The 72089-nt window shown below is 37.0% G+C and overlaps 4 protein-coding genes and 1 pseudogene across 4 annotated transcripts; 2 read left to right on the top strand and 3 right to left on the bottom strand.

Moving 5' to 3' along the window:
* Positions 1 to 2006: 2006 nt before the first annotated feature.
* Positions 2007 to 2112, bottom strand: LOC137816803 (small nucleolar RNA R71; annotated as a pseudogene).
* Positions 2113 to 7683: 5571 nt separating this feature from the next.
* LOC137813788 (transcription factor MYB60) lies at positions 7684 to 9583 on the top strand. The gene is made up of 3 exons (XM_068616219.1): positions 7684 to 8003; positions 8205 to 8334; positions 8530 to 9583. The coding sequence occupies exons 1-3, from the start codon at positions 7871 to 7873 to the stop codon at positions 9266 to 9268; spliced, it is 1002 nt and encodes a 333-aa protein (XP_068472320.1). The 5' UTR covers positions 7684 to 7870; the 3' UTR covers positions 9269 to 9583.
* Positions 9584 to 18241: 8658 nt separating this feature from the next.
* LOC137815691 (uncharacterized) lies at positions 18242 to 18769 on the top strand. Its single transcript, XM_068618804.1, has one exon. It carries the CDS (start codon positions 18242 to 18244, stop codon positions 18767 to 18769), a length of 528 nt encoding a protein of 175 aa, XP_068474905.1.
* Positions 18770 to 36417: 17648 nt separating this feature from the next.
* LOC137813787 (S-sulfo-L-cysteine synthase (O-acetyl-L-serine-dependent), chloroplastic-like) lies at positions 36418 to 41258 on the bottom strand. The gene is made up of 11 exons (XM_068616218.1): positions 40964 to 41258; positions 40714 to 40823; positions 40377 to 40434; positions 39970 to 40233; positions 39693 to 39830; positions 39109 to 39160; positions 38933 to 38982; positions 38581 to 38640; positions 37984 to 38064; positions 36930 to 37114; positions 36418 to 36841 (listed from the first exon to the last, which is right to left on the bottom strand). The coding sequence occupies exons 1-10, from the start codon at positions 41183 to 41185 to the stop codon at positions 37034 to 37036; spliced, it is 1116 nt and encodes a 371-aa protein (XP_068472319.1). The 5' UTR covers positions 41186 to 41258; the 3' UTR covers positions 36418 to 36841; positions 36930 to 37033.
* A 394-nt stretch (positions 41259 to 41652) lies between these two features.
* Positions 41653 to 44874, bottom strand: LOC137813786 (probable arabinosyltransferase ARAD1). The gene is made up of 2 exons (XM_068616217.1): positions 43522 to 44874; positions 41653 to 42443 (listed from the first exon to the last, which is right to left on the bottom strand). The coding sequence occupies exons 1-2, from the start codon at positions 44506 to 44508 to the stop codon at positions 41919 to 41921; spliced, it is 1512 nt and encodes a 503-aa protein (XP_068472318.1). The 5' UTR covers positions 44509 to 44874; the 3' UTR covers positions 41653 to 41918.
* Positions 44875 to 72089: the final 27215 nt, after the last annotated feature.

Raw genomic sequence — 72089 nt, 5'->3', positions numbered from 1 at the left:
TTGTAAACTTATGATAAGTGCCAATGTCTAGTATTTATAATTGAGAAAATTGAACACTTTGGAACTTAATTGTTGCTTAATGTCAGAAAAATACCCTAATATGAGAATTATTGAATCCAGTTATATATTTTGAACCAGGAAACAAATGAAGAAATTTAATCTCAATTCTTGTGTAAATTTCAGATGAATATGAAACATTAAAAGAAAGAAAGCAAAGACTTAATTGGATCACAAGAAGGAGTAAAGAAGGAAAGTATAAAGGAAGCATCTCGCTCAAGCTAGAAGATTTAGCTCAGGCTAAAATTATCCAGATTAAATTAATGGTGCAGTACTAATCTAGCTCAGGCTAGAATTGTTTGCCTAAGCTAAAACAACACCGAATGATCTAGCTTAAGCTGAATTGGTTTGCTTAAGCTAAACTTCATTAAAAAAACTCTGGAACAAAGTTAAAACAGGGGCAGTGGAAAAGAATAGGAGGATTTTAGATAGAAATTAGTGAGAGAAGAAGAAGAAAACTTTGTTCTCAGGAGAAGAATCTACTTAGATCATCCCTTCTTATGCAAATCAGATCAAGAATGAAGATTGGAGGAGCTATCATGAGTGGCTAAGTGCTTTCTAACTTGGGATTGAATGTAATTACTCTATTCAAATGTATTCTTAGTGATATATATATATATAATATTTTCTTTTCTACTTGTTCTTGGTATTTTCGTTTCATGCTTATTGCTTGATTCTAACTAATCAATTGAGTCTTGATTTTGATCCTTAAATTTAACTGGAAAGTATATTTAGGGATTTGAAATAGATGAAAATACTTGATAACTTGTATTGATAGGATTAGACTCCAGGTTATTAATTGCAGCATAGTTTTATTCATAAAGTTGGATGATTCGTTAGATACCTGAGGAATCAGTGTTTGAGAAATCATCTTATGAATTGCATCTGTGAGGAATCAAGGTGAATGACAAGCATCAAGAATAAGTAGTTTTGAGTATTATATATTGTATTATTCTAAAATAGAAATGATTAAGATAGACGCAATTAAATCCCAAGTATTTTTTATCTATATTTGATAAGTTAGTTTCGTTACTTGTTGAATCACATCTTAAACTTTGAGTTATTTCTGGTAAAAGTGTTAATTTGGTTATGAAAAAGTTCTCAAAGTTGTTTTCTATACTTATCAGTTTTATAACAGAACATTTTAATTAGAATTGTTCCCTGTGGTTTCGACATTCGTACTTTAAATAGTACTATATTACAGTTGATTCGGTACTTGTCGAGATAAATCAACAAGTTTTTGGGGTCGTTGCCAGGGAACAATTTCTTTTAAAAATTTCTGAAGTATAACTTCTTGAGTATTGTGAATAGTTTGCTTTCTTTGTGAATAGATAATTGTTTATATCTTATTCTTTTATCCTGATCTAATCCTTGTTTGAGTTGTCTTAGATATATACTATTACGAGGACAGAATCCTGAAGATCAATTGGAATTTGACCAAGAAATTGAGAAGACAACTAGAAGAAATCAGAGCAAGAAGACAAAAGAAAAGAAGCAAGGACAAGCAAAAGGAGAATCTTCCAACACTCTCAACTCACACAATCAAACAAAGTTATAAATGGCTCATAATAGACAAAATCCACCTAGAAGGACATTGGGAGACTATGCCATGCAACAAGGACCGAGGCATTTCTCCAGCATAGTCGTACCTTCTACCAACAAATCATTAGAAATGAAGCCAACTTTTCTTAGCTTAATTAGTACTCATCAATTCAATGGAATGGATCATGAAGACCCTTATACTCATCTATCCACATTCTATGAGTTGGTTGGGACCATGGGCTTCGAGGGAAATGATATTGAATATGTTTATTTGCGTCTATTTCCTTTCTCACTCGCAGGCAAGGCAAAAGAATGGTTAAATTCGCATCCAAACCAGAGTATAAGTAGCTGGAATGATGTAAAAGAGAAATTCCTACATAGATTCTTCCCATTTTCTCGATATATCAAGGCTAATTCTGATATCTCCACATTCAAGCAAGGGCCAGATGAACCTTTTTGTGAAGCTTGAGAACGTTTTAAAGTGATGTTAAGAAGGTTTCCTAATCATGGCTTTGAAGATATTGCTCATTTGAACATATTCCACAATGGTTTGAAGCCTGATACTAAAATGATCTTGGATGCTGCAATAGGAGGTACAATGATGACTGTTGATGCAGAGCAAGCTACAAGAATCATTGATGCCTTAGCCTCAACAGATTACCAAGCTCAACACGATAAACATACAATGCAAAAGAAAGGAGTGTTGGATCTTAGTACTTTAGATGCAATTTTAGCACAAAATAAATCCTGACTCGGCGAATTGAGGCATTAACCAAGGAAATGTCAAAAATACCTCAACAATTACAAGCAGTAAATTCTCCTTCAATTTAAAATCAAGCTTTGAAGTTTGATTTTTGTAGGGGTGATCATCTTAATGGCCAATGCTCTTATCAAAATCCATCAGAGGAAGAGGTCAATATATGAATAATCAAGGAAGGCAAGGTGAATTTTCATCTAACTATCCAAATAACATGGCTCAAGGGTGGAGGAATAATCCAAATCAAGGTTTTGGATGGAAGCAAGAAGCTGGATCATCTAATAGGCAAACTCCTTATCAGCAACAACCACATTATAATTCCATTCATGAGAGAACATCAAAATTGGAGGATACTTTTGAGAAGTTCATGCAAGTCTAAAAAATACTGAAGCATCAATAAGGAATTTAGAGACACAGGTGGGGCAGCAGGCTAAATAGTTAGCTGGTAATCAAGGAAGTCAATTTTCAGTCAATGCACAAACCAATCCAAAGGAGCATTGCAAGTCTATCACTATCAGAAGCAGGAAAGTTATAGGAAAATGAATTAAAGATAATTTAGTTGTTTAGGATGAGATTTTAAAAAAAGAAAGAGATTGAAAAAGAAAAAATTGAGTGTGAGTGAGGAGAAATAAGGAATAAGGAAGATATTGTAGATATTGGAGAGAAAATAAAAAATAAAATAAAAAAAAGTGAAAAACAAGAGAGGAGTGTTCCTATAAAAGATGTACCTTATCCACGTGCTCCTACAAAGAAATGCAAAGAAAGACAGTTTACAAGATTTATGGATATTCTTAGAAGATTGCAAATTAACATTCTGTTTACTGGAACTTTAGAGCAGATGCCTACATATATGCTAAATTCATAAAAGAATTATTGACAAAGAAAAGAAGTTCAATGACCAAGAAATAGTTGAATTGGAAGTTGGATGCAGTGCTATAATTCAAAAATCATTACCACAGAAATCTAGAGATCCTGAGAGTTTCACTTTTCCAGTTACCATAGGAAATCTCACTGTTGAAAAGGCATTATTGGATCTTGGAAATAGTATTAAATGCCTTTATCATGCTGAAGAAAATTGGAGATGTAGAAGTGAGACCAACAAGAATGGTTTTGCAGTTGGCTGATAGATCAATCAAATATCCACACAATGCAATTTTAAGTTTTATTTAATCTACTTAAACTCTGTTCATATAACAATGGTGGTTACAAAAAATGGTCAATATATTAATTTAAATAAAATATCTGCAAAATATAAGCAATTATATATTTTCTTAATTATTATTTAATGAATATGGCATAATATTAATTTTCTTTCTTTGTTGACAATATGCAAGTCATGTGAATGTTGGTGTGGTTTTTTGTGGAAAGCCTGAGATGCTAATGGGGTGACACGTACAAAATGTAGAAGCAAATTGGCTAAAACTAAAACTATGACACACGTTATATCTTTTTTGGTTGGCCTTCATATGGATTGAGGTCTATTGGTTATGATATTTTTTATTTTGTACCTTATTTGTTCCTTTATACAGATTAATTAAAAATTAATCTTTCACAACTTTAATTCTTTACTAGTTAAAACAATATATATATATATATATAACCACTTATAAAATTTAGTATTACCCAGGCATAAATGGACCCAAAATTCATTGATAGACATAAATGAAAAGGGGACATGCATTAAAATTATGTTTAGATATTTTTAATACTATGTTTTTGCAACCATAAAAATGAAAGTGGTGAGAGAGAGGGAGAAAAAAAAATACAGCAACCATCGTGTCTTACTATTTTATAACCTAGCTTTTTAGGATAAGAAATGTTGATAAACAAAATAATATTTAACTAATACACTAAATAATTTTTTTTTATAAAATAGGATAGGTGTAAACCCATCACAATCATAAATTATAATTTCTTAATTTACTTACAAACAGATAATGATAGACACTAATTTTTGCTAGTTAATATGATTATAATTAATAAGTAATATCTTACTTAAAAGTATTAATCACATGACAAGACTATTAAGATACTTAATCAAGTACATTTACCTAAGAGACTATAAATACATTAAGACTTAAGACTAAAGTAGATAATGTTAATTAGTAATATCTTTAGTGTTCCAAAATCCCAACTTAATAATTAGAAATATTTTTATAGGTACATCACCTTTCACACAATTCAAATATACACTCCAAGAAAATAGTAAAATATAAATCAATTTTTAAATACCAAAATAATTAGTTGTAATAGTAACTAAATTAGAGACCATTTTAGAAAGTAAAAAAAAACAATTGGTTTCTATTATGGTTAAATAGTTTCTAAATTGGTATCTAATTAGCAACCAAAGTTTTTGCTACCAAATTTAGAAACTAAATAATTGGTAGTTAAAATCTTGGTTGCTAGTTAGATACCAATTTAGAAACTATTTAACAATAATAGAAACTAATTTAGAAACCAATTTTTTTATTTATTTCTAAACTGGTCTCTAATTTAGTTACTATTGCAACTAATTATTTTGGTCTCTAAAAATTAGTTTCTATTTCATGATTTTCTTTTAACGATATAACATGTCAAAACAAATTAGAAAAGAAAAACATATTTTGATAAAAAAAACTCGGAATAAATAAGTGAGTGTAAATCTTATCTTATAAATCTTTAAGATGATATCATAACCATTTAGAATCTATATAGTTTGTTGATCTTATCTTATCACTTGCTATTGAGTAGATTACCCATAGATATATAGTCTCATGTACGAGTTGACTAGTTTACAAATGTGTGTTGAAGATTTCACATTGACTAGAGATAATATCAGTTAATAATAGATAAGTAGGTTAAATCTTACCTTATAAATTATTTATAAAGTTGAGTTAAACTTAAAGTTTATTTTTAAGATTTGTAAAAAAGTGGAAAGGAAAATTTTATTATTTAATTTTTTTAATGAGACATAAATATTTGTAAAGATTAAAAGGGTTTGAAAGTACATGAAAGTATAGAGTGGCAATTGGATAGAAAGTGAAATACGTGTAGGAGGATGGGAAAAATGGGTTATGTACAAGTATGTGTAGTAGATAATAAGAGGAAGGTCAATTCTTTGTGGGGTACCTGTTTGATGACTTTGATGAACACATTCAAACTCATCCATGGAAGAGGATGGAACCCTTCAAGCCTCCTCTTTAATGCCTTTTACTCCAAGGACCGACCACCGGTTTTTGTTTTATGATCATTTCTTCAAATATTAAAGGATTTCAACCATTCCAAAATACTTGGTTAGTCTCTTCATTTCCTAATTAATGAACCATTTCGCTTTTCATTATCCTAAACACTACTATTACCACTACACTATTACCTCAATTTTTAAATTATCTAAACCTTTTTTTTTCTTTCCTACCATTCTTTCACGTCCCCTTTTTCTTCTTCAAATCCTTTCTCTCTTTTTGGATCATTTTATTTATTTCCAACATTATAAAACATCTTTCTCTCTAGTGTGTCAATGGCATAAAACCTACCTTCAGACTCTACTTATTGTGAATGAAAGAAGTGAAATGACTGAAAGTTGTAACAGATCATAAGTAAAAACGAAAGCATATTGAAGAAGTTTATTTCACCCATATAGCGAAACATTGATGTGTTACATTATATATATATATATATATATATAATTCTTTTCCATCTAGCAGCAAGTATTGTTCCTGCAAACACAATTGCTGCTATACCCAATTCGTTTATAGTTGTCAGCAAAATTTTTTAAAGGGAGTTATTGATAGTGAAGAAAATTACCTAAAAAAATTCAAACCCATCAAAAGAAAAGATAAAACTCGTAAAATGCTTAATCACTTCCAAATTCTTATCAACTAAAAATTTGTTGTATTTTTGCATTCTCTACCAAATAGTAAAAAAATGCTATGACTAAACCCTTTATGATGCGAATGTGTTATTCCTATAAATTTGTTTACAACACTAATTTATATTATTTGTCTTATCCTATGTTTTTACTTTGAATCTCTCTCTATGTTGTACTATATACACAATATATATGTACAATACAATTTATGTTGAAGTGTTGTTTTAGCAGAATGTTCATCAAACTCACCCTTAGAGTAGTTGCATAGGAGATCGTTATCCTTTTTCACAGAAGAGGGAGTAATTAAGATCAATGGAAAGTGACAGAACCTAAGTACTAACACACTACTTCAGTACATGGCACAGCTTGGACACATGGTTAAGAGGAACTTCTCGCTGCTCCTCATAAAGAAGCAAGCACACACACACTCTCTCTCTCTCTCATATTAGAAGATGAAAAAGAAAGTGAATTCTAATGAAATAATCATGAAGCAGCTATTATTTATTCAAAGAAAATTGAACCGTTTTTTTTCTATTACCAATAACCACTTTTCAATCTACCTTTTTGATTATTTTGCATTCTATAGTTCTAAGTAGTCCCATCAGTCCAAAAAAGCCAAAAAGATAACAGAAGAGGCTGAAATTTGACACCACTGAAAAGTGAAAGCATTACTCCTTATGGAACCATAACATAGTTCCATGTCACATGACCTTGATATGTATGTAACAATTTGATATATTTATATAATATGAATATGATAATCGATTCAGAGTTGAATTGAACATCTTTACAAGCTAACAAGTACAACTTAAATATTTATCCTGCACAATAACAGACAAGTAACCACAAATCATTATTCATTTGTTCCAGATTCTCTAAACATTCCCCAAAAGCCAGCAACAACCTTACCAAAATCTCTAACCCCTCTGGGAATCCTTACGGCATTTTCTGCTCTTCTCTGTGAAAATTTCATTTATTGTTAGCTGTCTGCTAAATTTTGGCAGTACCATACATTCAATTTTGCAGAGGGTAGTGAAAATCAGAAATAAAATAAAATAAAAAATAAAAATGGAAGTATTCGTTGGAAAATAATGAATGCCACAATTAAGTTTGCTTTGAATTTTATGTTTGGTTAGGGGACTTCAATTTTAATAAATCAAAAGAATAGATTAGAAGAAAAATGTAGACTAACTCTTGGAACCTCAATTTATTGGATGTGGACAAAACTAATGTGTAAAAGGAAAAATGGTGATTGTTTAGTGTGCTAACGACCTAAAGGGTCTGAAGCAAAGAGCTTGAAGGGAAATAAAAGAGAAGGGTAAGAAGTATTAAATTAGATTAAGTTGTGGTGTGAAGGTGCCACGTGACCAAGAAAAGAAAGGAAAAGAGAGAAAATGGTGAAACTCCTCGCTCGCTGACTTTGGTTTCCACATTGACTGCATAATTATAAAGGTAGTAAAAGAGTTAGGTGACTTAGCTTGGTAGATGAAGGATGGTAAAACTCTTAAGTTTTCCTTTCATCAAAGTCATGGAGTATATAAAGCACTCACATGCATTGGTACTATTTGCAAGCTCTCTTGGGAAGTTTGGCCTAGCTAGAAAAGGAGATCAGTGAGTAGTGAGTTTTGGGGGAGAAAGAAAGAAGGTGGATTGAGCGAAAGGAACCCATGGGGAGGCCTCCTTGCTGTGACAAAGTTGGCATCAAGAAAGGTCCATGGACACCTGAGGAGGATATCATCCTTGTCACATACATCCAAGAACATGGTCCAGGAAATTGGAGATCAGTGCCTACTAATACTGGTAATTATATATCTATACATCTCCTAATATTATATATATGTTCAAATCCTTTTCCTGTTTGGTCAGTAAGCTGTGCTATTATCAAAGTGGCTTTCTTCTTGATCTATCTATCCATGTATACATACTTTTTTTACTATGGAATCTATCTGTAACAATTCTGAATCAAACTGATCATATATAGTTCAAATCTTTCTTGAAAAGGGTTGTCAAGGTGCAGCAAAAGTTGCAGGCTTAGATGGACAAATTACCTCAGGCCAGGAATCAAGAGAGGGAACTTCACTCCCCATGAGGAAGGAATGATAATTCATTTGCAAGCTCTTCTGGGTAACAAGTAATTCTCGGTCAAATATCACAATTTTCCCTTTTCTACAAAAAAAGGAGAATCAATATACCATGAAGAACTACACATAAAAAATCAGATGTTATTTATTTATGATTTTAGCATATATTTATAGATATATATATATATATATATATATATGCATATGATATGCCTGAATTTGTGAAGTTGTAAATTGTTGAGCAGATGGGCAGCCATAGCTTCCTATCTTCCACAAAGAACAGATAATGATATAAAGAATTATTGGAACACCCATCTAAAGAAGAAGCTTAAGAAATTTCAAGCTGCCTTAGATCCTCACTCAGCATCAGACTCAACAATGAGTGGACAGTATCTACCAAAGAGCTTTAACGACAGAAGAAGTTTAGACATGAGCAGCAACAGTGAGCATGTCTCGTCCGGTAGGCTTAGTCAGTCTCAGTCCTCCACATATGCCTCAAGCACTGAGAACATCTCAAGACTCTTGGAAGGTTGGATGAGATCTTCCCCAAAGGCACTCAAGAGATCCCAAGATGAAGAGCTCCAAAGCATTGATGATGATAACAACAACAACAACAACTTTGAAAACACTAATAAGCTGCTCAAGTGTGCATCGCTGCCTGCTTTGAACCTTCATCATCACCGCAAAAGAAACAAAGATGAGCAAGAGGGTGTCGTAGATATAGTTTCTCATGAAGAGTTTGATTCTATTTTGTCCTTTGAGAACCTAAACAATGCTGCTTGGGACAAGTCCACGTGCGATTCCATGCCTGACAAGAGTCCTGAAGCTGCTGCTGAATCTTCTCATGAAGTCTTTTGTGAAGAGAGGATTAGGCAAAAATCTGAGAACAACACTGCTCCTCCATTGTCATTTCTTGAGAAGTGGCTCTTAGATGAAAGCGTTGGTCAAGTGGAGGAGATGATGGAGTTATCTCCAATCTTCTAATTCACATGGAAATCACCAATCCCTATAAGTTTGGGAAGTGACATTCAAAATCATATATGATTAGTCAGAAGAAAGAAGAGAAAGGAAACTCTTTTGAGATCTGACTAGGGTTTAATCCATTACACATGGGTTGAGGTTTCTCAGAAGCAGCTGGGATCTCCTCCAACTTGTAACTTGGAAAGTTTATGAATGGTTTAATTATTTCAAGTAATACTATGCTTAGTGCATGTTGCTCTTTCTCTAGTAGAAACTTCAAATTAATGTTAACTTCAGTCGTCCAATAATAATAATAATTCAATAGCAGTTATATTCAAAGGTTTCACAATTTTATTAGTTTTGGTCTGCATGAAGGTGCATTTTGATTAACTCTTAAGCTTATTTTATGTGGTTTCTTTTTCCACTTACGAGATTTCTGATTCTTCAGCAAAATAATACATAGATGTCCACTAAAAGGGAAAACTGATTTACTGTGGAGAGTGGTGTTAATTAGCATATATCAGCTCAAGTGTCAATAATTGACGTATAGAAAATTTTGATGTGACTAGAGTGTCCAAGTGTACAAGTTAATGGACACATAAAAATCTTTGATGTTGTGGTCACAAACCTTTATCGCCCTACTCTATGTATTCTTCTGCAAAATCATAGCTGAATTATTAATTATCACTAAATCAATCAAATTCATGGAAACAAACCACGGCTACTACTACACCTAGCGTTTTAATCATTTTTTTTTCATTAATGATTCAGAGAAATTAAAGGGCATCTAAACTTCATACCAGACAAGGGATATTTTGGCAACTCTGAGAAAATATGAAACATGGGGCCAATGTTATTTGAACAACACTCTGACCTATTTTTCTCTATGCTTCAGGTTTCATTATTAGAAAGAAAAAAAACATCTAAACAAAGAAATAAGGTCATACACAAAGTTCTGGATGTTGTAAAAGAAAACCTTAGATCTCACAAGCCTTTATCTCTGACGTTAAATATAGGAATAACTTTACTTTACCTCCATTGTTGAGTCCTCTTTGTTTAATTTGATGAGGTGCCTAATTGACTAAGAATATGTGGAAGAAGGTGAAAAAGAGCATTAATTAAAATTAATTTTTGTTATGTGGGATGGGACCATGGATTGCATTTTGCTAATTAAACATGAAATGAGGTCTACAAATGAGGAACAATAGCCATATCTGAGTGAAACATGATGCTGTCACGAAAGTCTTGCTAACAAATAAGGAAATGGGTGCTTGAAACTCCTTTTCTTTTGGAAAAAAATGGTATGGGAAGCATGTGATTTCTTTTTACCTTTCGGTGAGAGAAGCTGTCTACCATTGCTAATATCATGGTTTCCATATATGCTTATAACTTTCACAAAATGCAACAAATGAGGCTGCAATCCTCTGCTACTAGGCTGCACCTAACCCTCATCTTATCCCACCATCTTCCAATCTCCCCTTCTTCTTCCATACTTCCTCCTTCTTAAAACAGAAATATTAACAATACACTTTTTTTTTTATTGCTTCAAATTTATGCAATATCACAACTTTTCCTCGACTCCACTTTTTATTTCACCACACCATTTCTCCTCATTTTATAACTTTTCATAAACTTTAACCTATTTTAGAATCTGTACTTATTGTTTCCCATCTAAGCCTTTCCTAATTGTTTAGTTTATGACTAAACACTGGATCACATCAACACACTTTCATTTTATTTTATTCTATAACTAAAGTAAAAAAAAAAAAAAAAAACATGGCATAATGAATGAAGAGTGATAAAGAAAGAATAATGAGATGAATAATATAATTTTATAGGGTAATAATAAGATCAATAATTTGATGTTAAATTTGTGGATAGGCCAGCTTGACTTTAAGAGTGTATTTAATGCAGCAGCTTTAAGACTAAATGCGGCATGTTGTGATTGGCAGTGCACAACTAGAGATGAGGTGCATCATTTAATATTTCTAATAATTTTCTATTTTCCTCACTAAATAAATAATAACAACACTAATTTATTATAACTATGCCTACTCAATTATAACGTCAAACCAATAATTTTCTTCCATAGTATACTACTTCTACTACTTCCATAGCTTCTAAATACTCACCAAATCAGGATTCATCTATAGCCATCCACTCATTTTCATCTCATCAAAATTCTCACTAATTAAATTTATATTCAAATGTTTAGGTTTTTTTTATATATACTATCGGGTAATCACTCAAAAATGCCCAAATATAGTTTTCACTCTACTTATAATTAAAAGAAGACTATTTTAGAGTAAAAGCAAAAATTAAGAATGATTATAATTCTCTCCTATTATCATTAGTTTTTTTAAGTAAGGTAAATTTATTTTAATATAATTAACTCCAAAAATAGAAAAAAAAGAAGATAACATATAAATATTTAAAATAAAATAAATTTTGTAGTAGTATTTTTTAAGATAAGATAAAAACTTATCTATTAAATACAATAATTTTTTTCAAAAAGTCCAATACTTAACCTATTATTAAAAAGAAATGTAAAAAATCAAGGGAACTGGACCCCAACTGCCAACATAGTTCCATATCCGAGTCTTACCTATCTTTAATTTCTAATGAAATCACACTTTGGCAACAATGTTATCAAAGAGTCAGGGTATTTGTGGTTATTCAATTTAAAATATGGATAGGATATAATTATTTATTTAAATTAGAATTTCATTCATCGTATCATTCTAATTTAAATTTCATTAAGTTTCAATTATTTCATAAAATTAAGTATTTAATTAAATTTTATTAAAATGTTGTTTTATTAAGTGATCAAACAGTTTTAATTTTACCTTTAAATTTTCTTTTGTATTTTTATCCATTACAAGAAAATTACTAAATAACAGTGAAATGTAGAGCTAGAAAATAATTAGTCAACGATTAATAACTATTTAATTTAATATATATTTTAAATAAATATAAAATAGTATTAGACAGTTTATTATTAGTAGATAATATAATTTATAGAGAACTCAAAATATAATCTGAATGCATATATCCTTAAAAGCAGTGAGATATAGTTTGTGAAAGTAGAAAATGTTAATGAAAAGTTTAGTATCTAACAGAGTCCTAAACAAGAGAACGAGTATCATTTGAGTGATTTATTTTGAGAGTGGTGAATATCTGTGGCCATGTGTTAGGGTTAGGGGTGGGTAGATTATTAGAGGGAGTGTTGTGTGTTAGAAAAGGTTGTAGAATAGGAGAGAAAATTGCAATGTAGATATGGTGAAAGTGTGAGGGAGAGAGAAAGCATGTGAGTGAGGTGAAAGGTAAAAAATAAGTGAAGTTAGTAAGGGGAAATAAATGAGTATGTAGGGTTGTGGTGGAGGAGTGTTGGATCATTTATGTTCTTGTGATGAATATGCCTTTGTAGGCCACACTTTTTCTTCATTGCCTACTTTTCTGGGTAATCAAAACCTGCCCTACCCTATTTTCCTCCCCTAATCAAATCTCCTTTTTCATCCCAAAACATGATTTTAAGAATAATGTAATCATTAAAAAAAACATTATTTTTTGTAATGGTAAAGAAAAAAAATGAAAGATAAAATGATAAATATTATTTGGGTGCTATATTTCATCAATCTTTTACTTATACTCATTCTGCTGTAACTATTAATATTATATAAGGTAACCAAGTCAGAAACAGGTGGTGGTGATCATTCAACACATCCACTTTTTTTTGTCGACAATAAAAAATAAATAAATGTGAACAACTTGAGGGATGACCAGTCTCTCATTTTCCTTCTTAATCCTATGTAACATAATTCACTATTACACTTTACTATATTTTCTCAATATCTAATAATCATATACTTACAATAATCAACATCTTTTATTTTTGCTTTTCAAAAATTAATTTCTCAAAAAATTTGCATCTCACCTTTTTATTTGGATATTGTCTCATGTATCTCTTTTTTAAACACGTGCTCAAACTCTTTAATTCATTTAACAACCTTGCACTCATATCTCTTGAATTGAACATTAAACTAACTCCTTTTAATTCTTTAAATATATTACAACATACACTTGTATAAAACTAGTTATTCTAAAGATTAAAATTACAATATACACACTTTTATATTTGAAATATGTTTATTTCTATTTAACTCTTATCTTCTAAGTTTAAAGTAATATTAATTACTTTCTTATTATTTTTATTTTTCACTTGATTTCTAAAATAAAAGGTTAAACAGGACGAATAAATGGTGGGTATTATATATGTATAATTTGAAAATTGCAAAATGTCATTAAAGGCCTAAGATGGTAGTAAAGATTAAAAACCTTGAGAAGTTGTTTTAGACTGTTGAAAACATAATTAGAAAAATATATATATTTTTAATTCAAGAGCTTTCTATCATTTTATAGTGAAGACTTTTATATGAATAAATTTAATCTAATTTTTTTTTAAATGATAATATTGAATCATAGGATGAATATGTCAGTCTCTATCATGAGAGAAACGAGAGTAACACTGTCCTGTTATAAAAGTGACTATCATTTCAGGAGGATCCACTGATTCAGATCTGAATCTTTGTACCCTATACACTGTCACAATAGCTTGTTTCTAATATTACCCAAAAAAAATTATTTTCTTAGTTCCAATCCTTCAAGACTAAAATCGAATTAACTGCACAAGTTTTTTTTTTTTTGTCTTTTTCATTTTTTTTATCTGTGAATATCCCTTCCCTTACAAGTGAAGCCCCACAAGATAGCCAACTTAATTAATGAAGATAAAGACAGCATTTAGTTGCCACGTTAGTAATGTGTATATATATATATATATATATATATATATATATATATATATATATATATATATATATATATATATATATATAAAGTGCCCTCAGAAATGGTGCATCTTCTTCCACCATGTTGTATGATATGCATAAATGAATACTAGTTGTAAGCTTTTTAATATACAAGGCCCTATAATCCTATCTGTAAGGGATTTCCAACCTCAAGTTAAAATAAAAATTCGTATTCAAATAAGGATAAAAATAACAACATACATATTAACAAAGCTCAGGTTCTTCATTATGTATATTAACATTCAACGACAGGGATTCAAATTGAATAATTTAAACTTAAATTAAAGTAAATAAGCAATAGTTATATATATATATATATATTTTATTTATTTATTTTTATTTTTTTTATTATTATTATTTTTTATTATTTTTTATTATTTTTTATTTTTAAAAATTTAGTATAACATATTAGCATTTTAAAAGTGGGTTATATGTGTTGGTTATGTTACTGAAACAAATTGTGTTGAAGTTTTAGAAGTATTTTTTGTAATATAGTTAAAATATTCTTTAAATATTATTCTTTCTTTATCAATAAAAAAATATGAATAATTTTAATTGAAAAAGTGTTGTTAAAACTTACTGATCCTGCCTTTTGACCAGAACGCTGGAGCCTTGCCTCGTCAAACTTGGATCGACTTCTGCACCATGTTAGCCTCTGTCTTTCACCGTGATTCACCTCAAGAACCTGCAAAAGACAGAACGGCGCCGCTGCGGCCGATCACGCTCCGACGCCCAAGTCAGCGACTAAACCACCAATTACTAAGAGAAAAACTCAAAGACTCTAAAGGAACCGTGCAAAGTTCTCTCTCAGCGTACTCTCGTTCTCGCAGTTGTAAAGAAGCAATCTAAACGCGTGCGTACCTCAAAGTTCGTTGGAAACTCTTATATACCTGGGCACTTTCTCTCTCCTGGCAGTTACACATCTGGACACGTGGCTCGCATCCAGCTGTACACGTGCTATCATCTGGAGCATCCTTGACTTGGGCGCCACTTCTTACTCTTCAGGATTTTGGCTAAGTTACTTATGCATGACACAACTCAGTGCATAATTGCCTTGGAGCGTGATCTCTTCTGGGTGGCGAGTTCGGGTGCCTTCGTACACACCTTCCCTATGGTCTCGCCGGCCGCCTTCATGATCTACTCTTCTTGCTTCACCGTGTACGTTCAAGGGTGCCATCTCCCGAGCTCATCCTCTGGCCCGCTGGGAAAGGCTATCTGACTTCATCTTTGGCGATGTCCCTGCTTCGGCGATCTCTGATCACTTGGTCGCCCGGGTTCACATCTGGCGACTTCATCTTCAACCTGGTCACCGCCGGTTTAGGTATGCTGGAGCTCAGATCACGCCAACTTAATAACTGACGACTACACGAGCCCCCCGACTTCCTTCCCTTCCACCAGCCAGGTGTCCCATCAACACGCCTATACAATAGCTTGATGCCACGTCATTACTTCCGACTACCAGGGCGGTACACAAGCCCCCCAGTCTTAAGCGAAGACTTGTCCAGCGAAAAGACTAAAGGAGTCACGTCACTACCGATCTATGTGGCACTGACACAGAATTCCAAGCGCTTGTACTTTCTGCTTTCCTGACGCTCCACCAAACACTCTTCGAATCGCTCGACACGTGGCTTCATCAACGGTCGTCTTTAGTTGTCGTTTACGCTTCCAAAAATCATTTGAAAAACCCTTAAACCCATTTCATTTCTACTGTTCCATCACCTCTTTGCCTTCTCAAACGCTCTGAGTTTCTTCTGCAAAAAACCCACGAAGCTCTTCAACCTTCTGATTCCTCAACTTCTTCAGCGTTCGTCTGATCATCAAAAGGTACCCCCTTTACTTCTTCTGTTGAGTTTTCCTGCATTTTAACCGGTTCGCATCATCCATTAACTGCCTGGTGCATACGCTGTGGGTTGTTTCTTCTGCTTCTCCCTTCTGGTAACTTAGGGTTTCGTCTCCATTACAACGAACTTTCGTTCGTTCGTTTCTGATCTTTCTTTTACGATCGAGTCAGCCTTTGCAACCTTCGCTCACCTTCCCCTTTCTTTTTCCTTTGCAGTTTCCGCGATGGCTCGTTCAAAGATCACCCCGAATCCTCCTCCCTCATCACGAAACCCTCCATCTCAAGCTCGTAACCCCCCGCGAGCACCTGGTGCTTCCTCCTCCCAGGCTGAGAGGCCTGCAACCTTTCGCCCCAACCCGGCTCAGGCTACCCCACCGGTCGCCGGAGGAGCCTCCATCCCTACCCCAGATTACAAGGAGCTATACCCCTGGGCCACTTCGACTTTGCTGAAGGAAACTTCCTCGGTAAATTCTGCTGGGGCGGTTCTTCGATTGAAGAAAGGGGACGAACCCCACCTGTCGTTCCACAAGGAGCACGATGATAGGCTGATGGTGCTACCTTGCCCCCCCAATGTGCCAGTTTGCGCCGACGACAAAGGGAACAACGGCGGGTTGTTCTGCTTTGTATACACCACCATATTCAAGAAGATGAAACTTAGGTTTCCCTTCACTCGTTTTGAAAGGGAGCTACTAACTGAGCTCGACATCGCCGCCGCCCAGCTTCATCCCAACAGCTGGGCATTCGTGCGGGCATTTCAGATCATGTGCGCACATCTGGGACTGCCAGCGTCGGTGGACGTTTTCCTTTTCCTCTTTGAAGCTAAGCATCCAGGAGATCGCCTTTGGGTGAGTCTGAACGGGATTGCTGGGAGGTCGATCCTCTCTATCTTCCAGCAATCCTACAAGGATTGGAAAGGCAAATTTGTCCAAGTGCGCCCAAACGACCAGGACGCCTCGCTGCTGGACGGCTTTCCCTTGTACTGGGTAAACAAGGGAAATAAAGAATCCAAAGGAAGCTTCAGGAGGCCAAGAAGCCCTGACAGCATGGGCGCTTTGGACAAAGATCTGTGCCTCTTCTGGAAGAGCGTGGCAGATGCTAACATCACCTTCCTCACCACTGCTCTCATCTCCTTCGAGTTCTTCGAAGATCAACTCGAGACTCGCATAGGTTAGTGTTTATCTCAACGCTTAAGCCTTTGCCTTGCGTTGTACCTCTGTTAACTGTTACTGGACGCCTTGCTTGTTGTGCACAAGACTTTGAGTTTTATTTTCTGTATCACCTGTTTGCCTCATTTGCATACTTATTCATGTATTTATCCTTGTTTCTGAGCTGACCTGTACACCTTCGTATTATGCAGACCTCATGTTGGGCAAAGGAAAATTAGCTGAATTGAGGGCGCTCGCCCGAGCCCATGGGTTGGCATCGGGCTCCCAGACTGTGCCCAACTCGGTGGTGGAGATCGCCGCCGCTCAGGGCAGATCGCCCCCCAAAGGCCCAGCTCCTTCCGAGGCTCTGCCCGCCCAACAGCGCAAGAAGCTCATCCTCAGGAAGCCTAAGAGGAAAACCCCTCAGGTGGTTCATGAGGACGAAGAAGAAGACGATGAGGCAACTGAAGATGGCCTCATCACCAAAAGAAAGAGGGTGGCGCCTTCTTCACCACCTGCTCCACCTCCTCCTCCAACATCAACACCGCCTTCTCCGCCAGCTCCACCTCCAACACTGCCTCCTCCTCCAGCTCCCACATCGCCAGTCCAAGCAGTTCCCTTGGCAGCTGCTTTTCCCGTGGTTGAGGCTGCTGAGCCCAACTTCATGGAGAACCCCCCGAGCGCCTCCACGCCATACGTATCTGCTGGAGGGGGTCCTCCTTCAAACGCCTCAACTGCGGAAGCTGCACTAGGCGGGGACGAAGGTGCTCATAACTCACCTATTATCATCTCCGAGTCCCCCTCGTCGCCACCTCGCCAAGAAGCTCCACCTCTCCAACCAATTCAAGAAGGTGGTGGCGAGAACCAGCAACAGGCTCCCCCAGTGCTTCCACAAGCAAACCTCTCCCTCGTGGTCAAGAGAGTGTGGGAACCCTTCTCAGCAAAACTCAAGATGATGGCAGAGGATTTTCCCTCCATCATATCACAAGCTGTGGAGAGTTCCAGCAAGAAACTCCAGGATGACATCTCCGTGCTCCAAGAGGAGAACCGCCTGATAAGGATCGAGGCGGAGAAGTTGTCCTGCAACCTAATGCTGGCGGAGATCGACCATTCGCGAGTAGAGGATGCTATGAGCACCGAACTGCGGATGGCGCGTAAGGAGGCCACCGATCTACGCCATAAGGTGCAGCTCTTAGCTCAAGAGAAGATCGAGCTGGAGAGCAAGCTGGTCCCCTACCGTCTCAAGGTGGCCGACCTGGAAGCGTCGATCAAAGCCGATGCAGCCAAGGTAGAAAACCTTGAGAAGAGGTCAGTAGATAGGGAGGTCTTCCTGGGAAAGGTTGAAAAAGAGAGAGACGACACCATGGCCAAACTTGTCGAGGTCAAAGAGGAAAAAGAAGGGATCGCCGCAGAGCTGGTCCAAGCGCAGGCGGAGAACAAGAGGGTTACTGAAGACCTTCTTCAAGCTCGGGAGAGGGCTAAAGAACTAAAACAGCAGAACGAGGGGCTCAAGAAGCAGATTGAAGAACTCGAGCTGAGCTCTGCCCAAATCCTCGCTGCTGGGTTTGACGCCGCCCTGGAGCAGTTCGCCTGCCAATACCCTGACTTGGATCTTTCCATGGTGTCGCTGAACAATGAAGTGGTGAACTGGAAGATCATTCCTTCTGAAGACTAGCTGATTCCCTCCATCCACTTATTCCTCAGTTTCTCTCTTTCACAATTTACTTGCAAAAAATTTCCTCCCTTGTATATGCAATTTGAACCGATATACTTATGTTATGACATTTCCCGTCTCTGTACATAATCCCTTTGTTAACTTTTATTTTCCTTGTACAAATCTCTTAGACGAAAGAGTCTTAGCAACTTCGTGAGCGCAATTGTATACTAACTGCTCCAAACCATTAAATTTCGAACGATAACATTCTAACAACTTGCGATCTTAAGGTAACGAACCTCAGCGCGAAATCACCTTTCAAATAACAAGCTTCAACCCAACTAATAACTTAAACACAGCTCACCTGATCTGCCTTATCAAAACGGGCCTTGGCTTCTGCCACTGCTTGACTTTCTCCTGGTCGCCAAAGAGTCTTGGCGATACCAGCATCCTCTTGCTTTCACAACTTGGCCATTATTCCCTCATCTAGGGGTAGAGGCGCCTTTCGGATCCTCCTCTACTTCCCCTGACCTTCAGAGTGCCAAGCCAGATAGCTAAGCGTTCTCTTCGAACCTACCTTAGTTATCCTTTAAACTTCTTCCACCCTCTACACCGTACCTGAACTCGCTCGAGACGAGAAGGATTTTATCTTGCCTGAACTCGCTTGACGGCGAGAAGGTCTTTAACTCGCCTGAACTCGCTCATCGGCGAGAAGGTCTTTAACTCGTGCCTCTACATTGCCCCAGGGGTTACATCTTCTCTCCCCCAGAAACACTGAGGACTTTTCACTGGTGCCTCTACATTGCCTCAGAGGTTACATCTTCTCCCCTCTAGAAGCACTGAGGACTTTTTACTGGTGCCTCTACATTGCCTCAGAGGTTACATCTTTTCCCCTCTGGAAGCACTGAGGACTTTTTATTCTAACTCGCCTGCGCTCGCTCGTCGGCGAGGAGGTCTTTATCTTTTTCTCGCCTCAGAACGCGCGAGGGCGTTGAGGTCTTTATCTGGTGCCTCCGATCGCCTAAAGACGATGAGGACTTTAAACTTTAATTGGTGCCGCCAATCGCCGAAAACGATGGGGACTTAGAAGCTTTTTTAGAAAGCATGCGACATAACTTCAAAACTCGCCTTAAATCACGTATAAGCGACAAGGTCTTTTTCAAAACTTTCACTATAACGACAGGTATGCAATCTAAAACAACTTTAAGCTTCGAAAACTTTTCTTTATTGGGTGGCGTCATTAAAAACCCTCCTTAGGGAAAAAAGAGTGCCCCCTTCAAACTGTTTTAACAGAAAGCTTCGCAAACTCTATACGTTCGTTTTTACTTACAACGCTTTTAACTGTAATATAACTTGAGGTGCGTGGCGTTCCAAGTGCGAGGAATCGCCCCTCCTTCCAGCGTTTCTAAGCGGTAGGCGCCGTTCCCGAGCGCCTCGGTTATCCTGAACGGTCCCGTCCACTTAGGCGACAGCTTGTTCTCCATCTCGTACTGGTGGGCCTTCCTCATCACCAGGTCGCCTTCTCTAAACTGCCTTGGCATCACCTTCGAGTTATACCTTCGTTAAATCCTTCTTTTCACCGCCTCAGCCTTCACTCTCGCCTCCTCCCTGACCTCATCCAGCAAATCCAGATTCAGCCTTCTTTCCTCATTCGAGTCTTCTGCTACAAAGTTCTGGAACCTCGACGAGCTTTCTTGGATTTCTACTGGAATCATCGCGTTGCATCCATAGACCAGGCTGAAAGGGGTCTCATGGGTTCCTAACTGCTCGGTGGTGTGGTACGCCCAAACTATACGGGGCACCTCTTCAGCCCAACTTCCTTTGGCTTTCTCGAGCCTTCTCTTCAAACCTCTTAGCAATACCCGATTGGCTGACTCTACTTGGCCATTCGTTTGAGGGTGCTCGACAGATGCAAACACTTGTTGAATTCCCACCCCTTCGCACAGCTTCTTCAACAGGTGACTTGCAAACTGGGTTCCGTTATCTGACACCAGGCGTTTGGGCACACCAAACCAGCACACGATGTTCTTCCACACAAAGCTCTCGATCTTGTGCGCGGTGATCTGGGCCACTGGCTCTGCTTCGATCCACTTGGTGAAATACTCAATCGCCACCACCAGGTACTTCATCTGCCTGATCGCCAATGGAAAGGGTCCCAGAATATCGATCCCCCATGTGTGAAACGACCAAGGGCTGTAAATCGATTTCAACTCCTCGGGGGGCGCCTTGTGCCAATCGGCGTGTTTCTGACACTGCTTGCAACACTGTGCGTACTTCTTGCAGTCTTCTCTCATCGTATGCCAATAGTAACCTGCACGGAGGGTTCTTGCGGCTAGAGCTCGACCCCCGACGTGGCTCCCGCAAATCCCTTCATGGAGCTCGGCCATGATTCTTGTACATCTCTCTCCGTGCACACATTCCAGGAGTGGGTGTGTGAACCCAAACCTATACAGCTCGCCATCAATCATTGTGAACTTGCTAGAATTCTTCTTTATCTTCCTAGCCTCCGTCGGATCTAGCGGGAGAAGGCCATCTGCCAGGCATCGCTTGTACTGTGTTACCCAGGTGTCTGGCTCATGGGTCGCGTAGACCTGCGTTATGTTCACCTTCTCTCCCCGACACGCTCTTATTCTTGGCGACCTCAAGGTCTCCTGAGTCAAAGACCTGTGACTCCTCGCCGCTTTCTCCGTCGATTTGCTTATCTGAAGAACCAGGTGATCTGCCACAAATGCTCTGGGCGTCTTCAGGGTTTCTTGGATCACCGTCCTCTGCCTACCCCCCTTGCCTGAACTGGCGAGCTTGGCTAGCAAGTCAGCTCGGGCATTCTGCTCTCTGGGCACATGCACCACTTCAAAGGAGACAAAGGAACTCTTCAATTCCTGCACATACTCCAGGTAAGCCGCCATTTGTGGATCTTTAGCCTGGAACTCGATTGTTACTTGTCCCGTGACCAACAGTGAGTCACTCTTAGCCATCAACACCCTAGCCCCCATCTCCTTGGCCAGCAAGATTCCGGCGATCAGCGCCTCATACTCTGCTTGGTTGTTGTTGGCTTTGAAGGCAAACCTCAGGGATTGTTCAATCAGCACGCCGTTGGGCCCTTCCAAGATGACTCCTGCACCGCTACCCTGCTGGTTCGACGATCCGTCCACGGAGAGGACCCAACGAAAGTCATCCCCCTCCACTCGTGTCGATTCAGATGAGAGCTCAACCACGAAATCCGCGAAGATCTGTCCCTTAATCGGACCTCGGGGCTCATACTTAATATCGAACTCCGACAGCTCCACCGCCCACTTCACCATCCTCCCGGCGACGTCGGGCTTCTTCAGGACCTTCTGGATGGGCAAGTCGGTCATCACCAGTATCGTGAAGCTGTGGAAATAGTGGCGTAACCTTCTCGCCGAAAAAACTACTGTTAGGGCAGCTTTCTCCAAGGCTTGATATCTTACTTCCGGGCCCTGCAGCACCTTACTAACAAAATAAATAGGCTTTTGAGCCCGATCTTGGTCTTGGGCGAGCACCGCACTCACCGCCCTCTCAGTCACAGCGAAATACAACCTGAGAGGGGTCCCCACCAGCGGTTTGCACAAAACCGGCGGGCTCGCCAGGTACTACTTAAGCTTGACGAAGGCCTCTTCACACTCCTTCGTCCAGGTAAACTTGTTGTTCCGCCTTAAACACTGAAAATACGGATGGCCCTTCTCCCCGCTGGCTGACACAAAGCGAGACAGGGCGGCCATCCGACCTGTAAGCTGCTGCACTTCCTTCACGGTGGCCGGGCTCCTCATCGCCAAGATGGCAGCACACTTATCAGGGTTGGCTTCTATTCCTCTTTCAGTCAAAAGGAACCCCAAAAACTTCCCAGCCTCCACGCCGAAGATGCACTTCTCAGGATTCAGCTTTAACCTGAACTTGGCGATCGTAGTAAACAATTCCTCCAAGTCCGCAACGTGCTTGCTCTTCTCCGGCGAGGTCACGACCATGTCATCTACGTAGGCTTGCACATTCCTTCCCAGCATTGGTGCAAGTACCCGATCCATCAACCTCTGGTACGTGGCCCCCGCGTTCTTCAGCCCAAATGGCATCACCTTGTAGCAGTAGCACGATCTCTCGGTCATGAAGGCAGTCTTCTCTTCGTCCATGGGATGCATCTTTATCTGGTTGTACCCCGAGAAGGCATCCAGAAAACTCAGCAACTTACACCCTGCAGCACTGCCAACCAGGGCGTCTATGCTCGGCAAAGGATACGAATCCTTTGGGCAGACCTTGTTCAGATCGGTGAAATCGACGCACATGCGCCATTTCCCATTGCTCTTCTTTACCAGCACGACATTAGCTAGCCACTCAGGGTACTGGACTTCCCTAATATGGCCTGCAGCGAGGAGCTTCTGCGTTTCATCCCTGATCGTCTGCCTTCTCTCCTCGTTGAATTTCCTCCTCCTCTGTCGTACTGGTCTGACCTGGTTGTCCATCGCCAAATGATGGCATAAGAAGTCGGGATCAATCCCGGGCATGTCCGAGGCGGACCATGCGAACGCATCCAGATGCCGCTCTATCACCTTGGCGATCTGGTCCTGGAGCTCAGCCTCCAGAGATCTTCCTAGCTTGAAGATCTTTCCCCCGATCTTCCTTTCGAGCCACTGCTCGACGGGTTTCGGTCTGGTCTCTCTGGCGATCACCGCCCTGGCGATTCCCAGCTCCCTCGCTTCCTCAGGGCGATTCCTCGCCTCCTCTTCCTCTAGACCGGTGTTCCCCTCCCCCAGCTCAGCATCCACCATCACCACGTCACTTCCGGCGGTCTCCTCCATTACCGTCGGCCTGGGCTTCACACCGGGAGGCGGGGTGGTTGTCACGTAACTCACGGACCTCTTGTTCTTCAGGCTATTTTCATAGCACTTCTTTGTTTCTTTCTAGTCGGATTTGATGGTGATCACCACCCCCTCCATAGATGACAGCTTTACCTTCATGTGCCGGGTCGAGGGTATAGCGCCTATTCTGTTGAGCGTGGGTCTTCCCAACAGAATGTTGTATGCTGAAGGAGCGTTCACGACAAGGTACTTGATTTTCTCTGTTCTCGAGCCCGCCTCATCCGTAAACGTAGTCCTCAACTCAATATACCCCCTGACCTCCACCTGATCACCAGCGAAGCCATACAAGCACCCTCCATAGGGCCTCAGCTGGTCAAGGGGTAGCTCCAACTGCGTGAAAGTCAGCCAGAACATCACGTCCGCCGAGCTTCCTTGGTCCACCAGAACCCTGTGGACCTTCCTTCCCGCCGTAATCAGCGATATTACTATGGGGTTGTTGTCGTGAGGCACAACGTCCCGAAGATCTCGCTTTGTGAACGTAATGTCCACATCCGGCGAGTGGTCCTCAAACATATCCACCGTCATCACAGACCTCGCATACCTCTTCCTCTGTGACGCGGTGCATCCACCACCCGAGAAACCTCCTGCAATGGTGTGGATCTCTCCGTGGGTGGGCATCTCATGCTGCTGAGCCTCACCACCTGCTGGTTGGGAGCTCGACGCGCCCCCCGTCCTTCTATCCAGCAAGTAATCATTTAGGAACCCGCTCTTGACCAGATCGTCGAGCTGGTATCCTAAAGCCAAGCATGAGTCCACGGTGTGGCCAAAGCCCTGGTGGAACTCGCACCAGGCGTCTGGCTTTGGTCCCAACACCTTGTCGCCCACCTTCTCGGGCACCTTCAGCCTAGCTGATATATTGGGAATGGCGATCAGGTCCGCCAATCCCATGACAAACTTGTGCTTCGGCGGGCGATTGTACTCCCGGCGTGCTGGTTGAGGGCGCCCTGGGCCCCTGCCCTTGTTCTTCCTTGGATCATAAGGATGGCGAGTCCTCTGATCCCTCTTGGCCGCCGCTGTCTCCAGCACCCTCTGTGGCTGGATCCTGGTTTGGGCACGTGGCCTAGCAGGAGCCACGCTTCCTCTCTTCTCGGCGACCTCACTTTCATCGGCGATGTGGGCCACCGCAAGTCGCCTGACCTCAGCAAATGTGGCGGGGTGAGCCCTGATCAATGCCTCGCAGAATGGTCCCGGCAGCACGCCCTTCTTGAACGCGTAGACCAGCATTTCTTCGTCTTTGGCTGGCGAGCGGACCATCTGCGCCCCAAAACGATTCAGGTAGTCCCTGAGGGACTCTCCCTGATACTGCCTTATGTCGAACAAATCATAAGACACCCTGGGCGGTGCCTTGTTCACGATGTACTGCTCGACGAAGATCTTCGAAAACTGTTGGAAGTTGGTTATGTGACCTGTAGGCAGGCTCACAAACCATTCCAGCGCCGTCCCCTGGAGTGTGCTCACGAACATCTTACAATACACAGCATCTGACCCTCCTGAAAACATCATCTGCGTATGGAACGTGGTGAGATGTGCCTCAAGGTCTTCCACACCGGTAAAAACAGCCTTCACAGGTACCACACTGGCGGGGATAGGCGTGTCTGTAATCGCTTGAGCGAAAGGCATGGGAAAAACGCGAGGCGGCGTCGACGGCGCGACCTCTTCAGTGACTGGGCGCCCTCGCTGCTCCTGAAGAGCTTGGCGCAATTCTTCAGTAACTCTGCTGAGCTCTTCATTCCTGGCCTGAGAGGCGACCAGGTCCACGTGCATTTTTGCCTGCTCTATGCGCGAGGCTTCCACATTCGCCTGCAGCGAACGCATGATTTCCACCATCTGCGCCATAGTCATGGCGCCTTCAGCAGCAACGGGCGCAACTGGACTTGAACGGTTGCTTCTCATCTTTCTCATGAAAACTTGACAAACCACAGAGAGCGATGAACAACACCTTCTTCAGCGACGATCGATTCAGCGATCAATCGGTCAGAAACTCGCGAAACTTCGAAAAACCTCAAGAACACACCTCAACAGAAAACCTTCACAGAAACTCACAACTCCACCAAGAACCAACGCTTCTTCCACGAAAATCCAAACGATCAACAGAACTCAGATCTCACCGATTAAAACTCGCGTAAGCAGCAGAAAATCTCACCTCACCGAACAAAAACTCAAACGAACGGTGGAAAATGGTTGCACCAGCACACAACCAAACAGAAACCGCAGAAACCTCCAAGAACTCACGCTGTGGATGGGAACAGGTTTTACACGGCCCCACGGTAGGCGCCTGATGATCCTGCCTGTTGACCAGAACGCTGGAGCCTTGCCTCGTCAAACTTGGATCGACTTCTGCACCATGTTAGCCTCCGTCTTTCACTGTGATTCACCTCAAGAACCTGCAAAAGACAGAACGGCGCCGCTGCGGCCGATCACGCTCCGACGCCCAAGTCAGCGACTAAACCACCAATTACTAAGAGAAAAACTCAAAGACTCTAAAGGAACCGTGCAAAGTTCTCTCTCAGCGTACTCTCGTTCTCGCAGTTGTAAAGAAGCAATCTAAACGCGTGCGTACCTCAAAGTTCGTTGGAAACTCTTATATACCTGGGCACTTTCTCTCTCCTGGCAGTTACACATCTGGACACGTGGCTCGCATCCAGCTGTACACGTGCTATCATCTGGAGCATCCTTGACTTGGGCGCCACTTCTTACTCTTCAGGATTTTGGCTAAGTTACTTATGCATGACACAACTCAGTGCATAATTGCCTTGGAGCGTGATCTCTTCTGGGTGGCGAGTTCGGGTGCCTTCGTACACACCTTCCCTGTGGTCTCGCCGGCCGCCTTCATGATCTACTCTTCTTGCTTCACCGTGTACGTTCAAGGGGGCCATCTCCCGAGCTCATCCTCTGGCCCGCTGGGAAAGGCTATCTGACTTCATCTTTGGCGATGTCCCTGTTTCGGCGATCTCTGATCACTTGGTCGCCCGGGTTCACATCTGGCGACTTCATCTTCAACCTGGTCACCGCCGGTTTAGGTATGCTGGAGCTCGGATCACGCCAACTTAATAACTGGCGACTACACGAGCCCCCCGACTTCCTTCCCTTCCGCCAGCCAGGTGTCCCATCAACACGCCTATACAATAGCTTGATGCCACGTCATTACTTCCGACTACCAGGGCGGTACACTTACACTACAAGAAAATAATGAAATAGAAACCAATTTTTAGAGACCAAAATAATTAGTTACAATAGTAACTAAATTAGAGACCATTTTAGAAACTAAAAAAATTGGTTTCTAAATTAGTTTCTATTATTGTTAAATAGTTTCTAAATTGGTATCTAATTAGCTACCAAGGTTTTAACTACCAATTATTTAGATTCTAAATTTGGTAGCAAAAACTTTGGTTGCTAATTAGATACCAATTTAGAAACCATTTAACAATAATGGAAACTAATTTAGAAACAAAAAATTTATTTAGTCCCTAAAATGGTCTCTAATTTAGTCAGTATAACAACAAATTGTTTTTTGTCTCTAAAATTAGTTTTTATTTCATGATTTTATTGTAGTGTTAGTTGATTAATAAATTCTTATAAAATCTTATTGTAGGACTTGATTGAGGAGTTTAGAATATTAAAGATAACTATAATAGATAAACGAAAAAAATATAAAGAACTTAAAATGGAGAGTAAGAAGATAAGGTAGAAATTTGTATAGTGGTTTATTTATATTCAAATCTACATCTAGTTTCAATAACCACAATTTAATTGGTATTGATTTACTATCTTAACAAAAAAAATTGATTACCAAACTCCACATTTAAAACATGCTATAACTCAATATGTACCAAGATTCTTGAAAACTTATAAAGAATACCACAAGACCATGTAAAAATCTACTACATGAAGATGCCAATTTTAGGTGTAGTGAAAATTAAATTTTGATAATAAAAGTGATGATTTTACTATTATTGTCTTCAAATACAAAATCTATTGAAAATATTCACTACAAGAAAGTCATTAAATAATTAAATAGAGACTAATTTTAGAGACAAAAGTAATTAATCATTATATTAACTAAATTAGATACTATTTTAGAGAATAAAAAAATTATCGGGATCTAAAGTAGTTTCTGCTATTAATAAAGAGTTTCTAAATTGGTATTTAATTAGCTACCAAAATTTTATCTACTAACTTTATAATCTAATTAGTTTGTAATTGGACGAGAGTGTGTAACCGCTGTAATTCTGGTCATGATGGTGGGAGTAGGAGTGTCTAGGGATTTTGCTGTTTTGAAAACAGTAGCAACTGTACAAAAATGGTGGGAAGCAATTTTGGGGTTGTCCAAAGTATAAAATTAGATGTATTGATAGTTTTGATTTATATGGTTTTCTAAAAAAAAAGTAGGAGTGGCATAGTCCTGGGTTGTAAATTCTTCAAATGGTGCGTTGAAGACGTTAACAATGAAAAGGATGCAATTATTGTTAGACAAAGCAACACGATTTGTACTCTAGAAAATGTGTGAATATGTCCAGAAAATGGATTAAGATGTTGTTAGTATAAGTGTGTTTTGTTGTAATTAACATTATAATGTTGTCAATTTAGTTAAAATTCCCATGAGCTATATGTCTCTTTTGGGATTTTGATGTAATGACTTAATGCGATTTTGATGTAATGACTTAATGCAATGAATTTTTTCCCAAATTTTATTTTAGTACTATGTAATGTGTAGTAGTTCAAGAAATGAATGATTATTTGATGTTTTTCCTAAATTTAATTTCATTATTATGTAATGTAAAATGAATTTTAATGATAGGCAATTTTAGTAATATAAAATGAATTAATGAAGCAAAGAAAAGAAGCAAACTCATTTACCATACACCAAAAATTAGTAAATCTAAATTACAATTGTATTGTACACCAGAAAACATAAATGTACTTCCAAAATACATAAATATCACCCTTGAATAATAAGTTTTAAAATACATTGTCATAAAAACGTTGTTGTTTCAAATCATTCAGGGCTTTCAACTGCATCCCCTCCTATTTTTTTAGCTTTATTTTGGTTTTGGGTTTTCCCAATGTTAAACTTGTGGTCCTTAATGTTATGAGATGCTTGAGGTGTTTCTGAAGGTGTTGGTTGGGAACGTGACTGAGTAGGAGAAAATGGTGGAGGGGGTTGGGTTGGACATCGTTAAGATGAACCTAATTGAGATGGATCACTATAAGAAAATCATGAAATAGAAACCAATTTTTAGAGACCAAAATAATTAGTTGCAATAGTAACTAAATTAGAGACCATTTTAGAAACTAAAAAAAAATGGTTTCTAAATTAGTTTATATTATTGTTAAATAGTTTCTAAATTGGTATCTAATTAGCAACCAAGGTTTTAACTACCAATTATTTAGTTTCTAAATTTGGTAGCAAAAACCTTGGTTGCTTGTTGCCCTCCACATTAAACTTTTCAATTTTTTACTTATGAATCTTTTTCTGAAGTTGAAGTATAGATGTCAAACTCAAAAGCGTTGGTATGCTCTAGGTATAGCTCTTGAATGACAAGAAACAAATCCTGTAAAAAATGATAGATACAAAAGTTACATGAAAAATATAAACAAAAACATCAAAAATGGACAATTGCTACATACCTTTTGTTGATCAAACGTGAAAGTCTTGCCATCACATACATTTGCTCCCTCAATTCAATTAAAAGTTGCAAAAACCAGGTCATGTATCTTGCATTCAACCTCCACCACAACATATGCTAGCAGCATTTGTTCATTTGGGTCTCTCATTGCTGTTAACAATTCACCGCCATAATATCCCTTAAAAAATCATCCATCCAAAGCAACGATGGGCATATAGGATATAAAACTATCCTTGCAGGCCTTTAAGCGAACTTAAAATATCTTAAACACTTTCATCCCATTAATGTCTTCAACTTTGACTTTAGTTGTGGAGCCCGGGTTTGAACACAAAAGCTCATGGGTATAGTTGTAAATTAGTTTATACTGCTCCTGGTATGAAGCATGGACATTCTTCAATGCTATTGACATTGCCATTTGTGTCTTTGACTTAGTTATATTGGTGTTCCATTTTTATACAACTTTATTCCGTACATCATTACTTTTGATCTTGAAATTTTGACTTAAGAAGACTTCAATCTCCCACTTAACCATTTGGTACTCAACAAATAAACCTTAAATTGTTGACTACAAGTATGTTCATCATATATTTCCCTTAATTGTCAAGAACTTGTTGAAGGTAAGTACCCATAATATGCTTACCACTGACATTGTCCTTGGACTGCACTACACTTCACCCGAACTCTCCTATTATCATTTTTTATTGTTTTTAAATTCCTCCCTGAATGGACAACATAACATCTTATGGCATCTTTGAATGTTTCCTTGTTTGTAAAATATGTACCTATATCCCACGAGAAATCTGTCATGTTCTTGGGCAGTTTAAAATATGAAAATTGACCATTAGTACTTATATCCTCATCATCACCTTCTTCAACTTCCTCCACATTGTCCAATTGTTCTGATTCCCAGTAAATATCTGACAACTTTCCCTTTTTAGCTTTATATATTCTCCTTTTACCCTTTCATCTCTGTTTTTCCATAAAATTATGAAATTAATACAAATTTGGGAATGAATCATTCTTATTCAAATTATAATCACAAAATATGTAAAAAGGTTTAAATTCAAAAATTAGGGATTATAATATAGTTATTTTATCAATTAATATCCATAAGTGTCTGTATCTTAATATGAAATATTCCGACACTTATCAGTAGTTTTTTTTTATAAAAGTGTTATGATATGCCTTAAATACTCAATTTTATTCAATCAATTCTTTGTTGATAAATAAAACAAAGATATTATAAACATTTTTCTTTTGTGGTTACATGACAACATGCGAAAAATTTGTTGGACTTTGTTCTTGTTTTCATTTGATCTAATAGTTACACACCTACTTCTTCCTACAATCACCTCTTCTTCTCTCTTTAGTTCAACAATTCTTCAATTGCAAATGTACAACTTTGATTATACGCAATCATATTTATTAAAGATTGTTTTCAAGTTATACACTATAAGAAAATCACTAAATAAAAATCAATTTTAGAGACAAAAAATAATTAGTAGTTATATATCACTACAAGAAAATCATGAAATAGAAACCAATTTTTAGAGACCAAAATAATTAGTTACAATAGAGACTAAAATAGAGACTATTTTAGAAACTAAAAAAAAAATTGGTTTCTAAATTAGTTTATATTATTTTCTATTATTGTTAAATAGTTTCTAAATTGGTATCTAATTAGCAACTAAGGTTTTAGATACCAATTATTTAGTTTCTAAATTTAGTCTCTAAAACCTTGGTTGCTAATTAGATACCAATTTAGAAACTATTTAACAATAATAGAAAATAATAGAAACTAATTTAGAAACCAAATTTCTTTTTAGTTTCTAAAATGGTCTCTAATTTAGTTACTATTGCAACTAATTATTTTGGTTTCTAGAAATTGGTTTCTATTTCATGATTTTCTTGTAGTGTATTGACTAAATTAGAGACTATTTTAGAAACTAAAAAAATTATTGGTTTCTAAATTAGTTTTTATTATTGATAAATAGTTTCTAAGTTGATATCTAATTAGCTACTAAGGTTTTAACTACCAATTATTTAGATTCTAAATTTGGTAGCAAAAACCTTGATAGTTAATTAGATACCAATTTAGAAACTATTTATCAATAATAGAAACTATTATAGAAACTAATAATTTTTGTAGTCTCTAAAATGATTTCTAATTTAAGTAATTAATTATTTTTTGTCTCTAAAATTAATTTTTATTTAATAATTTTTTTTTAGGATTAACAAAAGATGAATGAATATCTCTGAAATGACAAATTCATAATCAAAGAAAAACCTTTTAGACAATGTGTGTATACCTCATTTTTGTTTTACTATACATTAAACGTCACCTTAATCCTAAAGTAATATTTGAAAATAGTTCAATGATACAGTTTCAACTTCTGAAGAAAACATTATAGAAAAAAAAAACAAGTATATCTAGGAATAAATATGATTTCCCCTCTCCCAAGTCACTCTCTTTTATTTATTTTATTTTCATGGTCACAGAGTTGGTTTCTCACCTCCCATTCATTCCAAAAAAAGAAAAAAGTGGTTGATGGATACTAATTTGAAAATTGTGTTCATCTTTTAACAATGAATCAACATAGCTAGGTACACGTAATTACTTCTGCAAAAGTAGTGTTGAAACGTGATCTAATGTACTTTTGAAAAGGATGAAGCTATAATTATATGATTCACGTTTAACTTCCATTTTCACCCTTTAGATAACTTTGTAAAATGTGAAATAAAAATTATGGAGTTTCTCAACTAGTTAAACGTGGTGGAGATTCACATTTATCAAAATATGATCAAGTTATAATATTTGGATGTAACACTTCATCTTATTAATAACAAGTTTTATAAAGTTAGACTTATAAATTTAAAGTCTACATTTGAATATGATATTAGAGTTTATATTATCATAATTTAGTTGATTTATTTTGTTTTTTAAATCACATAACTCATAAATATTTATTTTTATATTTGAAATATCAAGTCTTTAATATGTTACGAAGATGTTATATCAACTAGATATAATAAATTGTGAATTTAACTAAGAAATTGATTTTATAAAAAAAGTTAAATTAAATTTAAAACATATTTATATATAATTAATCTATTCTTACGTTCGAGATGATAAATCACTAGTTAAAGAGATATAAGTGTAACCGATGTTTTTTCTTTTCTTTTTTTCATCGCAAAACTATTATTTTTTTAACGGTGTTATAGTATCTTGAAGGAGGAGTACACTATTTAATTATTTAGATTAAATGTACACGTGTCACAAATATTATTTTTTAAATATAAGAAACTTGTTTGACAAAAAATAGGCCATGCCTGTTTCAACATTTCTGCATCTTAAAAATCTAAGTGCGGAACAAAAAATGTATAAATCTTTGTAATAATTTACGAAGAAAATAGAATATCAGTTCCTGTCTCTTTTCTAATGAAGGATTTAAGTTTTAAAAAATTGAATTGGTAGTAGGAGATAATAGATTTATGATAGAGATGCAATGTTTTAATGAGAATTGAACCAGTTAGGTTACTACACTTGCACACGTATTTAACTGCAAAATCCAGTATAAGAAACATAATTCAATAATCTATCTTTAAATTATCACAATAATTAAGTGAAAATAAATGCTAATGGTGTGAAAATTCCCACCAGTAATAAATCTGTTTGCTTCATTGCTATTATAATTTTTACCTAACATTGCATGGCTGTCATGTGAAATAAGATAAGTTGCATTTGTTAGATCCTCATGAATATGCCTTCACTTTTCTGCAAAACAAAAGACAAACTCCACACCTGGGACCACAACACCATGCCAAGTAGACCTTCATACTTCCATTAATCTTAATTTCATCTCTTTTTCTATCATATATTATTATCTTATAATTACAACACCAAATTAATTTTCATCTCTGATTCAAACTTTATATCATCTAGATACATGTAATATGAAAATGACTCGAATGAATCATTCTTCTGTACGTGAAAGGATATTAGTTATTTTTTAAATATTGTTAGTCTCTTTTAAATTTTATTATTTTTTTATTGCAAACTGTTAACAACTTCAACTACTTTCAATGAGTAATGAAGTGCACCTCAATTTGAATCAATTTTACATAAATAATGACATATTCTAATAATTTACATATTACAAGAGATGTGTTATTGATCATAAACAAAAATCAATTTTGTGTTATATTAAAGGACGGAAAATATATTTAACAGGTTAATCTATATTTGGGGTAGGAGTATTTTTAATACAATTCACACTTAAACTCAAATTTAAAGAAATAAAAAAATCATTATCTAACAAAAAGTTGAGTCCCAAGATGAAACCTTTTAATTAAATGTTTGAATATGAATGAAAGAAGGAGAGTTTGTTTTCCATTAGGGCATGAGAAACATAGGAGTGAAATTTTTCTCTTTAGTTGAGTGTTGATTGAAAGAAGTGAGGAAATGAAGACTAAACGGGGCAACCTACTAAATCATTGTTATTGCCCAATTACAAATGTGATCCCACTGCCTTCAATGCAATTTATGTTTGTCCTGTTCCTAAAATATAATTAAAGCCATTGGGTTCTATTTTTGTGTTCTCTCTCCTTTCTATTGTAAATCAACATCTATGCAATAAAGTGGAAAATGAAGTGGTTTGCTTACTACAAGTCCACAGCATTTAATTGGCCTTCAAATTAGGCTAACCATATGGACCAATGATGGTAGAAAAGGAGTGCCACTTTCTTCAAATTATAATAGGGATCATAATGGACCAGTAATAAACTTTTTCTTGATGCTAACCTTGTATACAAAATTGCATGTATTCTTGCTGTATCACCAAAAACAAAAGGAAAAGAAAATGTCACTCAGCTACAACATATATTTAAATTATGCATGTTCAAATTTTAACAGTACCTCATTTTAGAAAAGACAAATTTGGTAATCATGACATCGTTGTATGCTAGAATGGACTTGGTGAGACAGCTTGTTAATTACAGGTGAACCAAATGTTTTTAAACTTGAATTATGATTCTTATCAGAGATGAAAAATGGGCAAACTGCTATATAGTCACTCAAATCCGTGTCACTAATATTTTGGTTCATAATTAATTATTTCCCAATATCTCTTTTTCATAGTAATTTAGATGAGATAATAACCAACAATAGTATCTCCAAATAGTGCTGAGTGTTAATATGAAATTCATTGTGTAATTGTTCTTCTTAATCAAATTCAATTTGGAAATCCTATAATCTGCACCTGTCAACTTCAGAAAGCACGTGGTACAACCGATGGACATTTTTAAAGTGTTAGATGTAATAAATTTTCACCAAAATCATACGGATTTTACCATTGTACATTAAGATTTTAGGAATGCAAACATGAAAAATATGAATTGCCAAAAAACTGATAAGAGTATATGAACAGCCAATTGTCAAATAGCAGCAGCTACTAAGATAACAATTTTCTGCATTAAATTTTCCATGGTAACTTTCAGTTATCTCCCTGTGTTTTTGTTATTACATCTTCAAAACATCATCATTGCCTTCTTCATCAAGCTTTGAATTTACCTGCAAATAAATTAGGTAAATCAGAAATAGCATACCATCCGAGAAAGAACTTAAAATTGCAACAATAGTCAAAGGACTTGAGTTTGAGAAAAACATATTGCAATCAATATAAACAAATAAATGTATTTAGATATAATATATAAAAACCCAAGTGAACCTTCCGAGTAATCAATTTCTTCTGGAGTTGTCTTCTCAATCTCATCTCCATGGTCCAAAGCACCACATTGTCCCTAGCCCCGCCTGGACCATCAATAGCACAAAATTAGAGTAATGCTCACAATCACTTCAGAAATGCAAGTTTGTGTTAGTGTTGTCTTCGGTTTGTCCATGCTGAGGTGATTTCAGAACCAATTCAAAGTAAAAAAAGTTAAACAGATTTATAAAAAAACTGCTTTTAACTAAAATAGTGGTTCATGTGATAAAGTTATCAAATAAAAGCTTCGAATAGATCATGTATAGAAATATTTCTAATGCAATTAAGAAATGTAATCGTCCAACATTTCTATCACTTTCATAAAAAAAGTATGTTATAAACATGTAGGACAAGATTAAGCATCACTAAACAGACTTTTGTCTGCAATCACATGGGGCTGATGATGAAAGATTGCTCTATAGGTCTCTATATTTTAAAGCTGCTATAGTTATATATAGATGGTGGGAGCAACAAGATTGAACATGAGAACTCGTGGTTGCTCTATTCCTCCCTAACCCCAATAGAGCAGACATCAACTGACAATTCAATCCAAGAGAAGGAATAGAGGAAAAAAGACATTAAATTCAAAAAAAAAAAAAAGATTGCAAGTTCTCAGAAGTTCATTTAGCAAAAGTTTTTCGGGTAAAGGGTTATGACAAATGGTCAGTTCACAATGGAACCCCCATTTTCTTGAATAGTTTGCTTCCGGTTGGAAATGATATAAGGAAAAATATGGGTATACTTAAACTCATGGAATTTTAAAGTACTTTTGTAATTCCATATCAGTTTTTAACCCTGAAAGAAGAATTCGTGTTGGGTGCAAGACTTTCCAAATTAAATTCACCATTACATGTAATTTTAAAAATCATGCATATTTTATAAATAAGAGAATGCAAAACAGCTTATGGCATAGACAACATGGACTACTTACAACATACTCATCAAGATTGATAATTTAATGCGACTATTTTGCATTTTTATTTTAATACATACAAGCTCAGGTTGGTCTATTTTCTGCAAAAATTAAGGAGGCAATTACTTATATTTTTATTTTTTTAAATTATACAACTATTAGTACTTTTTTTCAGTCTATGGATCGACAGTAGATTGAAACGCCTGCTATGGATTTTGTCTTGGAGAGATGAGATTTATTTGTAATCATCACAAAACTGGGAGTAGTGGCAAATCTTTCATACTTCATACATAATCGGTGCAACCGGGCAAATGAAAGCTATCCTAACCGTTTGTTTACTTTTTATTATATCCAGCGGTTGATAAGCAAAGAGATCAAGTACCCTCGTGCTAGACACAACTTTTCTGGATGAAAACTAGTGTAACTAACCCTGTTGAAACTCATTTTGGAAAAAAGTTTTTGAATTGAAACTCGTAAACTTAAATTATCACTAATAAAGTAAAGCACAAAGGAATTTTCCCCTTACATTCGATGCTTTGAAATATAGTTCTTTCTTTGTCATTCTGAGAAGATATAATGGGTACGGAAGCACTAATTTGGTGAGTAAACAATGGTATAGAACACTGACAAACCATCGTCAACCAGACAAACCGTAATGCTTCCATATCTACATAATATATAAAATACATAGTCTGATAATAGTAAATAGGAAAAAGAATGCTAACCATTCTGCAGGACATTTGAATACTATTCATCATTGATATTGGGGAAGGGAAAGTGAAGAATAACGAAAAGAATAGACCACGCTAGATTACCACTAAAAAAAATGAAAATACATAAGACATTGTACATCATGTAAGTTCCCCCATTTAGCTTCGTGAAAGACCTCAGCTTCAAAATTGTGCTTTGTTGGAATCATGCATCTGATGCATAAAATCCAAAGATTAAAACATACAGAAGACAGGTTTATCTAGTAACATTGATTCTATCCAACAGTGTGAATATATATACCTATACAAAGCAAAAGGCAGCTGCTACTTCTTTGAATGGCAGTGCCATGAGAGCAGCTTCAATCTTCAATTGGCTATTGTCCTCGTTAAGGTAGAATCTAAATTTTACATTTTCTGAACCTCTTCGTAGATAGATTGGAAGAGAGCAGTAGAAATATATCTCTCACCGAAACTCGGAAAAATAACCTTCAATGTCCAAAATAAGTGGTGAAGAAAGAATCAATGGCTTTATTGGTAGATAAAAGAATAATTTATCAGGAAAGTAGTAAAATAGAACATCTAAATTCATGAATTATGTATACACTACACTTGTGCTCTCTAAATTTCCAACTTTGCTAATTCTTGGGCAACATCAAGCCAAGTTTCCTATGCACTTATTTATTGTTACACTTTAATGTTTTGCCGTCAATTGCCAGTTCTATCAACAGAAGCACAGAAAACCAACTTCCGTCTGTCCCAAATTCAATTTGCCCTTAGCCATTGATATTGCAATTTTTAAAACCAAATGAAGACAGAAGTATCATGATTCCACAGAAATTTTGCTCAGATAGAAGAGGCTAATTTTGCAGGGAGTCATAATAATCTAATTAAAAAGGAGAAAAGAATAGCAAAGAATAAGCATGCTTAACAAACAACATATCCTGGGAGGTCGGGACCAAAGAACACTACAAGAAATATTGATGATAGTCTCCCTAAAAAACCCACACAAAGACTAAAAGGGAGACTCTATTTAGTGTCTCCCTTTTAGTCTTTGTGTGGGTTTTTTGGGGAGGCTAACATCAATATTTCTTGTAGTGGAAGACGCAAAAAAGCATAATAAACTACTGAGTTCAACATTCAACAACTCAAGCTAAACACAAGCACTAAAGTGATCAGAGAGAGACATGTCTCTAGGCAGAACACATATTAGTTGTTTGTGAGAGAAAATCTCTAAGTTTCATTTTATTCTATTAATTCAATTTTCAATACCTATTCTTATATAAAATATGTCCAATAAATCTAATGGAAACAACAAAAGAAAGCCAAAATATTTGAGAAATTGGAAATAAACTCACCACAATAAGTTTCCCAGAATTCTCAGGCCGTCTTGCTAAATTTATGGCAGCAGCAGCTGCAGCTCCTGAAGAAATCCCAACCTAGACAGAAATTTGAATTAATTATGATAAAATCCATTCTGAAAATTATAAACCACAACTTGGTAGTTTATAATGACTTGCAATAACCAGCAACATACAAAACTAAGCATGAAAAAATGTCAAACCAATATTTAATATGCAGACAAAATATACATGGAAAGCTAAATGCAGATCACATTCTTCAGTTTATAGGCATTCATAATATCAAAATATTGTAAGAGTTTGCTGACAATTGATATTAAGATATGAAACATAAAAACAAATTATATAGAAAGATATTTACTAGTAAACCCGCATTCTAGTATTTTAACTAGTAAGCATCCGTCAGTTAGATCCTTAACTATGCAAAATTTTCATTTACTACTTTTCAATGAAATGGAACGTGGAAATGAAGTGAAAAGGCACTACAATGAATTACTTTTTTGTCGAATAAAGTAAGGATTTTGTGAAGTAAAGGACAAAGTGACCAACAGTTACAGTCTCAAGGACTAGAATAAGGGTATACTCAATATTTACCAGTAAACCTTCTTTCAATGCCAATCTCCTTGCCATTTCAATAGCTTCAACATTTGTAACCTGTTCTTTCATGTGTTAAGATAATTAATTACTTTGAATAATCTATTTCTGCAAATTATAAGATAACAACACTGCATAATTAGAAAAGAAAAGCCACTAAAGAAATAACTGGAAAGAGTTTAGTTGATGACACTCCAGATAAAGCAATTAAATCATATGTAGATGACTCCAAAATTGAACTAATGACCTAAATTCATGAAACAAAGCTTGTTGTTCCTTAGTATAGAAATACCAAATCCAAAGAGAAATAAAGAGATAAAGAGAAAGTGAGAGGACAATAACTTCTTTTTACCTTGATAACCTCATCAAGCAGTTTGACATCCAAAATGCTTGGCATGAAACCTACAATAAACTCTCTTACAGTCAGAAGCTGACAAGAAAATATGTTTTATGTGAATATTGGCCTAGAAACTAATAATCTGAAGAGAGGCCAATATACAATTCATAAACTTTGTAAAATATTCATACCAGGACTGTCACCCGAAACTACACCTCTGTCTGCAGGTTCCACCCCAACCACCTATGCAAGACACAATATACCACATTTTTAACACTAGGTTAAACAAAATAGAACAGATAAAGCATTACTTTCACATAACATGTAAGAAGCACAAGCCAATAATTGTCTATCATAAGCCTAATAATACACCCAGGCATGTCACACAAACGACACAATTTAAGTCATCCCGGACAATGTTTCCTACAATTCATGGTTTAATCAAATGTAAGTTGGAATAGTCAAACTAATATTTTTTGTGTTTCTTCTGGATCTTTTTTCCTTCCTTATTCACTCTCCGTCCCTCTCCCTCTCTCTGCCAACAAAGAAATACAGAGCCAAGTTCCTAGAGGTTTGGAATATGAGAAATATAAAGTGCAAGCTGACTAATTCAATAACTACATAAAATTTCTTTTAATACAAAAGAAGTGATGATTATGGGATTTGAATTCAGGAAATGATATACTTAGTAGTGGGAGTTAGTACCACAGGACCAATAAGTATATATCATTCAAATTGAAATAACAAGTAAACGCATATAAAATGAATATCAAACCTCTATATTTTGGTTCATCATTTTCAGATAACGTCCGGTGCCCGTAATGGTGCCACCAGTTCCAATCCCGGCAACCAATACATCAACATTACCCAGGGTATCCTCCCATATCTCTGGCCCTGTAGTTTCGAAGTGTATCTGTAATTTGTGCATATAAATCTTAATAACACGCAACTTAATTTATATTGTAATTTCTATTTTCACTAATGCACTAAATAATTCAAAATACAGAGAGTAATAAGTTGAAGGTCTTACAGCAGATGCATTAACACTTAACCTTGGTATTAGTCATATTATCAAACTGTCGAAACATGTAAGCGTCAGGCGTTCTGCGTACAATTTCTTCAGCTTTGTCAACTGCCCCTTTTAACCCCTTCTCAGCATCAGTCAAAATAACCTCTGCACCAAATGCACGTAAAAGGATTCTCCTCTCAATGTTAACAGAAGCAGGCATTGTGACTATAAGTTTGTACCCTTTTGTTGCTGCAACAAAAGCAATGCCAAGTCCTGTATTTCCCGTAGTTGGTTCAACCAAAACGGTCTGCGAGAATACATGATTAGGAACGTAAAGAAAATTCAAGATTCAATGCCTTGGATTTGAACAAACTATTACATCACAATACAGTAAGTTTAAAAATAGCAAATATTACATTGATCCGTACACAAAAGATATTCATTATTTACCTTCTCCGGAGAAATTGTTCCAATCTCTTCAGCATTGGATAACATACTATAGCCAATTCTGACATTTTGAATAATAACAGATATTAATACATAAAAGAAATTGCAAAGTGAAAATCATGCAATGTGGAAAACTTCTAATCAAATGAAGTCCCTCTAGGAGAGGAAAATAATTTAAAAAAATGAAATAAGTTTTTTTATAAGTTAAAATTAGTTTACGGCACAAGTTAAAAAAAATTCTCTTAAGATACTTAAGAAGAACCTCATCTCCTTTTTTAAGTCAATAGAGCATCAGCGAACATATGTATATGTGTGTGTATGCATCGTTGTAACCTACTACCTGTCCTTAACACTGCGACAAGGTTGCATAGACTCGAGTTTGGCAGCAATGTTAGCCACACAACCCTCCGTAACTTTATTCAGGTAAACCATAGGCGTATTTCCAATCAACTGCACAAATTCGTAAAATCGTTAAAAACTAAAACAGAAGAAATTGCAGAAACATGAAGTAATTAACTAAATGGTTAAATTAAAATGTTACAGCAGCAATAAAAAATGTGTTGAAATTGCGAAGGGAAGTAGGAAGGAACCTGAGTGACATCTTCGGCAATGTTGACGGTGTCAAACCCTTGTCTGGTGGAGTGCACTAACGGAGTAGAAGGTCTGGTGGCCGGGGCGGCGGCGAGGGTGTGGTGTGGTTGAGAACGAGTATAGGGTTTGACAGTAACAAAACGGTGTGGTTGGACGAAAGGAGGAAGCGGTGGAGGGGGAGAACACCAACACGGTGATGAAGAAGATAGCGCCATTTTCATTCTTAGACACACTCACTTTCTTTAAGATTTAAGATGGGTTTTGTTATTTTTATTCTTCCATCATCTATTGGCACGTGTGCAAGTTTCAACTCTTTTTGGACCCATTTCCTAATTGCTAAAACCATTATCTACACTAAACAACAAATTAACTAACAAATATAAAATAAAAAAAATTAACATATGAATTAAAATTTAACATTTTATTATTTATTAATGTAAATGACGATAGAATGATTTTTTATTGCATAAAAGTAGCCTATATAAATAATAAATATATGCATATTAAAATAATGAATAGGAATACTTGCTATCCACTCTACTAAAATAATAATGATTATGTTTAGATTTTGATTTGCTTAAGAGGTATTTTTCTTTTAAGAATTAAAATACACTATAATATGTTTTGATCAAAGATTCTTACACAAAATCTTTTAAGAAAATCTTCACAAGTAGAACTAAAACGTTGATGACTCAGCAAGATAAAGGTTCATGAAATCAAGAGCAAACACAGTTTGATTGTACATCCCCAAGAAGTGTTACCAAATTGGCTAAATCCTCTTTCCTATGAGTCAGGTAAGTAAGAAGGTTACAATACATTGTGAACAGAAAAATCATCTCTACAAACGTATATAATATAACTATGGGATGTTCATATTCTAACATTTCTAAAGGGCAAACCTAAAGTCATTTCCCACGATATCTATGGTCACAATCCAAACAAAGAAGCATGCATTTATTTGTATTTAGCTGCTGCAGGTATTGATCTGAAAAACCTTCTAGACCTGTTAGTTTTCAACTTCATGAAAGGAACCTTGCGTTTCACAGCCTGCCAAATCATTTGGACAGCATCACCCTCCTTGGAAGGGAACTGAAACTCAAAGAAACTCTCAACCTCTTTCAACCTGTTCCACATCTTGGTCCATTCTTCCTCCCCAATGCTCCTCATGAAGTTTATCAGATACCTCTTTTTCAGGGCGTCTCTGGTGCGCACAAATATGCAGAACTCAGAGTAGTCAAGGACATCCTCGTATGGCAGCTCGATTTCGTCACTGATGATCACAGGGACACAGTGACTGGCTATGGCATCAAACAAGCGGTTTGATGAAGGGGTGTCTCCAGCTATGTTCAGGCAGAACTTGGAAGAACGCATGCCTTCTGTGGCTTTTTTCACTCCACCCTTTTGAACACTCCCAAATGAAAAATGCACATCCTTTTCGCTTTTCAGAAGATAGTATAGCTCATGCCGAACATGACCTCCCTGAATCAGTATGAGAACAAAACAGGCTCAACTTCAGCTCAACCGATTTACATACAATATTTCAAAAGCTTAGAAAATGAAACTACACAAGTTTCATGTGGTTTCAAGAGTACCTTTAAACTTATCTCCTATCAGATTTTGAGTTTCACCTAATTATCTGTCTAACAAGGATTATCAAAATGGAACACAAAATTTTAATTACAAGATAGATTTGAATACAATTTTTTTTATAAATATATCAGTTTTTACTTTTAGCTCATAATGTCCATAATGTTAGAGGACATTGTTAGCTATTTGTGTCCATTAATGCTGGTGTTAGAAAACTTATATACGAGACCATATGTACGAAGTATTGTTTTGTAATGTGGCAACTAAGAATGTCAAGTGTTTCTTAACATGACTGATACCAACTGCATCCATAAATGAATGTTCACCAAGTAAACATTATGAGAGATATTATGACACAACAACTTATAGGTGTGAAGTTTCAAAAGAGAACCTGTGGTTCTCAGCATAAGCTGAAAATATGAGATCATTTCATTAATTTCATCTGCAGCTATGAGATATTGATTTTATTTATAGAAAATAAAAATAAGTTAAGAATACTTTAGCCCTTGTGTATGTGATGCAATCTGAGGAGCATTTTAGAACAGAAATACCTAAACATTAAACATTAGCAGAGTAATAAAAATTATTCCAGATAAATCCAGGAAATAATTTTGTTAACTGCATTATGTATTCATTATGCAGAGGATGGAGGTGGGTTTACAAGACAAACTATTCAAAGTTCTAGTTTTGTCAATAAAACACAACTCTAGCCTCTGCATTTACCCCCTTTAAAGTGCCAACATCTAGTAGTTGTGTACAATTATGTAACAAAGCTGACCAATTAAAACACAGTTTTTCCAAACAAAGAATTAGTTGTGCTGAATATTGATATTGCATCAAACAAAAATGAAGAATGAAAGGAAAGAGATTCAACAACTTGTTGGTCTGATACAAAATTATGATGTAAAGACAGAAAGGAAAGATTCAACAAACTAAAAAACCAAGACATCAGAGAGTGAAAGAAACATACATCTTTTCTGTATATAGCTCCTTGGAAGTACAGCAATATTGGACGGCTATCAAAACTGGATTGATCATTATCATAGGATCCAACCACATGTTTGTAAGGTGCAATCACATCTTTCTCAACATTGGCTACATTGGGAGGATACCTCCCAAAATCTGAGAGTATGAAAGTTCCTGGCCACAACTTAGTTCTTGCATCTAACATACTATTTGGATGGTGAGCCAAGATGACATGGTCCTTCCCCCCTGACCTCTTCCATTCCTCTTGTGCTGTAACATAATTCACCAACTTTTCCTGCAGCACCTTGTTCCTGCTTCTCTTCTCATGTGGGCCAGTTTTAGAAAACCGATTATAACAAAGAGAGGAAAAAAATGGCACAAATATTACATCCGCTTCACTAGAGTTTCTAACTCTCATCACACTCTTTGCTTTAGATGGTGCTTCAGCTTCAGGTAGTTCTGAAGCAAGAAGATCCATAGTTAGCCAATACTCTATACTATGCTGCAAATTCAACCCTCCAGGGTAATGGGGTGATACAGCTTTGATATCAGGCCAAACACCGTTAGCATTCTCTTGAGGCTTCCAATCCAATAGTCCAAAATGGAACTCAGGAGGCAAATCATACATGAAAACTCTCAGCATACTTGGTTTGCATTTCACATCTTGTTCTTCCGGCACGTATTGTTGTAATTGTTGTTGTGCCCCATCATGTGTTGCTGTCGTCGTTGCTGCTGCTTGTATACTGTCACCGAGTATTGCTCTATTACCAAACGAAGTTTCTACTTCTTCATTTTTTTGCTGCACTGGATCAGAATATGCGTCGTTGGAGGAAGAGAAAAGGCTGGAGTTAGACGTGGCATCCGGGCGCGTGGAACGCAGAACAAACAACCACGACAACATGAACAACAACGTTGTCATTGCAAAGAAAAAACACAAGGTCTTCTTTGAAACAACCTTGATGGCAGAGCCAGGCACGGTTCTCTCAACCATTGTAACAACAGCATTCCAATCAATCAGAGTTGGAACCAAGTGATGTTTGGTGTCTGAAACAGTCACAATCACATAAAATAGCCATAAGGGTCCATGAATGGTTGTTGCTGGTGACAGAAGAAAAGAAGAAGAAGAAGAAGAAGAAGAAGAAGAAGAGTTTGTAATTGGTGTTGTTTCTCTTTGTTTATTGTGTGTGTGTGATAGATATAAGAGCGAGAGAATAGGGTCTAACTGTGGAAGCGTTCTACTCGGTTAAAGGGTCTCCACGTTTTTGGTACAAATGAATCAATCTGAAACAACTCTTTGCATCGTCGATTTCAGAAGGAGACAATTTTGTGATATGAAAATAGTAGAAAAGTTTAACGTGAAAGTATGTGCCAATATTAGTTTAGTATTAGTAGTACTCTCCATAACTACACCGTGCCGTGTAATCTCACCAACACGTATAACTTTCGAAACCCAATTAATTGCTATTCTTTATCTTATCGCTAATTTTAACCGCAATTCAAAAATATTTCAACTTTCTTATTTTCTTTATCTTTTTAAACAAAATTAATTCATAAACTCCTGCAATTTAATTCCAACTTGGAAATCAGTTAGATAATGAAAATAAAAAATATGAAAAAATAGAACAAATAATAAAATTTATGTAAATTAAAATTAGAGTATTTGAAGTTTGTCTCTCCCCCACCAAGTAATCTCAAGTTTATCCTCATCATGAAAACTTGATACCGTTATCCTAAAAAGTCTTTATATTATTTAGAAGTCAAAATAACAATAATTTATAAACATAAACTCGAGTCCAATTAAGAAAGTGGATAAAATCTATTAATATAAATATTCAATGTATAATTTAAATTGTAATCTTTTATATTATTTTTCTAAAAAATATATTTTATTTTTCTTCACTTAAAACTGTTAAAAAAAATTATCTCAACGCGTGTCTTAAGTATTATTAAAAAAGTTAAAACCTGAGAATCTTGAATCAATTACCTTTTGTGTAATACAGTTTCAAATTGTGGGTTTTGAAAGCTAAAAAAAAAAATCTTGTTTACAAAATAAATTTTCAGTTTTATCGCAAAATTTATGAGATTTTCAAAATTAAATGTCAACTCTTAAATCTAAACCACTCTCTTACAGACATATATTACTGATTCAAAAAGAGTTCAACTTGATTCCAAACAGAAGGTTTCAGGTTTCAACTGTATAAATGAAATAGAAAGCATAATTAAAAAGAGAAATTATATTATAAGTAAAACCGAAATAAATTTTAAAACAATTTTGAACTAAAGATAATTTAAACTTAAAATTAAATTTAATTCAGCTCTATTTTAATCCAACATGTTCTATTTTTTACTTTAAAATATACATTTAAAAACTATTAAACAAAATATAATTAGATATTATGTATGATCAGTTATTTAATTTCAAGATATTATACATTTAGTTCCTCAATTTGATACAATTATTTTTTAGTCCTTAAAAAATATACTTACGCAAATTAGGCTTCCACAAAAACAAAATTATTTTTTAGTCCTTTAAATGAAATATGCAAAAATTAATTAGTCATAAAAGAAATAATGTTGGTCTCTTTCCCTCTGTTACAACTTATCATGGAGAAGATCATGTGTGCATTTCCTCACTCATCAGACCAAATTCTATAATTGGAAAAGGGAGTTTTATCTACAATAAAAACAATATTTTCAATAATCATTATTGATCAAGTCATTGTTGGTATATGAATTTTCAACATCGGTTTGAATTGTCATCATATATAATAACAATTATATTTTCAATTCAATCATCATTTTATATGGTCATCCTTTTCCTAAATTAGATTTAAGTGTCAAGCATATGGTAACAATTATCGTCCTTACTAGTTGGTTTTATAATACTAATTCCATTTTATGTTATTTGTCACAATTTATTCAATCAGAATATTACAAAATTTACAATATATAGGTTTATTATCATTTATAATCATGTTAGAAATTCTCCTTAATATAATGCAAGACATTTATAACTCAAAATTGTCTAACATTATAAAAGATATAAAAAAAACAATTTAAAATAAATATTACAAAGGACAATTATTTTAACATAAAAACATATACTAAATTTATGAAATTAATCAAGTCTAAAAACTAATCTAATATGTTATAAAAGTTAATAAATTATGTTGTCCCTTGTCAATATGATGTAGTTAATTGCTTCATAGTTACAGAGCTATATATTCATAAAATCGTACAAGACATAATAATTTTAAAATAGTTTATTTATTAATAAATTAGTAAAATATAATAAATCAGTACAAACTCTTCTAATTCCACTTCGCATGATGATCATCATTTATTGAATTACATAATAGCTACATTCGTAGTTCTTAATTTGTTTGTTATATTATAACTCAATACAAACATAACTAACACATTTAATTGATTGTGTCTACCATTGTCATGGGGTAGAAGAATAGGAAGAAATTGAAAGGTAAAGCCAATTCAAAAAACATATGTAATTACTACAAAGAACCAGGTCATTAGAAGAAAGATTGTCCATATGAGACAAAGATTCTTTGGTTGTTACTGTTTAAACTAATCCAATGTTTGATGAAGATTGTTTGGTGCTTGAGTTATGCTATTAGTGGGATTACTCTAGAGTATTTATTCTAGATTGTGGTTGTACTTTCCATATGTTCTCAAACAAGAGTTGGTTTGAGACATATGAGGAGAGGGTTGGTGCTATTATGTTCATTACAAGAAAAACATGAAATAGGAACCAATTTTAGATACAAAAAATAATTAGTTGTTATAGTAACTAAATTAGAGACCATTTTAGAAACTAAAAAAAATGGTTTCTAATTAGTTTCTATTATTGTTAAATGGTTTCTAAACTGGAATCTAATTAGCTACCAATGTTTTCACTACCAATTATTTAGTTTCTAAATTTGGTAGCAAAAACCTTGGTTGCTAATTAGATACCAATTTAGAAACCATTTAACAATAATAGAAACTGATCATGCCGGTTGACCAAGCGCAAGAACGATGCCTCGTCACGATCTTTCCTCACCAGCTTTAACACCACGTGCGCTTCAAGTCCACGCTACAGATTGTCTCTCTGAGAACCTGAAAACACAATATGGCGCCACTGCGGCTGGTGGCGCTCCGACGCTCAAGTCAGCAACAGGAACACCCAAAAACTGAGAGGAAACTAGATGCTGTAGAACCGTGCTCAAGTGTTCTCAACAAGAAAAATGAGTCATAATGAACGTACCTCCCTCAAATTCTTTTAAGTTTACCTCTTATACTTGAGCATTTTCTCTCTCCAGACGGTTACACCTTTGGTCACGTGGCTCGCATCCAACTCTACACGTGTCACGATCTGGGCTGAAGTAACTTAAGCGCCATTTCCTTGTATCCCATTACGCGGCTAAGTCTCCTATTCAAGGTGTATCCTAGCACGTAACACGCTCAGGAACGCCACCCGACAAAGCGAGTATCGGATGCAACAAAGTACATCATCCCTGTGATATCGCTTGTCGCAGGTGCCACCTTCCTCACTGTCACGCCATGCATGTTCTAGCTAAGGAAACCTCGCCATCGACGAATGCCCACTCTGGGAATCTCGTCATCGATGAGCAAGCTGTTTCCTCCAACTCACTACTCGTGCTGAGACATGGTCACCTTGTCTCTTAACCTCCATGCTTTATGCTGACGTAACAAACATCTTTACTGAACTTACACGCCTGAACTTACTCGCCTGAACCTCCAACAGTTTCAGCTAAGTTTACTGGGAAATCCGGCGATGTGACTCTTGTGGCGATTCCTGACCACCTGATCTTCTGTTCTCCAAATACGGCGATTTTATACAACTCTGGCTACCACCGACTATGCGCACTGGAGAATGCCGCTTCAACGACTGGCGATTATGTCATCTTTCTCGACTACACACCTTTCTCTCGACCACGTGTCCCGCTAAGCACGCTCCACGTGATCGCCTAATGCCACGTCATCATACCCGATGACCTGGCCGGTACACAAGCCCCTAAATCTTAAGCTTGGACTTGTCCAGCGAAAAGACTAAGAAGTCGTATTCTCGGCGATCTACATGGCTTTGCATACTGACATCCGTACTATTTCACTTTTTCGACGTTTCGCTAACCCCCTTTAATCAAACGACGCGTGGACTTATCAACGACTGTCATTTGTTGTCGTTTGCGCTTCTTGCAACGTTCAAAACTCTTAAAATACTTGCGCCACTTCACTGTTTCATTATCTTCTTCTTCATTCCAAACTCCCGAAACACTTTAGCGAACGCTTCGTCTCCCTCGATCATCATCTTGCTCAACACACCTTTGATCATCAAAAGGTAACCTTTTATCTCTCCCACTGACATTTGCTGCATTTTAATCGGTTTGCATCATCCATTAACTGTCTGGAGCATACGTTGTGGGCTGTTTTGTTCTTTGCTTTACCTTTTTCTGCGTTTAGGTTTTCTAGTTTTCTCTTTGCGAGCCCCCCTTGTTCGTTCCGTTTTCTTCTTTTCAATCGAGTCATTCTGTTTATGAACCCTCATCTCTTCCCTTTTTCATCTTCTTTGCAGTTCTTCTGATGGCTCGCACCAAAATCACTCCAAACCTTCCTCCATCTTCTCAAAACCCTCCGTCGAAAACTTGTAAGGTCATCCCTTCGCGAAACCCCTCCTCTTCTCGCAATTCACCAAGGGATCCCAGTGTCCCTTCGAGCCAGGTCGAGAGACCCGCATCCTCTCGACCCAACCAACCGCAACCAACCCCACCTCAAACCAGCGTAGCTGTGAGACCCCCTTCTGATTACGAACAGTTGTACCCTTGGGCCACTTCAGCTTTGCTGGGTGAGACCTCTTCCATCAACACCGACATTGACGTCCTTCACCTCAAGAAAGGTGATAAAGCTCATCTTTCCTTTAGCAAGGAGCATGATGACAAGGTGACCGTTCGTCCTTGTCACCCTGGGGAGCCCATCTGCACCGACGACCAGGGGAACAATGGCGAACCCTTCTGCTTCGTCTATGCTACCATGTTCAAGAAGGTCAAGCTCCTCTTCCCCTTCACTCGCTTTGAGAGAGAGCTCTTGACCAAGCTCGACATAGCCCCCACCCAACTACATCCCAACAGCTGGGCATTCGTCAGGGCGTACCAGATCGTTTGCGCGCACCTAGGGCACCCAGCCTCCGTGGACGTGTTCCTCTTCTTGTTCGAGGCCAAGAACCCAGGTGATCGTCTATGGGTCAGCCTCAACGGGATTGTTGGGAGGTCCATCCTCTCCATCTTCCAGCAATCCTACAAGGACTGGAAAGGCAAATTTGTGCGTGTTTGCTGCAACGACCAAGACCCCACCCTCCTCAACAGATTTCCCTTGTACTGGGTGAACAAGGGAAAGAAGGAGTCTAAGGACAACTTCAGGAGGGCTAGAAGTCCAGAAAAGATGGGGGAGCTCGACAAGGATCTATGCAGCTTCTGGAAAGGAGTTGCCTCCTCCAACATAACCCTGGCCACCTCCTCCATCATCGCCTACGAATTCCATGAAAGTCAACTGGACTTTCATATAGGTTTGTCTTCCCCTCATCTCCAAGTTTCCCTTTCCCTGAGTTCGCATCACTCTATCTTTTATTAATGTTGCTTGTGTCATTCTGATCTGCATGTAGTCTTGACTGGTTAACTCATGCATTAGTTCACATTGCTTATTTTCCTGTGCATCATCAACTGCTTGAACTGGACTGGTTTGTGATCATTGATTTCTTTATGCAGATACAATGTTGGGAAAGGAGCATATGGCGAGACTGCGCTCAATAGCCAAGCTTCATAATCTGGCGGCGGGCTCCCAAACCATTCCCAACTCTGCCACAGAAGCCGCTGTTGCCCAAGGCAGATCTCCACAGGTTGGCCCATCCCCTCCTATAGCTCTTCCTGCCCCTGAGCGAAAGAAGCTGCCACCAAAAAGGGCTAAGAGGAAGACCCCTAGAGTGGTGTCAGATGAGGAGGAAGACGAAAGCACTGAAGGCAGGCTAATCTGCAAGAGAAAAAGGGCGACTGTAGCTGATCCACCAGCAGCTGAAGGCACCAGCCCCAACTACACCGAGAACCCCCCAACGCCTCCACACCCTTTGAGTCTGCTGGGGATGCTCTCCCTTCAAATGCCTCAGCTGCTGGAGCTACACAAGAACAGATTGCTGACACACAATCTTCCCCCCAACCTGCAGCGGCGGAGCCACCCATCTCACCACTGCACTCGAAGCTCCCCTCATTATCCAATCTTGTGAGGGTGGTGGTGAGAATCAACCTTCAACGCCTCCTCCAGCTCCAGCTCTTCCAGCCCCTCTCAAAGAAGCCTTGAATGCTTACGCTGCTCACCTCAGCGTCATAACAGCTGAGAGCGTGGAGAAGCGCCATTCCAAGATGGTTGGTGAGGCTCTAAAGGACTCCTTGAGCAAATATGAACTTGACAACCGCATCCAATGGGAAGAGGCCAGCACCGCGAGGGCCCAGGTCCACAAACTTAACTGTGACATGATGATGAAAGGACTTGAGTTCTCACGGGTGGAGAATGCTCTTAAAGACGAGCTGCGAAGTGAGCGCAACAGCAACGCTGACCTGCGCCAAAAGCTTAATGCCAAACTTGCAGAGATTATTGAACTGGAAGGCAAACTCGTGCCTCAGAAGGTGAAAATAGCTGAGTTGGAGGGGGCTCTTGCGGCAAACAAGGCCCAAGTGGCTAAGCTTGAGGCTAAGTCAACTGAGGTCGAGGCAGAAAGAGATCGAAAAGCTGAAGAGATGAGCAAGTCTACAACAGAGCTTGCCCAGATGCGCGAGGAGAACAGTGGGCTGAAGAAGAAGATTGAGGAACTTGATCTCAGCGCCGCGCATGTTCTCACTTCAGGTTTTGGTGCTGCTTTGGAGCAGATTGCCTGCGAATATCCTGACCTGGACCTCTCCAAATTCTCCGTTTACAATGAAGTGGTGGATGGCAAGATTGTGCCTTCAGCTTAACTGTTTTCATCTACCACTTCAATCTTATCATCTTGAAAACTCTTGTATTTAACTTTTGATTTATCTGTAATAGCTTTCATTCCGTTCAAACTGATTTGATATATATATACATATGGCTCTATCTTTATCTGTTGTGCAATCATCTGATGTAACTGGCTTATTTTTGCTTAGCCTAATTAACTTAACACAAATTGATGCTTAATTCTTTGGAAATCAACTTAACCTGAACAAACTGTTAGTCTATAGCAATAACATTTAACGCGAAATCACTTACTGGGTAGTAGGCGTAGGTCAATCTTAGCATCTGAAATATCGCTTGCCTGATCTGCCAAGTGACATGTGTATTTCTATGTCATCGCCTAAAACTTCGCTGATCTAGTTCTTGTCGTGTAATCTTCTTACTATCTCAATCTCAAAGTCATAGTCTTTCGGCGAAATCATTTTCCTTTTAACTGAAAAGCGTTCTCTGCAGAGCTACCTTATAACTTCATCTTTGCTCAACTGGGAGGAGAGCTGCCTTTCGGATCTCCCTCTACCTCCCAGAGCTTTCAACTTTTACTTTCCTCCACTCATCTGGGAAGGAGAGGTACCCTTTACGGATCTCCCTCTACCTTCCCTAAGTCTTTAACCTGAGATAACTTGATCATTGTCCCCTCTTCTGGGGGTAGAGCCGCCTTTCGGATCCTTCCCTACCTCCCTGAGATTTAGAACAATGACCTGGATGGTGAGGTGTCCTCTGCGAACCTTCCTCAGCCATCCTTTAACTTCTTCCACCCTTCACACCGTACCTGAACTCGTTCAAGACGAGAAGGATTTTATCTACCTTCACAACGCCCGCAAGCGTGGAAGTTTTAACTGGTCTTACTAGGTCAATATTGATGTTTCACTTAAGGGAAAAGGTGTTTTCCATCAACCTTCCTTTCCCATACTTAAGATCATTAACACCCCTGACTTTTCAGTTTCATCTTGCCTGAACTCACTTGAGGGTGAGAAGGACTTTTTCTGATGCCTCAACTTGCCCAGGGGTTACATCTCCTCCTCCCCTGGATGCACTGAGGATTTTCAAACTTGCCTCAATTTGCTTACGCAAAGAGGTCTTGCAATCTATTCTTGCCTGCATTCGCTCAAGGCGAGGAGGTCTTTTTTAATCTTTTCTCGCCTGCACCCGCTCAAGGCGAGGAGGACTTTTTAATCTCTTTTGTGTTGCCTCGAAGCGCACGAGGGCATTGAGGACTTTAAACTTTGTTCTGATGCCTCCGATCGCACGAGGGCGACGAGAACTTAAAACTTGGTGCCTTCGATCGCCAGATGGCGATGAGGACTTAAAAACTTTATACTTTAAAACTTTGTACTGAATGCATGCGATTTGAGTTCACCGTTGCCTTAAATCACGCACGGGCGACAAGGTCTCTTTTCCGAAAACTTAAAAACGATAAGAATGCAAACTTAGTGACCTCTTTAATAAACTTCGAAACCTTCTTTATTGGGTGGCCTCATTAAAAACCCTCCTTAGGGAAAAAAGAGTGCCCCCTTGAAAAACTGTTTTAACTGAAACTGCTTTAAACTGTTCAAGTTAATCACTACTTACAATGCTTTAACTGTAATAAAACTTGAGATGGGTGGCGTTCCAAGTACGAGGAATCGCCCCTCCTTCCAACGTCTCCAAGTGGTAGGCGCCGTTTCCGAGTGCTTCGGTTATTCTAAACGGTCCTGTCCACTTAGGCGACAATTTGTTCTCCATCTCATACTGCTGGGCCTTCCTCATCACCAGATCGCCATCTCTGAATTGTCTTGGTTTTATTCTAGAGTTGTACCTGCGTTCAACTCTTCTCTTCACTACTTCTGCCTTCACCCGTGCTTCCTCCCCGCCGTAACAAGCGAGATTACAATGGGATCGTTGTCATGGGGCACAACATCCCTAAGATCTTCTTTGGTGAACGTGATGTCCACATCGGGCCAGTGATCCTCAAAAGCTTCTACTGACATCACGGACCTCGCATATTTCTTCCGCTGTGCTGCTCGCCGGTTGTGAACCTGACGATTGCCCCATTTGCTTCTCCAGCAAATAGTCTTTCAAGAACCCACACTTGACCAACTCGGCGAGTTGGTCCCCCAAAGCCAAGCACGAATTGATGGAGTGGCCAAAACTATTGTGGAACTCACACCACGCGTCTGGTTTTGGCCCCAAAACCTTATTCGTCGCCTTCTCAGGCACTTTGAGCCTGGCAGCAATATTCGGAATGGCGATCAGATCAGCCAAACCCATGACAAACTCGTACCTCGGTGGGCGATTAAACTCTTTAGGCCGCCCTGGCCCCTTCCCCTTGCTCTTCTTTGGATCATAAGGATGATGCATCCTTTGATCCTTCTTCCCTGCCGCCGCCTCCATCACCCTCTACGATTGGATCCTCGTCTGAGCCCGTGGCCTAACTGGAGCCACACTTCCCCTCTTCTCAGAAACTTCACTCTCGGCGGCGATATGAGCCACAGCTCGTCGCCGGATTTCAGCAAACGTGGCGGGGTGGTATCTGATCAACGCTTCGCTAAACGGTCCAGGAAACACGCCCTTCTTGAAGGCGTGAACAAACATATCTTCATCCTTACCTGGCAAGCGAACAATCTGAGCTCCGAATCTGTTCAAAAAATCCTTCAGAGACTCCCTTTGATACTACCTCACATCGAACAGATCGTAAGATACCAACGGCGGTGCCTTGTTTACTATGTACTGCTCGACAAACATTTTGGAGAACTGCTGGAAGGTGGTAATGTGACCAGTAGGTAGGCTGACGAACCACTCCAGCGCTGTTCCACTGAGAGTGCTCATGAACGCCTTACAGTAGACTGCATCTGAACCGCCTGAGAGCATCATCTGCGTGTGAACCGCAGTGAGGTGAGCCTCAGGATCCTCTACCCCGGTGAAGGATGCTTTCACTGCTACCGTATTCGCAGGAACCACCGTGTCCATGATCTCCTGAGAAAACGGCATTGGAAAATTACGCGGTGGGGACGGGGGTGCAGATTCGTCCCCAGTCGCACGCTCCGTCTGTCCCCGAAGGGCTTTACGTATTCATTGACTCTGTTAAGCTCTTCATTTCTAGCTTGTGAGGCCACTAGTGCCTCGTGCATTCTCTCTTGTTCAGAACGTGATGCAACCACGTTCTCCTGCAACGTCCTGATCTTCTCCATTACCTGCGACATAGTTACAGCGCCCTCTTCGGTTGACGGTGCGACTGAACTGGATCGCGTTTCCCTCATCCTTTCTCAATAAACTTCAGGAAATCAGACCAAAATCACAGAATTACGTAATCACAAACACTCCGAACCAGAACAAAGATTCCAAACTCTTCGAACAAACTTCAGAGAGACGATTGATCCAGCAATCAATCGGTCAACCTTCCTTCGAACTTAAAGAATCCCTAAGAAATCGACTAAACCGACAAAATCTTTGAAAAGAACTTCAGCGAAGCGATTGATCCAGCAACCAATCGATAGAAACTCCAACAACTCAAAGAAACTCCAATTTACTGATTAAAACCCCAAGCAAACGGTGAAACTCCAGAAAACTGATTGCGACAGCAAGCAATCGAACAGATACTCCCGAAACTTCAACAAACTCGAAATGTGGTTGGGAATCACCTTTTACACGGCCCCACGGTGGGCGCCTGATGATCCTGCCGGTTGACCAAGCGCAAGAACGATGCCTCGTCACGATCTTTCCTCACCGGCTTTAACACCACGTGCGCTTCAAGTCCACGCTACAGATTGTCTCTCTGAGAACCTGAAAACACAATATGGCGCCGCTGCGGCCGCTGGCGCTCCGACGCTCAAGTCAGCAACAAGAACATCCAAAAACTGAGAGGAAACTAGATGCTGTAGAACCGTGCTCAAGTGTTCTCAACAAGAAAAATGAGTCGTAATGAACGTACCTCCCTCAAATTCTTTTAAGTTTACCTCTTATACTTGGGCATTTTCTCTCTCTAGACGGTTACACCTTTGGACACGTGGCTCGCATCCAACTCTACACGTGTTACCATCTGGGCTGAAGTAACTTAAGCGCCATTTCCTTGTATCCCATTACGCGGCTAAGTCTCCTATTCAAGGTGTATCCTAGCACGTAACATGCTCTGGAACGCCACCCGACAAAGCGAGTATCGGATGCAACAAAGTACATCATCCCTGTGATATCGCTTGTCGCAGGTGCCACCTTCCTCACTGTCACGCCATGCATGTTCTAGCTAAGGAAACCTCGCCATCGACAAATGTCCACTCTGGGAATCCCGTCATCGATGAGCAAGTTGTTTCCTCCAACTCACTGCTCGTGCTGAGACATGGTCACCTTGTCTCTTAACCTCCATGCTTTATGCTGACGTAACAAACATCTTTACTGAACTTACGCGCCTGAACTTACTTGCCTAAACCTCCAACAGTTTCAGCTAAGTTTACTGGGAAATCCGGCGATGTGACTCTTGTGGCGATTCCTGACCACCTGATCTTCTGTTCTCTAAATACGGCGATGTTATACAACTCTGGCGACCACCGACTATGCGCACTGGAGAACGCCGCTTCAACGACTGGCGATTATGTCACCTTTCTCGACTACACACCTTTCTCTTGACCACGTGTCCCGCTAAGCACCTTCACATGATCACCTAATGCCACGTCATCATACCCGATGACCTGGCCGGTATACAAATTAATTTAAAAATAAAAAAAATTTTAGTCTCTAAACTGGTCTCTAATTTAATCAGTATAACAACAAATTGTTTTTTTGTCTCTAAAATTAGTTTTTATTTCATGATTTTATTGTAGTGTTAGTTGATTAATAGTTTCTATTATTAGTATCTAAATTAGTTTCTATTATTGATAAATAGTTTCTAAATTGGTATCTAATTAGCTACCAACTTTTGAATCTAAATAATTGGTAGTTAAAACATTGGTAGTTAATTAGATACGAATTTAGAAACTATTTACAATAATAGAAACTAATATAGATACCAATAATTTTTTTAGTATCTAAAATTGGTTTTTATTTCATGATTTTCTTGTAGTGGTTGATGGACAATGATAATCCTCTATAAGAAAATCATCAAATAAAAACTAAGTTTATAGATAATATTGACTAAATTAGATATTATTTTAGAGAATAAAAAAATTATTGGTATCTAAATTAGTTTCTATTATTGATAAATAGTTTCTAAATTGGTATCTAATTAGGTACCAACTTTTGAATCTAAATAATTTGTAGTTAAAACATTGGTAGTTAATTAGATACCACTTTAGAAACTATTTACAATAATAGAAACTAATTTAGATACCAATAATTTTTTTAGTATCTAAAATAGTATCTAATTTAGTCAATATAACAACTAATTATTTTTTATCTCTAAAATTGGTTTCTATTTAATAATTTTCTAGTAGTGATCCTTGTAATTTATGGGTACTAGGTCTATTAGGATTTTAATGCATGATGGAGTAGTGAGGACATTGTCAAATATTCATCACATTTACAAATTGAAAAGAAATTGGGTGCACTATATGAAAAAGGTTTCGCATGAAGTGTTGGAGAAAAGAACTATTGTGGTAATGTAGGGAAACAAGGTAGGTGACCTATAAATTCTGAAAGGTTCCACTGTGGTAGGTTCCTCATCATTTGTCTCTCTATTTGTGTATAATCATGCTTTGTGGTATCTACATTTGAGTTGTATGAGTGAGAAGAGGATGAGTGTTCTATGCAATTATGTGAACATTACATTTATGGTAAACAATATAGATAGTATTTTGTAAAGACAATGCACAAAATGAAAGCCATGTTGAACCATGTCCATTATAATTGTCGGAGTCCTTTAAAAGTTCTTTGTTAGAAGTGTGAGGTACTTCTTCACCATTGATGGTTAGTCAATGATGACTTGGATTTTAACAATGAAATTGAAAATGAAGCTTTCATTCATTTCAAACATTTGTATGGCGTTATGCATTAGACTAGCAAGAAGGTTAAACGTCTAAGGACAAACAATTATAAAAAGGGTGCATTAACAATAATAGGTTGGAATTAAGCTTTAAGGGGTTTGACAACTTCTGTAGAAATGAAGACATTGTGAGACATTACATTCTTCATCATACTTCATAGCATAATGGGGTAGCTGAAATGATGAACAAAGCCTCCATTGAAAGAGAAAATTTTGTCTCATTATGGTTTGAATAAAAGATATTAGGCTAAGGTAATCAACACAAAATGCTTCTTAGTGAGTCATTCTCCATATATGACTAATGAATTTAGGACTCCTTTTAAGATGTGGTCTGGTAATCTAGGAAATTACTCTATGTTGAAGGTGTTTAGTTGTCCATCATACTATCATGTAAACAATAGTAAGCCAAAACCTAGAGCCAAGAATAGGTTTTTATGGGCTATGAAGTAGGAGCGAAAGTGATGGATTTGTGTCTTCTTCTTTCGGTTTTTGAGGTGAATTTGCGGAAGCTCCATGGATTGATGGTGGAACAAGGATATCACGTAGAGAGCTGGACTTATTGAAGGTGCATGCTAAGTATGAAGAGTGAGTGGTGAGGTCATTTCACTTGGAAGGTGAAAGTTTCGGAAGATTAAAAGCCTAATCCTAAGAAGTTTTAGGCAAAAAGTGAGAATGGCACAAAATTGGCAGCATTTCACTAATGAATTAATCTTGTTAAAACATGAGGTAGGCTCCTCCTTTTATAGCCAAGGAGGACCGAAAATGACAAGACAAATTGGTGGGAAATTCAAATCCTAATGAGATGAAAGTTGGCGCCTAATGGTAGCTCACATGGCAAGTGTGACAAGGTGTGTCTCATGTGATGCCATTAGGTCTAAATGGCCGGCCTTAGTTAGATTAGGTGTTTCTAGAAACCCTAATCTAACTTAGGTTGGTTTTTAGAAGCCAATATTCAACCTAATTACAATTTAAACAATTTTTACAAAGAAAAATCCTATGCTACTTTGACAAGAATTTAAAGACTATGCTACGCTTGATTTTGGACCTCTTGGAACATGTAGAGGTAAGTTTATCTGCCATCAGTAGCAGTGTTCCAATCCTCATCAAGCCTCTTAGCCATGGCCCTTGTAGTTGGCCCAATATGTCTTGATGTTTGGCTCTCCTTTGGGTTGGTGCTTGGCCCTCTTCCATCATCCCCTCCCCCTTGGAAAGGATTTGTCCTCAAATCCAAGTCGTCATTCTCTTCATTGGTACCTACGAAAGGAGACAAGTCAATGAAATTAAAAGTATCATGTACTCCATATTCGGTAGGTACATCTAATTTATAAGCATTATTATTGACTTTCTTGAGGATTTGGAAGGGTCCATCACCACGGGGACTAAGTTTGGACTTTCTCTTAGTTGGAAACCTATCCTTCCTAAGATGAAGCCAAACTAAGTCTCCTTCCTCAAAAATGATTTCTCTCTTCCCCTTATTGTTGTATTTGGCATACTTCTCAGTTTGTTGTTGTATTTGCATTTTAACCTTCTCATGCATTTTCTTAACAAATTCAGCTTTGATAGCTCCTTCCTTATGCACAAATTCTTGTGGGTTAGGAAGGGGTAACAAATCTAAAGGAGTAAGAGGGTTAAAACCATATACAACTTCAAAAGGAGAAGCATTAGTAGTCTTGTGAACTACTCTATTGTAAGCAAATTCAATATGGGGAAGGTACTCATCCCAAGATTTGTGGTTACCCGTCATGATTGCCCTAAGCTTAGTACCAAGAGATCTATTGACTACCTCGATTTGTCCATCCGTTTGAGGATGACATGATGTTGAAAATTGTAGTCTAGTGCCAAGTTTTTCCCAAAGGGTTTTCCAAAAATGGCTTATAAACTTTGGATCTCTATCGGATACTATACTCCTTGGTAAACCATGAAGTCTTACCACTTCTCTAAAGAAGAGTTTAGAAATATTTTGAGCATCATCCACTTTGTGGCAAGGAATAAAATGTGCTATTTTACTAAAATGATCCACTACCACAAAGATGGAGTCATGACCTCTTGCAGTCCTAGGAAGTCCTAAGATGAAATCCATGCTAATATCTTCCCATGGAGCATTTGCAATCGGTAGAGGGGTATAGATTCCATGAGGCATTGTTTTAGATTTAGCTTTTAAACATGAAATACATCTAAAACAATGTCTTTGGACATCTCTTCTCATGTGTGGCCAATAGAATTTTCCTTTTAAAAGATCAAGAGTTTTTTCAACTCCAAAATGGCCCATGAGACCCCCTTCATGTGATTCCTTTACAAGAAGTTTTCTATGTGTACCTTGGGGAATACAAAGTTTGCCTTCTTTAAAACGATACCCCTCGGACACATAGTAACCTTCTTGTGCTCTACGTTCACACTTAGCAAAGATGAATGCAAAGTCTTGGTCTTCTTGATAAAGTTATTTTATGTTGTCAAATCCAAGAATTTGAGCACCAAGTTTTGAAAAGAGCACATGTCTCCTTGAGAGAGCATCCGCCACTATATTTGTGCTTCCCTTCTTGTATTTGATAACATAAGTAAATTGTTCAAGAAATTCCAACCATTTTGCATGTCGTTTATTGAGCTTGTGTTGGCCTTTCAAATATTTTAAAGACTCATGGTCACTATGTATGAAAAATTCTTTAGAAACAAGATAGTGTTCCCAAGTCTTTAAGGCCCTCACAGGTGCATATAGCTCTTTGTCATAGGTGGGGTAGTTAAGGGTGGCTCCTTGAAGTTTTTCACTAAAATAAGCAACTGGATCCCCCCCTTGTAACAAAACCGCACCTATGCCAACCCCCGATGCATCACACTCTAGCTCAAAAGTTTTAGCAAAATTTGGTAAAGCTAGAATGGGTGCATTAGTAAGTTGAGCTTTTAGCCTCTTAAAGGCTTGTTCATGCTTTTTACTCCAACAAAACGTAGTGTCTTTCTTCACTAACTCATTGAGTGGTGAAGTTAGACTTGAGAAGTTAGGCACAAAGCGTCTATAGAAGCTAGCCAAACCATGAAAACTCCTAACATCTCCTACATTTTGTGGAGTTGGCCATTCTTGGATGACTTTGATTTTTTCGGGGTCAACATGTACCCCCTTTTTGTTTACTACAAAACCAAGAAAAACTATGCTATCAACACAAAAAGTACACTTATCACTATTTGCAAACAAACTATTATTTCTAAGCACTAGGAAAACTTCCCTAAGGTGTCTTAGGTGGTCATCTAGGCTTTGACTATAAACTAAGATATCATCAAAATAAACTACTACATATTTACCTATGGAATCTCTCAAGACATGATTCATGAGCCTCATGAAGGTACTAGGTGCGTTAGTGAGACCAAAAGGCATCACTAACCATTCATATAGTCCGAATTTGGTTTTAAAAGCAGTTTTCCACTCATCACCCTTCTTGATTCTAATTTGGTGATATCCACTTTTAAGATCAATTTTGGAAAATATGATTGACCCATGTAGTTCATCAAGCATATCATCAAGTCTTGGGATTGGATGGCTATACTTGATGGTGATGTTGTTGATGGCTCTACAATCACATCACATTCTCCATTTGCCATCCTTTTTTGGCACCAACAAGACAGGTACAGCACAAGGGCTTAGGCTCTTTTGCACCCAACCCTTCTCCAACAAATCTTGTACTTGAGATTCTATCTCCTTTGTTTCCTCGGAGGCTGGTCTATTTGGTAGACTTGCCCCCGGAATCAAATCAATTTGATGTTCTATACCTCTAAAAGGAGGAAGTCCTATGGGTCCCTCTTTAGAGAATATATCATCAAATTCATTTAAAAGATCTTTTACTTGAGGAGATAGAATCATAGTCTCAAAATTTGTGGCAGTGCATGTAAGTGTTCCTTTACAAAAGATAAGGCTAGGTTGTTCAACAAGAAGCATATTTTCAAAGGTATTTTCAATTGTTTTGTCTTGTTGAATGACCTTGTGGGAAGGAACACTCTTCTCCCACGCCTTTTGATCCCTAAGGATTTTCTCTTTTTCTATTTTTGTTTTTTTTTCTCCTCATCCCTCTTTTGTTTCATTTGTATTTGATCTCTTACCACTTGGAAATGTGGTAACGGATTAAGTACAAACTTCTTTTTCTTGTGGGTAAAGGTAATCTTGTTAGTTAGACCATCGTGCAAGGTATTCTTGTCAAATTGTCATGGTCTACCTAATAAGATGTGGCAAGCTTCCATAGGTACTACATCACATAAAACATTGTTTTGGTAGTTACCTATAGAAAACTCGACTTTCACTTGTTTATCTACAGTTAGTTCCCCATCTTCATTTATCCATTGAAGCTTGTAAGGTTTAGGATGAGGGGCTACTTGTATATTTAACTTTTCAACCAACCTAGTGCTACAACAATTGCAGTATGAACCATTATCCACAATAAGAGAACATATGTTTTCTAAAACTTTGCATCTTGTGTGAAAGATGTTCTCTCTTTGTGTTTCTATGGTTACACTAGTTTGGTTGTTGAGGGTTCTTCTAATCATCAATAATTCCCCCTCTAAAGGATACACTCTTTAATTCCCCCTCTAAAGGATACACTCTTTCATCTTCTCCCCCTTCTTCTTTCTCACTAGGTTCTTCTTAAAACCTAGTATATTCATTTATTCCTTTCAAAAACAAGGTTCTTTGGTTTGGACATTGAGCTTGCACATGTCCTCTTCCAAAGCATTTAAAACATTTAACATCCCTAGTGCGAATGGGTGGAGTGGGCATATCTTTGCCTATGGGTTTGGGAGTCTCTTTTGGTTTTTCTTTGGATGTACTACCCTCCCTTTTAAAATCTATTTTTGGATAGTTGTTAGAGTATGAACCTTCCTTTCGACTTGAAGTTTTCCTTAAATTTTGTTGTTCAACTTTGATACAAAGTTGAACCAAATCATTCAAGTCTTGATAAGGTAAGAGTTCAACTCTATCTCTTATCTCAAGATTTAACCCACTTAAGAATCTAGCTATGGTGGTGGACTCATTCTCCCTAATGGAGGCTCTCATCATATAGAGTTCCATCTTTTTCCTATACTCCTCTACACTCATTGTTCTTTATTGGAGTCTTTGGATCTTGTCCATCAACTCCCTATTATAATAGGAGGGAATATGGCGGCGTCTTAGGGCTCCCCTAAGATCATTCCAATACTCTATGGGAGGTTCCCTATGAAGACACCTATCTCTTTCTAAAGTCGTCCACCAATACATAACATTCCCTTGGAAACTAAGAGTGGCTAGGAGTACTTTTCTCTCTTCACTTACTCTATGGCAAGCAAATAATTGTTCTACCTTCATTTCCCAATCTAAATAGACTTCTACGTTTTCTTTTCCATGGAAATGGGGTAGGTCTACCCTAACCTCTCTTGGGCTCTCTTGTTCTCTTCTATCTCTTCTAGTTCTCATAGGGGGTGGTTGATAATACTCATTTATCCTAAGACTTTCCTCCCTAAAAGAATCATGGTTTTGAGAACTAGATGCATGAGAACGTATTTTTTTAGATTTTTGAGAATTTTCATCCTTTTCTTTAGCCAATTTCAACTCTTTGATTTGGGCCTCATGCTCCAATTGTCTATATGAGAGTGATTGAAAGTCCTTGGCTAATTGTTTTATAAGAGATTTGATGGACTTTATATCACTTTCATTAGATTTAGAAGAATGAGTTGACATAACTAAAGATTTGTGTTTAAAAGTATTTTACTTCAAGAAAGAAGAGGAAAGTAGTGAAGGTAGCTTTCCAGGAAAGAGAGGTGAGTCACTAGGACTTCTTAAGTACCAAGTCTTTCCTTGCCAAAACCTATCCCTCAAAAACTTCACACAATTCTTTTTCTAATTCTAAGTAAATTACTTAGATCACAATGAGGAATGAAAAGTCAATTTTATGCAAAGGAAAACAATGCAAAGCAATTAAACAAACAAAGCAAATAAGTAATGCTAATAAAGTAATTAACGTAAAGCAATTAGCTAAGCACAATTAAAGATTGCTAACTACAAAGCTTTAAGCTAGACGATTCCTAAGGTGAGGCTTCTAGACACTTGGAGCCTTTGAAGACACACTCACCGTCTACACATGATTAATCCACTAATTAATCAAAGGTTGAATGTAATTACAACTCAAAGAAATACAAAGAAATTGAATTACACAAATTAAAATTCAGATTTCCTATATTATGCACTCCTTGGCTTGTAATTGCTCTTCTTTGTTGTGTTCTCCAAAGTGTATGTGTTTGTGTTTGTAATTGTATTTGCTGCTCCTTGCCTTAACCTCTTATGATTAGACAATTAAAATCTCCAAAACAGTACCTACTAAGTAGAGATAGACTCACCACAAAGTCAATTCCACTTAACAAGCACCAATTGTATTTTATCCACCAACAATTTAGAGGTCAAGAAATGAAAGCAAGAAACAATTTAAATTTTAAAACAGGACTACAAAAAATGGATTTGAATTATATGACACAACTTAGAAAGAGTTTTGAATGATATTGGACAAGCAAATAAAAATAGGCACTCAACAAAGGATAGCACACAAAAGGAACCTAAAGAAAGGCACTAGAATTGATTAGAAAAACCAAAACAGCACTACTGGAAAATTCAGGTTCACAAAGCGTGACTTAAAATATTTATGCTGAGCTGGATATTTTGAATTTGCTTCTGAAATTTTAACCACAAACGATTCAATGTCTTAGCGAACTTTTGGCGCTGGAATCACACCAAATAATTGTGATAAATTTTTTAAAATTATTGTCCAACTACCGTATATTTTAGTGCCAGGATGCACACTTTTTTTTGTTTTATTTATCATTTTTTCTCTATTTTGTCTTTTCATCTGATTCTTTTTTTTTCTTGATTCTCTAACACATCAAACGGTATAAATCCAGATTTTCATAATTTTTCTCCAATGTATTTAAAATTCATAACAAAAAACAGCCAGCACAGAATTTGAAAAACAGAGTAATCCTAATTCTGGAATTTAAAAACAGAATAAGAAACTTCAAAAACACAATGGAGTAGATGTATATGAATTTGTATGGATCTAAACCACAAATATGAACTCAAACTAAAATAAAAATGCACCAAAGGATCAACAAACACAAAAATATAAATCTGGACTCAAATCAAATCAAGAAACCAAAATTATCAACAAATTCAGCACTACATGAAATTGATGACAAATTAGGAGAAACATGACTTAGACAAAACATAATAGGATTCAGAAAATAAAATGACTCAAGACACATATAACGAACCGAATAGAATTGCAAACAAGACTGAAACAACCTAAAAACAAAACAGCAACACAATTCTATATAGATTCCTACACAAATGTGAAAATTAGAAGCTCAAGAACAATTTGAACACAATGCACCGATTGAATTTCTTCAAACAACACCTAAATCAAATTAAAATGCAAAAAACAGCAAGACAACATGAAGAACAACACAGAAATAAGAAGAACACAAACATAAAAATGGAAGAAGACACTTAGCTCTTGTAGAACCATAGCTCATGATACCAAATGATGGATTTGTGTTTTCTTCTTTTGGTTTTTGAGGTGAATTTGCGGAAGCTCCATGGATTGATGGTGGAACAAGGATCTCACGTAGAGAGCTGAACTCCTTGAAGGTGCATGCTAAGTATGAAGAGTGAGTGGTGAAGCCATCTTACTTGGAAGGTGAAAGTTTCGGAAGATTAAAAGCCTAATCCTAAGAAGTTTTAGGCAAAGAGTGAGAATGGAACAAAATTGGCAGCATTTCACTAATGAATTAATCTTGTTAAAACATGAGGTAGGCTCCTCCTTTTATAGCCAAGGAGGACCGAAAATGACAAGACAAATTGGTGGGAAATTCAAATCCTAATGAGATGAAAGTTGGCGCCTAATGGTAGCTCACATGGAAAGTGTGACAAGGTGTGTCTCATGTGATGCCATTAGGTCTAAATGACCGGCCTTAGTTAGATTAGGTGTTTCTAGAAACCCTAATCTAACTTAGGTTGGTTTTTAGAAGCCAATACTCAACCTAATTACAATTTAAACAATTTTTACAAAGAAAAATCCTATGCTACTTTGACAAGAATTTAAAGACTATGCTACGCTTGATTTTGGACCTCTTGGAACATGTAGAGGTAAGTTTCTCTGCCATCAGTAGCAGTGTTCCAATCCTCATCAAGCCTCTTAGCCATGGCCCTTGTAGTTTGCCCAATATGTCTTGATGGTTGGCTCTCCTTTGGGTTGGTGTTTGGCCCTCTTCCATCAGAAAGGGTTCATAGATGCAACTTTTGATGAAAAATCTATATTAAAATTTGAAGGGAGTTTAATTAAGTTTAAAGCAAAGTCTCAATATGATGTGACACTTTAAGAACACAATAAGGAGGCTTAAGGAAACATCAATGGAGTTCAATGTCTTCCAAATGATGAACCAAACTCATGAACATGAGTGTCATCTCCTTACACAACAAAATAACGAATAGGAAACTAGAATAGAATGCGGAAATTGAAAATAAAGCAAGAACAACACATTAAACCGAATAGAAACACAATATAAAGCAAACGAACCGATTAAAATGAAGAATTAAGTTCAGAATTGAAAAGGAAACACAAGATGATGGAGATCAAGAAGAAGAAGAGAATGAGGTTGAAGTTCAAGATTCTCAAAGACACATTAGCTCATCATCCTTTATACCTCAAAGGATTACAAGGAGCAACGCTAAGGAGTTAGGTAGTAGGTTTCAAATGTTTTCTCTTTTTATAGTTTCTTTTGTATAAAATTGTAAAACATATATAGGTAGTGTTTAGGAAGGTGCTAAAGAGGGAAACCTAAGACACCTCCATTGTATAGCATCTTTAGGCGCTAGTTTTTAGGAAAGATCTAGAAAGGTGTCTCTTCACACTCCTTTAGGCGCTAGAATAGGAAGAGTTAGAAGGGAACCTTTCAAAGCTTCTCTTGTACTTGTGATCGATCCTCCTTATTATAAAAGGAAGGTTTAGGTCTTTGAAATAATAAGATTGATTTTGTGAGTAATGAACCTTTACCAAATTGGTGAGTGATTGAGAGAGACTTGTGTCTTCTTCTCTTCTAGTCTTATCTTGAGTCTTGGGCTCTCAAGTGGCAGCAACAAACTCATCTTGAAGCCAACCATCCTTCAAGTGGCGTGCACAATCCCAAGTTCTCCAACCACATAAGTTTCCTTGTCCTTTTCATCTTCTTCTTCCATTTCCATTCCAAAACAAACTCTAAAACATGTCTTTGTTGTCTCTTGTTGATTCAATCAGTAGAACTTGTTTAGTTTGTGTTTATATTCGGTAGTTTGCTTTAGTTTTCTGTTCTTGTGATTTTAATTGTGTTTCTTGGAGTTTCAATCGGTGCATTTGTGTTCTTCCTTGTTTCAATCGGTTCATATGTCCAAAAAATGGGTTTCTATATGAGTTTGGCTTGGTTCTTGTGATTTGGTGAGTTCTTGAATGTTTAAGAACATTGATTCAATTCTTAAAAAGTGCCTAATCATATTCCAACTCTTGTTGAATCCATAACATGTTCTTATCATATCCCCATCATGTTATTGGAATCACATCACAAGAACAACAAGAACAATCGGTAGAATTGAAAAACAAGACAACACAACATATTTTGGAATTGAATGGAATGGAAAAACGGAATTAGAAGATGAATGATAGGAAGAACTTATGTGAATGAAGTTATGGAAGGGAAGAACACGCCACTTGGATGGTGATTTATCCAAGATAAGTGCAAGATGCCGCCACTTGAGAGCTTCCCAAACTCACAAGATAAGACTAGTAGAAGGAGAACAAGTCTCACACAAATCTCTCTCAATTTGAGTAGAGTAACTTTTCTTCAGTTTCCATATCTGAATTTACATGAGCATAGCACCTCTATTTACAGTGTGAGAGAGCTGAAATTTAGGTGGGAAAATTCAAATGAAACTCATTTGAAATTGCCACCAAAAAACAAGTCACATGGAAGGTGTGATTTTACATGGGAGGTGTGACTTGGTTTCTTTCTTTGGCACCTCCTAAAACTACACCTACACCTTCTTTTTATGTCACATGGAAGGTGTGACTTATTTTTGTACATTAGCACCCCTTATATCTCTATCTACACCTTCCTTTTATGTTCTACTAAAAAACTACTCTACTTTTGTTTATTTTTTATTATTTGGACCCTTTATGTGAGTCCACTCTTTTACAACATTTTCCTAATTATTTTAAGAAGACTAATAGGAAGAACTTCAAGTGCTTTGGCCCTTGTTCATTCCTCCTTGTGATGAAGTCTTTCTTTGCTTGTTGAGATGACCCTTTAAGTACAACATCCTTGGTCATCTTCATGTATTTTTGGTTTATATTACAATAGGTGGAGGTACATTGTGTTATTCTTCATACACTAGAGCAACCCTTTAAAACATCGCTCAATCAATGATAACTGCTATATTTACACCAATCATAGTTTGGAGATAAAGTTATCCATATGCATTAGACAATAGAAGTCCTTATGATGTTTATGTGTATCACTCAAATTTAGAGGAAAATTCCCATATGTACCTTTTATTGTATTTAGATTATATTTTTATAATTTTTATGCCTAAGGTAGAGATACAAAAGTTGAAGTCATTATTGAACAACGAATTTGAGATGAAAGATTTAGGAGCTTCTAATAAAATTATGGACATGGAGATTAGTCATAATTATACTTAGAAGAAACTATTGTTAGATCAACATGAGTATATTCAGAAAGTATTGAACCATTTTGGCATGAGTGGTAAAGTTAGTTGTTATTCCATTAACATCGTCTATTTGTCTATATCTAAACAAAAAATATTATTTCACAATTCAAGAAGGAACACATGGTTTGTGTTCCTTATGTTAGCATATTGTGTGGTGGTGTGCACTAGAACATGTCTTGAAAAAAACTATTAGCTTTATAAAAAAAAGTTTGAATAGACCTTTGAAAATATTTTGAAAAACTTCGTTCAATCATGATCATTTTAGAAGAGCCCGCAAGGGCTGGTAAAGTGACCAAAATAAGGTTTTGTTGGCCCTTAGTGGTATGTACAAATTTGTAGGAACCTTTTGAGTGGATTCATAATGTTTTGATATTGATTAAATCAAATTCTCACAATTCAAACATTTATATATTTTTTTTTCTTTTTATCTAAACTCAGTATTCTTCAAATTGAACCTACTTGGCTACTCGTACTCTCAAGTCATTTATGTCTCTTTTATAATTGATGTACAAATTGTCCATAAAAGACTCAATTTGAAGTCTATACATTATTGTATGTATTACAGATCTTGAGGGATGTGTCGGGAAAATTTTCATAAACTTAAAAAGATATATGTTGTCTCCCTATTTTATATTCTCTAATTAAGGTTATCAAGGTAGCCTCATAAGGTCAACCAAATAACATGATAGTTTTAGAAGGGGGTTTGAATGAAGCTTATAAATTGAGTTAGAAAACATTTTGTAGCAAGTCGTTAATTAGATGGTTAATGAAGTTGTCTAATAGTTTCAAAATAGTTCAAAAATATTTTTGTAAGATACTTTGACAAAGGCTATAGTTAATACTTAAGGCATAACTCTTTCTACTTAAGAGCATAGCAGTCCAAGCACCACGATTGGATTATGACTTTTCTCATTTGACATTTGTGATGGGATGTTGAGACCTAAACGATATGTACCCCACTAGATGGTCTAATAGTAGTGATGCAATTTGCCTTGAGTGTTCAATAGAGATTGATGGAAGGAAGCATAAGACTTGTAGATTTATGGAGGAATTACCGAATGGTCATGGAAGTTCTTGGTTTAGGTATGAGTTTTACAAAGTGCAAGGGCAAAGGAAGAGAGGTTAGGCTAACTTCCTCTGGCTTCTAAGAATGTAAGAAGCATTATAGAGAGAGATTTGGATAAAGTGTGCTAAAAATTTCATAAACACAATTTCATATATCAATCAAGTCTAGAAATTACAAGAGGGGAGTCTTCTATTTATAATCTAAAGAGACTCCTAAAAATGACTAATAAGTTCTCAAAATACTCTTCACCACTAGTATGTCATGTGACAATCCTATGTATAAAAAAAAAACTCTACATTCATAGCTTACAATGTCTCTTTGAGTGATTTGGAGAGTCGTGGAAGGAGGCACCTAACTTCTTAAGGAGCTTGAAGAGTTAACATGCAAAGAAAGAGGTGCCCAAGGTAGTATTGTTTGGAGAGAAAGATATTATTATTCTAAAGCTGACTCAAAAATACAAAGCCAGAAAATACTACTATACTATTTACAAAATTTATACAAGACTGGGGCAAATATTATCTTTTGTATTCTTCCAAGTTGATCATCTACTCTTAGTTGAAAAGAATGATGGTTTTTGCTAGGATGGTCCTCTATGAAGTAGATTATGAACAATGTTAAAATACTTATGGTAACAAACACTACAAGTAATTTATATGAGTAAATGTGTTTATAATCATATTAACATTTTTTTAAGCAGATGCAATTCTAAGATCTATGTAGACTAGATAATCTACCAAGCTTTAACGTGATAAACGACCTATCATTCTTCATCATATTCTATATAATATTTAAGTGTTGTTTTATCCTATCTTTTTTTTCATTTTTAAATATGTCGTAATTAAACACATATATTTTCTAAAATAAATCAAGTAACAAAATGATTATTAAACATCTAGATTACCATTAAAGGAAATACCTTAATACGAAAATGGTCATTTTAAAAAAAATGGAATAATTTAAACAAAGATCTTGATCTTTTCCATATCTACAATATTGTATGAAATTATCTATCTTTATAGAAATATCTAAAGAAAAAGTTCTTAAATACATATCAAGATCTTTAATAAAGAGAGTCTACCTTGAAAAAGTTTTACAAATATCAAGTCTTTCTTGATCAAGCCTACAATGGTCTTATCCAAAAAGTAATATAAGGTAATCAATAATGAAGATGAAAAAAATCAGCATATACACTAAAGATATACATTAAGAACAAGCAAAACATTAGATAAAGTCTTATAGTTTTATCACCTTTTGATTTTCTATCCTTTGGATTGTGTGATAACCCTTTGTAAATTCTTCACTTTGTGAAGTTATACCCTTGTGAGCTTAAATTGTGCCCTCTACAAAAGTGTTCATTTTTCTTTAAGAGTTCTCAGTCTCGGGGGAAGATTAAGAAGGATAACCTAGAGAGGTTTGTGTACTCAGATAACCTAGAGATGTTTGTGTACTATGTATAGTCAAGTTTCTTTCTTAGTGGAACCTTTTAAGTAGTTTACTTAAGGGAGATTGAACGTAGCCTAGGGTTTGGGTGGACCAGTATAAAATATGGCTTGTTTTTTCTTTTGTCTTTACTGGTTCTTTATACTTAGTTTTGTTAGATGGTCTATTTTTATCTGCTACAAAAAGAGTCTCATGCTCCATTCAACCTTCCTCCTTCTAGATTCAGTTGTCCCTACATGAGACAATTAGTGAAGACTACAACAATTCTCACTAGAAAGAATATGATCCATAAATACTCCACCAGATAATAGCCTCGCATAGTAAAGGTTTTACAAATAAAGTGCATTATCTCTAAGGCTTTTAGTAGACAGTTTGATGAATGCATGAATGAAGATAATGAAAAATAGTAAGAAAACATCATTCCAAGAAAGATAACCCAAAGCATGACAAGATAATATTTTATTTCACAAAATTAATTGTTTAGTGTCTTTATTTTGCATTTTTTGGATTCATAATATGTAGGATTTGTACTTTCCTTGTGAAAATAATAATTTTTAATTTAGGTTGTAATCGAGCTTATCAACTCCAAAAGAAATTAGGGGGTGTGTGATGTGATCCAAAAGTACATGAAGATGACCAAGGATGCTATACTTGAAGGGTCATCTCAACAAGCAAATACATATGTCGTCACTAGGAGGAATGGACAAGGTCCAGAGCACTTGAAGTTCTTCCTATTAGTTTTCTCAAAATGAGGCCCAAGCCCAACCCGTGATCTCATCATCCATCATGCCTTAGAAGATAACAAGAGCAAGGGCACAAACATTAGTATATGAGCATCAATTGATTTCTTTTTTTTTGTAATTTCTTTTTGAATAGTTTTTTAGTAGAACATAAAAGGAAGGTGTAGATATAGATATAAGGGGTGCTAATGTACAAAGATAAGTCACACCTTCCATGTGACATAAAAAGAAGGTGTAGGTGTAGTTTTAGGAGGTACCAAAGAAAGAAACCAAGTCACACCTCCCTTGTGACATGTAATTGGTGCCAAATTCAAATGTTTCTCATTTGAATTTTCCCACTTTAATTTCATCCCTCCCACACTATAAATAGAGGTGTTATGCTAATGTAAATTGAGATTTGGAATTTGAAGAAAAATTACTCTACTCAAATTGAGAGAGATTTGTGTGAGACTTGTTCTCCTTATACTAGTCTTATCTTGTGAGTTTGGGAATCTCTCAAGTGGCGTCATCTTGCACTTATCTTGGATCAATCACCATCCAAGTGGCGTGTTCTTCCCTTCATGGCTTCATTCACATAAGTTCTTCTTGC

Source organism: Phaseolus vulgaris, chromosome 1, assembly GCF_000499845.2.
Source record: "Phaseolus vulgaris cultivar G19833 chromosome 1, P. vulgaris v2.0, whole genome shotgun sequence".
Taxonomy (NCBI): Eukaryota; Viridiplantae; Streptophyta; class Magnoliopsida; order Fabales; family Fabaceae; genus Phaseolus; species Phaseolus vulgaris.
This window is presented reverse-complemented; position numbering and strand designations above follow the sequence as displayed.

Bases quoted from the DNA above. Each gene is read 5' to 3' on its own strand.
- LOC137813788 (XM_068616219.1), top strand. From the start codon at position 7,871: ATGGGGAGGCCTCCTTGCTGTGACAAAGTTGGCATCAAGAAAGGTCCA. The intron at 8,004-8,204 runs GTAATTATATAT...TTTCTTGAAAAG, and splicing joins ATCAGTGCCTACTAATACTG to GGTTGTCAAGGTGCAGCAAA. The intron at 8,335-8,529 runs GTAATTCTCGGT...ATTGTTGAGCAG, and splicing joins CAAGCTCTTCTGGGTAACAA to ATGGGCAGCCATAGCTTCCT.
- LOC137815691 (XM_068618804.1), top strand. From the start codon at position 18,242: ATGGCGCGTAAGGAGGCCACCGATCTACGCCATAAGGTGCAGCTCTTA.
- LOC137813787 (XM_068616218.1), bottom strand. From the start codon at position 41,185: ATGAAAATGGCGCTATCTTCTTCATCACCGTGTTGGTGTTCTCCCCCT. The intron at 40,435-40,713 runs GTAGTAGGTTAC...TCAAAATGTCAG, and splicing joins TGTCGCAGTGTTAAGGACAG to AATTGGCTATAGTATGTTAT. The intron at 38,983-39,108 runs GTATGAATATTT...AGTTTATTGTAG, and splicing joins AGTTTCGGGTGACAGTCCTG to GTTTCATGCCAAGCATTTTG.
- LOC137813786 (XM_068616217.1), bottom strand. From the start codon at position 44,508: ATGGTTGAGAGAACCGTGCCTGGCTCTGCCATCAAGGTTGTTTCAAAG. The intron at 42,444-43,521 runs GTATGTTTCTTT...ATACTGATTCAG, and splicing joins GAGCTATATACAGAAAAGAT to GGAGGTCATGTTCGGCATGA.